Source organism: Spinacia oleracea, chromosome 2, assembly GCF_020520425.1.
Source record: "Spinacia oleracea cultivar Varoflay chromosome 2, BTI_SOV_V1, whole genome shotgun sequence".
NCBI lineage: Eukaryota > Viridiplantae > Streptophyta > Magnoliopsida > Caryophyllales > Amaranthaceae > Spinacia > Spinacia oleracea.
Window position 1 is genome coordinate 109653713 of NC_079488.1, and position 72089 is coordinate 109725801.

General features: G+C 33.7%; 7 protein-coding genes across 7 annotated transcripts in view; 3 read left to right on the forward strand and 4 right to left on the reverse strand.

The window, feature by feature from the left end:
* Nucleotides 1–2088, forward strand: part of LOC110782048 (transcriptional corepressor SEUSS) — an 8433-nt gene extending 6345 nt beyond the window's left edge. Inside the window, exon 10 of the mRNA XM_021986110.2 lies at nt 307–2088. Coding sequence (XP_021841802.1) covers nt 307–1337 — 1031 coding nt within the window. The 3' untranslated portion in view covers nt 1338–2088. The remainder of the gene's footprint in view (nt 1–306) is intronic.
* Nucleotides 2089–4687: 2599 nt separating this feature from the next.
* LOC110782047 (thioredoxin M-type, chloroplastic-like) lies at nt 4688–6274 on the reverse strand. The gene is made up of 2 exons (NM_001426339.1): nt 6016–6274; nt 4688–5307 (listed from the first exon to the last, which is right to left on the reverse strand). Exons 1-2 carry the CDS (start codon nt 6239–6241, stop codon nt 4988–4990), a joined length of 546 nt encoding a protein of 181 aa, NP_001413268.1. The 5' UTR covers nt 6242–6274; the 3' UTR covers nt 4688–4987.
* Nucleotides 6275–7825: 1551 nt separating this feature from the next.
* LOC110782046 (small RNA degrading nuclease 5) lies at nt 7826–18633 on the forward strand. The gene is made up of 14 exons (XM_021986107.2): nt 7826–8068; nt 8191–8247; nt 8376–8441; nt 9046–9179; nt 9269–9381; nt 10544–10669; nt 10753–10823; nt 11649–11708; nt 11917–11972; nt 13938–13998; nt 14100–14367; nt 15327–15508; nt 16284–16579; nt 18366–18633. Exons 1-14 carry the CDS (start codon nt 7868–7870, stop codon nt 18487–18489), a joined length of 1815 nt encoding a protein of 604 aa, XP_021841799.2. The 5' UTR covers nt 7826–7867; the 3' UTR covers nt 18490–18633.
* Nucleotides 18634–19877: 1244 nt separating this feature from the next.
* On the reverse strand, nt 19878–23514 carry LOC110782045 (scarecrow-like protein 1). Its single transcript, XM_021986106.2, has 3 exons — nt 23288–23514; nt 23142–23174; nt 19878–21975 (listed from the first exon to the last, which is right to left on the reverse strand). Exon 3 carries the CDS (start codon nt 21820–21822, stop codon nt 20167–20169), a length of 1656 nt encoding a protein of 551 aa, XP_021841798.1. The 5' UTR covers nt 21823–21975; nt 23142–23174; nt 23288–23514; the 3' UTR covers nt 19878–20166.
* Nucleotides 23515–32817: 9303 nt separating this feature from the next.
* Nucleotides 32818–34828, forward strand: LOC110781949 (transcription factor CSA-like). Its single transcript, XM_021985997.2, has 2 exons — nt 32818–33197; nt 33828–34828. Exons 1-2 carry the CDS (start codon nt 33044–33046, stop codon nt 34622–34624), a joined length of 951 nt encoding a protein of 316 aa, XP_021841689.1. The 5' UTR covers nt 32818–33043; the 3' UTR covers nt 34625–34828.
* A 13528-nt stretch (nt 34829–48356) lies between these two features.
* On the reverse strand, nt 48357–52556 carry LOC110782043 (petal death protein). The gene is made up of 6 exons (XM_021986105.2): nt 52250–52556; nt 50943–51016; nt 50740–50822; nt 50009–50033; nt 49741–49907; nt 48357–49001 (listed from the first exon to the last, which is right to left on the reverse strand). The coding sequence occupies exons 1-6, from the start codon at nt 52450–52452 to the stop codon at nt 48639–48641; spliced, it is 915 nt and encodes a 304-aa protein (XP_021841797.1). The 5' UTR covers nt 52453–52556; the 3' UTR covers nt 48357–48638.
* Nucleotides 52557–58789: 6233 nt separating this feature from the next.
* LOC110782042 (petal death protein) lies at nt 58790–61728 on the reverse strand. The gene is made up of 6 exons (XM_021986104.2): nt 61371–61728; nt 60104–60177; nt 59937–60019; nt 59809–59833; nt 59528–59694; nt 58790–59417 (listed from the first exon to the last, which is right to left on the reverse strand). Exons 1-6 carry the CDS (start codon nt 61571–61573, stop codon nt 59055–59057), a joined length of 915 nt encoding a protein of 304 aa, XP_021841796.1. The 5' UTR covers nt 61574–61728; the 3' UTR covers nt 58790–59054.
* Nucleotides 61729–72089: the final 10361 nt, after the last annotated feature.

The following is a 72089-nucleotide window of genomic DNA, read 5'->3' on the forward strand; positions in this document are numbered from 1 at the left end:
TGTTAAGAGCAGAAGAAAACTGAAGCCAATGGTAGCAGAAAGATGTTAAGTGTTATGTTCGAAGCCATACTATAAAAGTATCTTCAGTTTGTACTATCATATGGAAACTTAGAGATCCTTGATAAGGCACAATATAATGTTCAAGCTACTGATTATTGATTGCTGATTCTTGTTTAGTTGCTTCTTGTTTTTTTAATTGGAAGGGCCCCACATACGCAATTCCCCACCAATTTCAGTTATCGCCTCTGACAATTTTCTATGTTGGTTGCGCATATCTTACGCTTCTTTTCCTATTACTATTTGTAGAAAGTTTGGCCAAGTTTCCTCGAAGAACGGGACCACCACCTTCCATGCAAGGGCAAAGTCAGCAACCTGAGGAGCAACAGCAGCAGCAACAGCAACCACAGCAGCAACATCATCAACAACAACCGTCACAGCCCACAATGGGCCCGAACTCCAATAGTAACGATCAAGGTTCTGTCCAGGCTGCCGGAATGCAGATTGCTTCAAGCAACGGGGCAAACAGTGTAAATAATAATAATAATTCTCTCAACGTAGCTTCCACCTCTACTTCACAAAGTACCATTGCTGGGCTTCTCCACCAAAATTCAATGAATTCAAGACAGCAAAACCCGATGAACAATGCTAACAGCCCGTATGGTGGTGGTGGAAGTTCTGTTCAGATGCCATCTCCTGGTTCATCAAGTACGATGCAGCAACAAACACAACCTAACCCTTCCCCCTTTCAATCTCCCACACCTTCTTCTAATAATCCTCCTCAAACTACTTCACATGGTGCCATGGCAGCAACCACAACCAATCACATCAACTCGGCAAATTCACCTGTCATGTCCAATATTCACCAGCCTGCTATATCAGGTGACGGGGATACCATTGACACTCAGAGCTCAGTTCAGAAGCTCATACAAGAAATGATGATGAGTAGTCAACTCAATGGGGGAGGTATGATGGGCGGCATCGGTTCACTGGGAACTGACGCGAAAAATGTGAACGGGATTTTGCCAATGAGCGGGAATTCGGCTCTCAACGGTCTCGTGGGTAACGGTCCCATGAATAGCAGCAATTCAAGTATGGGTGGTGGTGGTTCTTTAGGGGGAATGGGCGGGGCAATGGGCCAAGCTTCAATGGTTAATGGTATTCGAGCTGCTATGGGAAATAACTCCGTTATGATGAATGGAAGAGTGGGTATGGCGTCAATGGCACGGGATCAAAGTGTGAACCATCAACAACAAGACTTGGGAAACCAAATGCTAAGCGGGCTTGGAGCAGTAAACGGGTTTAACAGTCTTCAGTATGATTGGAAACCATCACCATGATCACAGATTATCCGAAATGGGTATGAAATTTTATCATATCTGGGTTCTGAAAAGCAAAAAACGAGCTGTTTGTGCAGTATGATAACTCAAAGATGGAATGAGAAGAGGCATTTGTGATTCCTTGGACATAAATGGAGTTGAGGTGAGCTTGAGGAAGAAGAAGAGAGGGGTAAAGGAAGAGTAAACACCACCAGTTTGTACTAATTTCAGAAGAGAAGAGGGGAACAACATATAGCATAGTGTTTTACTATATTTATTGAAAAAAGATCTTCAGATTTCTCAAAAAATCAGCTCTCTAACATTGTGTTTCAGTGTTTAAAACTCTGATAGTCGTCATCAAAGCTTCATATACTACTGCAAAACCAACTGAGAATGGGGATCGATTGACGAAGAGTGAGTACGTAGAGGATTGATCGAATTCAGTTTATGAATTGTACAACCATCTTGTAAGTTTCTGGAGCCTTTTCTTGTACACTACTACTAATATGTCAGTCAGCATTCCCTTCAACTCCTAGTTAATGTTGCTAGGTGATGTTATATAACATCCTTTCTTGAGTAGGAAATCTCATATATAGTAAGTAGTATCGAAAGTAAGATGCATCATTATATACACTTGCCTTGGAGAAAAAGTTTTGTACCGATATTTTGAGATGAAGTCAACATTCCTGTGCAGCCACACAGGTCTTACTAGATGATGATCATATTTAGTGGTGATAATTTTTATCAAGAAATTAAAAGTTGGTGTGCATAACTTCAGATGTTTTCCTAATTCTTCCATTTGAATTCGAAAGGATGGTTTCAGGTAGTCCGTCTCATCTTTGGGAAGGAAATCCTCTTATGTATTTATGTTGGTTCATACTAATTTTAAATATTACCTCCTCCGTCCTTATTTTTAAGTTTGCGTTTTCCAATACGCGTGTATTTGGGAGAGGTAAATACAAGGAGAGGAGATAGCGGGGCTTGATTGATTAAAGCTGAATATAATACGAAGATAGTTATGTAGCATCTTGTTAGATTCGTCTTGGTATACAACTTCAACTACGTTGAGGAAGTCTTGCCCTATGATGCCAATCCTTTGCAAATTTGTTCAAGTACATTATCGTGGAAGGATTTTAGGAATAAATAAGGGTACATAAAGTAAAATTTATAACTAAAAAGTAGGTTTTAATACGTTATATGCGAAAATCAGATAAATAGAAAGCATCAGTGGCGTGAATTTGCAATGATTGTGATGATTGGTCATGCAATCTTGGAATAATGCTTTTGTAAGATTGCAAGCAAGTGTTAATAATAATTCACTTGTTTAAATGCGATTTTGATGATTCAAGTTGCATGAATGTGTGATCTAATCTTTATTGAATAATATAGCACTTGTAAGAGTTATGGAGGTCATGTGGTCCCTAAAACATGAAATTGAAGGAAAACATAAAACAAGCTGTATCAAAACTGCAAAAAGGTAGAAAAATAGTGGGGAAGAATTAACGAATATTCAGAAAATACTAGTAATGTTTTTGGTGTAGTCAAATTAATTACCTTGAATAACAACAAAAATATGGATGTCGGCATGCATTTATAGAGAGAGAAAGAGTTGGAAATCTCTTTTCGTGTTTTTTTTTTTTTTTTTAAAATTATTAATGAGCAACAAGGTCAATATAAATTACAAATAGATGCAAGGAGATTCGTTTTAAAAAAAAAATGTTGTTTCTATTGGGAATCTTATAACAGTTAAGAATTTAAGAGAATCTATTAACTTATTCTCAATATTAAGAAAATACATAGTCATACGATGTCTTGTTTGATTCATCTCAATAAATGTTTTGATAATATCAAAAATAATTTATATAATTTTTATGAATAAAAAATAAAAAATTTGATGGTTAATGACGTGTATTAATATTTATGTGCAGTCAAAACATAAAGATTTATAAAAAAACCGTAGGGAGTAGATGATAAGCAATTGTTGCATGTATTACCCCAATACTGGGGCTACGGTGACGCTATGATTATGGCCTTGTGCAATTTCTCAAAACGAGGCCGTCAATCAGTGGAAAAAAAGAAAAGTGATTAAAAGAAAACAAGACTGGTTAGGAATCAAAACCATGACCTTGTATACGAAGTATTACACAACAACACCTTAACGACTACTTGAAATTTGTTTTTGTTTAAATTTAGTAAACTAAATATACTATTTTTGAAATTTGGGACTCTGTTCCATCACTCACCTCCAGGCTCCCGCCACCCTAGAACTGCCCTTATTTACCTGAATTTTGTATTAGTTGCAACACAAGTAATTGCATATAATGGCAAGAATATTACACTACTTGTGGTGGACCATTCCAAAATTAGAAGTGGGATAGACAAATTGTGAAATGGGCTTATATGCTTTGACGAGTTCTACTCTTTTTGTTAACGTGCAAGTAATACTAAGTTCCGAAAAATTGTTGCTCGTACTCTATCTAATCTCTATTAATCGAGCTTTTTAAATTAATATAATACATAATTTCTTCATTTCTGAAAGTTCTATAGATGGTCAACTAATCACTATTTATACATTGTTTACTCTCATAACTACAAACATAAGTATTAGTAGAGCGCAGTAGTTTATGCACTAACCAATCTCAAATCTAATTGGATTAGGTAATACTCTATAGTAGTTTACAAGATCAAGAAAATGTTGGAAATGATCGATAATTTTAAGAAAATGGCTACACCTAGAAGAGAGTACGTGTGTTAAGTCTGTTGAGAAAATTAACCCACATGTGAGTTGAGACTAATAGTCCCACGTGAAAGAAATAGAGAGAGATTGACTAACATATAATATTGGTGGGTTACTTCACTTATTACCAATTGGTTTTAGGGTGAAAACCCGTCAGATTTATATGTGGCCAATCATTTTTTATTGTATGGGCTTGTGTATGGCACTATGGCCAATGAGTTTTGATGAGGTACAAATAGCACTTAATGTATGTAACCCTATTAGTTTAGACTGTTTAGTTCACCTTATTTCAGATCAGATTAAAAAAATTAAGTTCATATCAAACCAAATAAGGTGAACCAAACAGAGGCTTAGTCTTTACTCGGTCTTTTAGGTCCATGTTTTCAAAGCACAACCGCGTTTCATACTCCCTTAGTGAGGTACACGCCTCCAACAGTCCAACCAGCTTATTGTTCAGTTAATTCTATAGCTTTTGTCATTGCTTTTCGAGATAATCTATCTAATTTAGTGAAATGCACCTTGATTGAAGGACATATTTCTAACCAGAACTCTACTTGGCTAAGATCCATCCAATTTTCACAATACAGCAACTCATTTAACAGCAGGAAATCAAACTATACAGAAGCTCTGAGTAATTAATTAACATATTCTTCTAAACATTGAAAGATATCACAATAATATCAACAAATGATCGATGATATACAAAATACTAAAACCAACTCTCTTCATCAAATGGAGTTGTTCCTTAGTTTTGTTTTTCAAATTACGAAAAAAGAGACAGAGACTGAGATCTTTAATTAGTACTAAAACACATGTATGTTTTTACAAGAGTAGTACCAGGATGAGTGACCTTCTAGAAGTCCTCGCGTTGCACCCCTAAAATAAAACTCCGTAAAAAAAACACATGTACTCCAGTTCAAAGTATGTGTTTATTTTAAGGAGATAAGTATTTCTCAATGGAATCAGTCAAAGTACTCTTAGGCACAGCACCTATGATACTCTCTTTCCTTTCACCATTCTTGAAAAACAACACTGTTGGAATACTCCTTATGTTGTACTGAGTAGCAATACCTGGTGCTTCATCTGTGTTCAGCTTGTATACTGCTATCTTTCCGGAATATTCTTTTGCCAGCTCGTCGATCACCGGGGCGATGAGCTTGCAGGGTCCACACCATGGGGCCCAGAAGTCCACCATCACCGGGACTTCGCTCTCTAGGACAAACTCCTTCCAACTTGAATCATTCACATCTTGGACTATAAACACAAAACACACAAACACAAAACAAGAAATTAATCAGTTTTTGCTAGCTGTTTTAATTGTTAATTAGTGCTTAATGTAAAAGAAATCACTTGTTTTGTGGGGTTATTTTATATTTTTAATTGCTCTATTGTACACTCAAATCAACACAAGGCTAGTAATGAATCGATGTTACAAGTTATAGGAAACATATTATGTTATAAAGAAGCAAGAAAGATAATTAAAAACAATGTTAACAATCTAAGTCCACAGACAGATGACCAGGAATCTTTTTTTATTGATCTTAACTCTTAAGGAACACAAATTACAAAACACAACTAGTTTATGATCTAAAGAACTTATATATTACAGTAACCTCTAGACAGATGCGGAAAACCCCCAAAAAAATAGGCCAAAAACCGATAACCTAATCCAGAACAACTGATATCATAAAGTTTCCGAAACAGAGAACCCTAGTCCAGAAAATAGGCCCCGAACAACATCAATGTTCGGGAGTTGCAGTAAGGGGACTTCAGGGCATATTCTAACATATTGGAATTTGGACATAAGATTTCTGTAGAGATTACAAACAAGTAGAATTTCCCAGTACAGAGTATGATTTATTGAAATTGCAGATACATACACAAATTTTAAAGCAAAAAATGTAGAATTTTAAAACAACATAATTTCTGTAGTTATACTGGTGAAAAGTAAGAAAAACTAACCTTCCTTGACAGCTTCACTAGCCTTGCAAACAACACTAGAGTATCGAAACTGTCGAGGAGACGATGAAGAAACCGAGGAAGATAATGCCGGAAACGATCTTTTTAGACCTCGAAAACTCGGGACATTAAGCTTGGAAGAAGGTTGAAGATGATAAACATGAGATTTAACAGCAACAGTTCCTACACTTGCTGATGTGCTCAACTGCAAACAGTTTTCTATAGCCATGATAATATTATTTATTATTTGTTGATTTTTTTTGTTCTTTGTTTTACAAGTAGTAGTAATGTGGAGGAAATACAGGTTTTAGATTTTGTTGAAGGGAAGAAGTGTGGATAACTTTGTTCAGATTTCTGAGGTGCATAGAATGATCAAATTCATGTGGATCACATTTGTTTGAGTCCCTATTTCGTAAATCATTTTTGTTTGTAAGGACCACTTGGTAATTCCACGTACTCATTTGTCTATGTGGTGGCAATTCACAATTGGCAATGAATTAAACGAGGCTAAAGCTAATCAATGGCCAATGCTAAATGTATTGAGGAAAAATCTTGTATGAGACAGGATTTACTTTAGGACTTGTTTGTGGTAAAAAAATACTTCTTCCGTTCTCTTTTAATTGCACCGATGAGTCGGTTACTGTTTATTTTATGCAAGTGAATATGTAGTAAATTACATTCATGTCCCTATTTTCAGATATAATTAGGGAAAATGTGGGATTTACGAAGTATATTGAATAAAGATGAAGGTAGTTTGGTAAAGTCAAGTGGATAAAGTTGCAAAAAAACATAAAGGTTGCAACTTAAAAAAAACGTATAAAAAAAGAAACGTTGTAACTAAAAGAGAACAGGGAAAGTGACAAATAACAAGGCGAAAAACTCTTTCAAAAATCTCCTCGAACGATCGAGCTTTTTTTTTCTTTCTAAAATAGTCTTTTGGACCCAAAAATCTTTCAAACTTCTTCTAACAAAACACCCAAAATACAGAGTATATTTTTGAGATAGTCAACAAGCTATATTGTATAAAAAAAATCTTCTTTCTCCAACAAGTTCATAACCAAACATGGCTATAATCTACTTATTTGTCTTTGTTGTTTAAGGCAACTATGAAGTAGTTTGATGTCCACCTAAAATACTTAGAATACACTTATTTTATTTTTATGTAGTCTTTTAAAATTTAATGTTCTTTAAAATGTGTGGAATGCGTCGTACACATTTAAATCTATCTACTAAATAAAATTCATGCGGGGGAACAATAACGAGTGACATTTTCTGAGTGAAAATTTCTCCAGTAAAATTAATTAATTAACTAAAATAATTAAAACAAAATAAACGGCTGATTATGATATAATTAATGACTTATTACCCGAAATATGGGCTAAATAATAATTAACAATTTTTAACAAGATAGTTAGTAATTTACAAAGTGACTAAAAATATATACTTCCTCCGTCTTTTAATACTCGTAACGTTTGGACTTTTGCCACTATTCATATAATCTACTTTGACTATTCGTAGTGTTTTTATATAAGATAAAACATAGTCATGTGGGATTTGTTAGATTCGTCTCAATGTGTATTTTCAAAATATCAAGTTTTTATAATTTTTGCAAGAGAATTTAAGATATAAATGATCAAAGTTGTGCATCGACATGCGTGAAACTAACAAACGTTGCGAGTATTAAAAGACGGAGGAAGTAGGTTTTTGCAAATTTAGTCATTTTCATAAAAAGAAAAAAAAAAAAAAACTAAGGGCAAGTCAATAAGTCATGATACAAGTAAGGCCCATAAAAACAAGTAAGGCCCAATATCTCACAATTTCATGAAGTATTTCTTTCTCTCTATTTTCCATAGTCATGCTTCATCTTCCCTACCCTCCGCCATTCTCCTGCTCCTTTCTACTTCCTTCTCCTTCATTTTCCCCCAAATTAATTTACAGAAATTTAAGCATGAATTCCATAGAACCAACTAAAGAAACCCTAATTTCCACCGACGAACAGTCCGAAAATCACAATGACAATTCTTCCAAAACTTATTTCGATATTTATGGACCTCAGGTAATCAATAACCTACTCTCTCTCCCCTTTCTTCCCTTAATTTTCATATTAATATGATTTTTTATTATGTAATTAATATTGATTGTTGTATTAATGTGAGACTTTTTTTTTTGATTAATTAGGCAAGAGCTGAGGTTGTGTTGAATACACCTGAAGCTAATTCTACTTTGAGTTTGGAAGTATGTTTTCCTTAATTATTTAATTTAATTTGATTGTACTGTGATTTTGTTGTTTGATTCACTTTTAATCTTTTTTCTTTATTGGGGTTTAGTACATTTGTTTTGAGGAGTTCTAAATGTGATTGCAGGATGTTCAAGGGTTAGTAACATGGGTGCTTGCTGATGGTTTCATGCCCCCTTGGGTATTTATCAAAGTAAGTGATCATTTATGTGTTCTTTTACTATGTCTTTTTGTCGCGAATTCGAATTCGCCTTTCATCTTAGTGCCTTTGGTGGATGCATGTCTAAAGAGTGAGGATGGCAATGTGATGAGGAAACTTGTGAATTTGTGTTGAAACTATGACAAGGGGATGGTGAATTGTTTTATCGCGTTAAGTGGAATGGGGGAGAGTGAAGATATATTCCATTACCTTGTATTTTGTGATAAGAATATCTTACTAGTGAATTGAAGTTTGAATCTTTATTTGCTAAATGAGGATGAGATTCATTGATTAATCTTATTGCCTCGCAATCTTGGTAGAAAATTTGAGTCTTTGACCTCTGTTTTGAATTTTGAAATCGGCACCAGTATCTGGTATAAAGAGTATTTTGCAATGGTTTGTGATATTGGTGTGGTTCTACAAAGATGGATTACTTATGAAGTTATGACTTGAATTTGAACAACTAACGGTGTACTTCTTTCCTTACCTCCTAAGTCCAAAATGTGAACGATTAACAAATAGCTTATCAGCTTGAAATTTAGCATAAACTCATTCACATTTATTATAATTGCTAATTTACGAACATTATGTGCTGCAGAACAAGCCCCTCATCCCGAAAGTGGCTCTTCTATATATTCCAGGCCTTGATGCAGCATTATACATGTCGCACACAAAAAAGTTTAGCAATTTGAAAAAGTGTTGTGGCAATCCAAGGGCAGTTCAGGCTTTAAGGTTGGCTGTGGCTCTGATTCTGAATCTGCCTTTTTTTTTTCTAAATATATTTATTGTTTGCCTTGCGAGTGATTTGTTTCTTGTGCTAGTTGTTTATTAGATGGTATTCAGACAATTGATGCGCTTCTGACATGCAAGTTCAAAAGAAAAAGAGATGAACCTGATTTAGCCTCCAAAAAACCTGACGAGTCCTCTGTAAAAGGTATCCTGATTCTATTTGCTTCATAGTATTGTAGAGCGCACTTTTATGCTTCCTTTAGCTGTTTCTTATCCATACCTCTCTTGTCCTTTATTCATTGTCCTTTTGGATCCTCCTGGTTATGCATGTGTTTATTTGTCTTCTCAACTTCTTATCGTGCAGATAACTAGTTGTGCACACTATTTTTCCATCTATGCGCTGATTGTCTCCTAGTTCAGTGTCTGATTCATATCTATCAGCTATTAGACATTAGTTGTTTGATCATTTTTAATGTGAATATGGATGTTCAAGGTTAATAAACATAAACTCATAAGATGTGAAAAACTGATGATTGGGAAAGATGATCAGGTAAGTTAGAACAAGTGTTCTGCATTTGTTGAAGACTAGATTTCTACAGTATCCCCCAAAGGTTAGGGCTGTTAATGGATAGGATTGCCCAAATGCTCGGCCTAGAATACGTGAGAGTGTGGACAACAATTCTTTTAAAAAATGAATATTGGCTTGGCTATTTAGCCAGTCCTAAGCTTCGTTTCAGGCATCCGTGTCATTCAGTATTTGAAAAGGTGTGCCTGGGTATTGATACCCTAGGCGCTTCTGGCTGCTGCGTATGCGCGTCAGAAGGATTGCACCTCACTTTGACGAGGCACGTGCCTTAGTCCTTTGTGCCTAGGCTCTAGGACCCCTACTGCCTCAGTGCGCTTCGACTCTTCGAGCCTTTTTTTTTGAGCCTTTTCAAAGTATTCAGACACTGCTGATATATAATTCGCGCGCCCCTGTCTGGCCCGAACCTGCTTTTGATACACTCTTAATCTATATCTGCTCAAAGCACTAGGTGTATCCTAGAAGCTTGTTTACTAAGCACCCCCATCGAGGGTAGTCTAATTAAAAATAGCTTATTCTGGATGCTGGGCCAAAGAGCCAAACACAATATTTTTTTGGTTGTCGGAGTAGTAATTGCTTATTTGACCGTGAGCTGACATATAGACAATCTAAAGAGTGTATAGTTTACCCATACCTTTAGCTGGTGTATTATAATCTGTTTAAGAGATTAAGAGTTGTTTAATTCTCTAGAAACTTGATTTTGTGATAATTTCTGCGTTGTGACATGAAATACTCGTATAAGATGATCACTGTTTCTGATGCTAAGATTTTTCTACAAATGCAGAAACTAGTTCTACTCCAAACAATATATCCCCAATTGAGCTTATGAAGAATTTACCATTCCCTGTCACGTATTATACTCTCACAAAAAAACAGCTGGAGGATAATGGATATTGCCTCAATCAACCTGGTGACACTCTATTCTCTATACCTGTATATTATGCTTTGTTGGAGCAATGCATTTTGTTTGATTATGTTTTGTACATGATGCAGATTTCTGTTCTACCTGCCCTGCACCTTCTGGGACTTCTCCTTGTGAAATGTTAGCTCTTGATTGTGAGATGGTAAGATATGACATGTTTGTCTATTCTGTGACAAAATAAATTTTCCGTTATTTGATGGTTTAGTTTCATCATAAGCTTTCAGTTTTATCTTTAAGCACTGTTAAGCCAGAGCTGCATGAGTGATGTTTACAAAGTGGGAAGGAAAAATGGTCATTCTCCCTAAGCAGTTCCTATTCAACTGTTGCACTATTCTCTTAATGAATTAGAATTTTGATACCACCTCCCTGGCTCTCTTTATGTTGGGTGGAGCTTTGGGCGCATGATACTCAGATCGGGTTCAGAAATTAAATTAAATTCTTATGTCTTCAGTTAAGATTCTTATTTAAAGTCACCAGTTACTCAGTCATTATAAAATTAATAACTATAGGAAGATAATTTATGCAATGATGTGTCAGTGGTGGGGAACTATGTTACCCGGACTCGGATACCCATATTTGACACGGGTACGTCTTCAAGTGTCTGACACGGCTATTTTGTGAAAAAATTGCATGACTTTGGTCCAAAATGAAGTGTATACCCATGTCAGAGTATCGAGGAACCGAGACGGGTATCTGAGGTAAAATGAAGAGTCCGGGTCACAGAGGAGGGGAAGATTTTAACTGATGCAACGAGTTGTAATTTAACTAGTAGTTCTATAGCTCTGATGACCTGCATGACCAGGGGTGTTTAGAGGTATTATGTTCATGTCATGCTTAAAGTCATGAAGTCTAGACAAACTGCCACAGGTTACTCTTAAAGAATTTTGTTTTCCCTTTATTAATCTGATGTGGTTCATGATTCTGAACTATCGTCTTGCACTAAGCTTCTCAATACATGCTTTTTTAGTGTATCACATGCAATGGATTCGAGCTGACGCGGGTGACACTCGTAGATGTTAAAGGTCAGGTGGGTTCTCAAAGTATTTATATAGTATGATCCACACGTTGCTACTTTGAGATCTTTTAAGAATAACAGTTCATGTCTATCAACATTAAATGTTGCTCATCTAATTTTGCTTACATCTGAAAATTGATGAGGTTGTTTAATACTGGTGAATATCTGTTTCTTTCTTCTATCTCACCTTATGGAGTCTTTATATATTTTATATTTCCAGGTCATGTTGGACAAGCTGGTGAAGCCATCTAACCCTATTGTTGATTACAACACAAGGTATTGATCCCCCATGAACTACAAAACGTTGCTGTCTCTGATTCATGTTTTTCTGCCGTGTCTTTGTATTTTTGGTGTTTTTCTGTATCTTTTTATTCATTAATTTCACTCTGCTCTTTTAATTGATCAAATTTCTGTATGGTTATCTTTTCGTTTAGAATGGAAAAGAATAAGCTACCTGTACACATAGGGGTCAAAATCTTTACTTCAACATTGAAGTTGGAACTACCTTTCCCCTTAAACTTGATTTGGCGATCAAAATCCTAAAAATTGTGGTGCTGATTCAGTCAAGTTACCTCTGGCCTCTGAGTCAAACATTTTTAGTCTATCATTTGTCGGAAAGGGAAATTGTGGCAGCATTTTCATTTTACAACTTATGGTAGTTTCCATAATTTGTTCCCAGTCCCATTTTCGCTTGTCCATGAGGTTAGATGGACAATGCTTGATTGGGGATGAATTCATTCTGAAGGCTGCATTCGTTATTAGTTTCTGAATATTGGACTTTTATATTCTGCTGCCTTCCATACGTTGTAAGACAAGACTAACTGGGTTATGGGAGTTTTAAAGCTACGTACTATTCAACTTGAAGGACTCGATCATGATTGCGGTAATAGTTCAAAACCAAAAATTACATTAATAGGATTTTAGCCTTATTTATATTCTTTTTAGTTTGAGCACTGTACTTACATTATAGCATGACCAAATCTCAGTGGGCTATATTTTCATAAATGACATAATTAATTAGTAAAATGTTCTTGGCCAGTTTTGACAAAAGATCAAATGTAATGGAAAAAAGAACGTTCTATTGCGTCAAGTCACTGTTACGTGCAATGAACTGATATTATATATTATGGAGAGGGGTAGTTCGGAAATAGCTTTATAAGTTAGTATGGGTATATGGGGAATAAGTTAGGGGGTAGTTAGGGAAGTAGTACTATATATAGAGAGGTTATTTGACAGGGAATGGCATGTTGAATATTGTGGAGTAATTTGGTTGAGCTTTTAAGAGCTCATTGGGAGAGAAATCAAGCCTCTCGAATGCTTGAATTTCGGTTACTTCTTGTACTTTCAGTTTATTAATCAAATCCTCATTAGTCTCTTGATTTATGGTCTGTTATCTATGCTAATTCATAGCATTTCGCAATGAATGACTTGGCAAGAGATTTTACTCGCTGCATTCCATAACAGGTTAAGAAGGATTGACAATCTGTAATGCATTAACGGAGTTTTAATTCCATAGTCTAGATACTTGACGCATGTTTGGGTCCAAAACACAGAATTAACTTTTATACCTTGGACATGTACCAATATCTGACTTAAGTACCTGAGTCCGAATAACAGCTTAATGGTCTGTCTGTCTTTGCGGCCCACATATGTTCTGCACTGGCTATGTCATTGTTTAGGTCCCTTGTCTGAATTTACTGACTACCATAATGTTAGTTGTGCTCTTAATTTTTTGAGATGATGAGGCCAAAAGATCCAAAAGTCTAGGTACACATTATTCTTGTAGACATTGTGGCGTTGTTTTCCCTCCTTCCCTTATTTGGTGGAACAATATAATTTTAGGGGTTTCTATTCAGTGTTCGGTTTGGATTTGGGTTTAATCCATCCAATCCGAAATAATATTCCATTTTGAAATATGGACTCCAATTCAATTTTGTACCTCCGTTTTTTGTATTTTTGCACCATTTAGGTTGGGCACAAAGATTAGGAAAAATTGTAAATATCAAAATTGCTCATATGATAACAAAGAAAAGAGTGGGAAAAGATAAGGTAAAATGGTAAAAAAATGTGAGTGAGGGTAAAGTGAGTAGTTAGTTTGTGATAAGTTTAGATAAGTTTAGACAAAAGTATCGAACAGAGCCTTATTAATTTTTTTGCCCTCTCATATTCTGAACTTTGCTTCACTCTTGTGGAATATATTCTTGGTTAATTCACTGACTTCTTTTGGCAACTTTTTTTCAGATATAGTGGAATAACACCCGAAATGTTGAATGATGTATCTACCAGTCTTGAGGACGTGCAGGTATGATATATTTTCAGTTTCTATTGTTTTACGGGATGCTTAAAGTACAGTTGATTTTGTTGCTAATGCTGAATTCAATCTTGTTCTCTTTTCTGACTCAGGAAGAATTTTTGAAGCTTGTTTATAAAGAGACAATCCTGATCGGGCACTCATTGGAGAATGACTTGCTAGCATTAAAAGTATCACATGATTTAGTAATTGATACTGCAGTATTATATAAGCATCCTCGTGGGGGCTCATATAAAACCGCTCTTCGGGTGCTTGCCAGAAGATTTCTGTCGAAAGAGATACAAAATTCAGAGTGTGGCCATGACAGCATAGAGGATGCTAGGACAGCTATGGAACTGGCTTTCCTAAAAATAAAAAATGGCAAGTGATTCTAAATCATTTTGCCACTATATATTAGCATTTGCTAGAAAACTGATGATGGTTGTTTGAGAAACTAGATGGTGCAAGAGAGGGAGTTCTGACATAGATTCAATCTAGATGTTCAAAAAGCCTCTTCGATGTCATCTCTGTTTTTGTATGTTTTACTTGTACTTAGCACAAGCTATTAGCTGACTGATGATGTTTTTAAAAATACAAATGGGCTGCGTTAAGAGCAGTTTAGGAGACTTGTTAGAGAAGCTGAGTCGGTGTGCCTGATGATTTGCTTCTTCTTGTTGCTCTATAACCAGATTTGACATGTTTGCTCCTGGATGCATCATGTCATTATCCCTGGTTAGTATCTAAAGGAAACTAAGTTTATCCACTTCCTTCAGCACAGTGTAAAATTTCTACCAGTTAATAGCACGGATTTAGGTTCAAATTTTTGCTCACTTGCACTTTGTTTTATTTACATCTGGGCACCGCCCTTTAACTCCTTTGAATCAGTTTTGTTTTTATTTTTAAAGTAAGATAATAAAAGCATGCATTGGGAGAAAAGCGTTTCAGTGAGATTTTAAGAAAATGACAGGTATATAGTATTTCTGTGATAAGTAAGTTGGGCTGTTAAACTAGGCTAACTCAAGTAGAATACTCCATATGAGATTATGTCATAGCTTGGAGGAATAGTTATCTTCACAAGAGTAAATATGTGGCAATTTCTTGGGGAGACAATAGAAGATTCTCATCATTCTATGTATGTGAAGAAGTAGAATCTTTATCTTGACTTAGATATTGAATACTTATTTGCACAAGAGTAATTCTGTGGCGTTGATTCTCTATCCTACAAGTTGATTTCATTCGCATAACTAACCTGTATTTTCTGTATGGATATTATGGCTATGCGTAAGCAGTGTGTAAAGTTTCTTGTTTATAACACATACTTTTATGTTTTCTGGGTTTAGGGCCTGATTTTGGCTCACCTCGACAATTTTTGCGGAAGAAGCTTGTCAACGTGTTAAGTGAATCTGGCAAAACATCATCATTCATTGATGATGTTTCAATTGTGAAGCGTTATGCTTCTGGGACATGCCACGCGTTTCCTGTTTCATCTGACGATGAAGCACTTTCTAGAGCTTCTAAAGAGGTATTTGATACTCCCGTTTTTTTATGTACTCGCTTTCCATTAAGGTTTTTAATTTTTATTTGCTCATTTCAGCTTGTTCTATGTTTGGCAAAAATATTTTATCATTTTACCCCTTTTACCCACAATATTCACACCTTGCAAAAATATTTTATCATTTTACCGACTTTATCCTACTTTTTCTTACATTCACCCATCTTTTTACTACATCTCGTACTTTATCAACCTTTTTCTTACACCACTCACTTCTCCTAGAACCGAGTCTGCAGCAAGGCCCTGCTTGTTGTGGTAATGTGTTAAGGGGGTAATAAACTAATAAAAGTCTAACTGAAGAAAACAAAAGCGAATTTAAGTAATTGTAAGGAAGGATGAGCTAGTGATGGTGTATTTATAAGGAGGATTATGGAGTGATGGTGTGGTCAGAGATGAAGAAGGGGGAACTATTATTCTCGTTTTGGGGGTAATAGTTATCCTAGGGTAGGGTGTGTAACTATCATTATGAGCGTAATAATCTTCCCATCTCTCTCTTTTCCTTGTGTCACCACTACATTGTTTCATTTGGTACTACCTTATCTCCTTTAATACCACTTCTAATCACTTATAATTTCCTTTCTTTCTATTTTGACTTTTATTACCCCTTGATACATTACCTCCAATCCAAGCAGGGCCTAAGTGGGTATAAAAAAAAAGCGGAGGGAGTATTTTAAAGTAGTACCTTCTATTCTATTTCTATGGGTGGTAGAACTTTTATATTGAGTAATCTTATGTGTGTTTCCAGGTAAAAAATGACAAGGTGCAATTCGTGTGGACTCAGTTCTCAGAAGTAAATGCCTATTTGAAAAAACAAGCGGATGACGACGAGAAATTTAATGCAAGACTAGCGGAGTTGATAGCATTTCTTACTTGTCAAAATAAGTCTTCTGCAAAGAAGGGAATAAAGTGTAGTATACCATCAACGTTCAAAGAGATCCTAACCCGTACAGATTCCAGAATTTACAAGCTCTATTCAAATTTACCCGTAAATAGTATGCTTATCGTATTTACCGGTCAGGGAGATACTGCAATAATCCACAGGTAAACCTTCTTCACAATAGATAAAGTATCTTTCCCTCTTTCCCCACCCTTTCTGTTCTATATCATTTGACTTTGGCATAAAATGTTATAACTATTATAAGTCCACTATTCCACAGTATTCGGCTATTACTAATTGCCACGTTGGTTTTGTTTGTTGGATGTTGTGCTAACACCGGCCCTTTTCTTAAGTAGTAAAAGACCATTGTATTTTCTGGAGAACTATATAGATTCTGGGACATAGATAAGTCTGGGTATACTTTCAAACAGATTTCATGGAGTCCTTGTAATATTGACAATGCAAAGGCAGTTCTTCTAATAGAGCGATATCTGTCATAACCAGTTAAGGACTCCATGAAATCTGTTTCTTGACAATGCAAGGGCAGTTCTTCTAACAGAGCGATATCTGTCATAACCAGTTGTGTTGGTAGTCTTAGTACACTGGATAGTTATTTCTAGTCTCATCATTAAACCATTGATTTCTTTTCCTACTGTCAACTATTGTATTATTTGGGTGACATTCAGACACTCAGACATTGCTGCTATATCATGTTCTGCAAGAGCTAGCAAGTTGATTCAGACATTTAAATACCAATTGATTACAGATTGGAGTAAGTTTGTCTTAAGGTGTAAGCATTTACTCAGCTCCTTCGACATGGTCCTAGAGAGGGGTCCAAAAATGTATTAGGAAAATCTCAAGGACCTTTGTGATAGAACGTTAGTTCCTTCTAGTTACCTTAAGCTGTTTTGCTCCTAGGTAATCCTTTCTTCCGTTTGCTGATATCATATCTATTTTTCGTTACCTCTCTTGCAAAAACCAAAAACTATACCTCTCTTGCAAAAACCAAAAACACTTCTATAAAATGGAAATATCATAATACTTGCAACGCACTATTAATCGAAAGTTTTTTTATATGAAATATCATATATACCCTCACTTTAGTCCCTTTAACTTCCTGATTCCCACCCACCAAATAGAAAATGGAGCTTTCCATTTATGCCCTCGTATAAAATAGTTAGATTCCATTTTCTTAAAGTGTGTGTAAAAAAGGTGTTGCGAGTATATAGAAACGGAGGAAGTGTTGCTTCCCCGACCACGTTTTCTACTCTTTCCTTCAATGCTGATGCTGTATCCCTGAGTGTTCTCCTTCTGAGATATTCTGATTGTCTTAATGCTCTTATCACTAACAGCCAAAATATTGATTTCCTCCTTGTAATGGAAAAAATTCTAGCTTTTCAAATTTGAGATTAAACGATGATGCAACACATAAGACGCAACCAACTGACATGTTTCTTCCACTAAATTGTATCATCACCAATCGAAAAAAGCAATGCAAGACACAACCAACATTTGGTTCTACATAATTCCTTTGTGCTATAAAATTCTGGCACTCTATTGCATCATGGAACTCACACAATAACCCAAGATATTTCTAACAAAAATTCTGGCACCCTTTCAATGCTTCAATCATAACATCATCCCACTGCCGAGCATTTCCTCCCTTTCACTTTGGGCCTCAATTGTTGAGCCAGCTGATGACTAAGATGTTGTGTTCATATTTGAGTGTGTTTTTGGTTAATCTTACGGAAATGACAACTGTATTGGGCTACTTTTTCTTTATATAGGGTGGTATTCTGGTTAATGCACTTGAACTGATAAATCACACTGAACTTTTATCCTGTTTTTCTTTGTTAAGGTTTGATATAGAAAATGGTCGTAAGTTTGATATTAGTTCGTTTTGGTGGTGCTGGTTTCATTAGTTGACATTCTTCTATTATGTATATGCAGACTGCGAAAGATGCTAACAGAAGAAGCCAAAACCGAAGTATGCCGTGAAAAACTAATAAAGGTCTTGGAAGAGCTACAAGCTCAGGCTGAAGTAGGTCTGTGTTTTGTGGGTATAAAACATTGATTTCTATTTTTCAGACTGGATATTCCACATTATGTGTACCATTTGTAGAAAGAAAAAAAGGAAAGAATGAACCATATTTTTGTCAATCCTTTCTCAACTGGCCATCCCGCCATTCTCAGAGTGAAGAGCATTATCATTTATCAACAGCTTTTGTGTTATTGTGCAATTTTTTTCAAGTAACACAACATAACAGCCCATCTATGAAGAGAAAGGTTTTTCTTTCAGACATTTTCCTGCTGTTTAGCCAGTGAGAACTTCTATTACATGCAAGAAATTACTTGAAAATATTCTTAAAGGGGCGAAAATTACGTTTGAAGATTTACCCTTCAGCTCTTGTTTCAAAGTGTGACAATCTTTTACTCCCTCCGTCCCAAAATATAGTGCCTGATTAATATTTTGGGTGTCCCAAAATATTGTGCCTGTTTTCCATTTTGAGTGTCCCAAAATGTGGTCCAATATTTAATATTTGTACTTTTAAAAAAGAGTGGTCTTATCATTAATGTTTTTATCATGAAAATATGGTCCCATAATTTATTACTTTTTGTCCTTTTGTTTAAAAATTAAAATAAATTGGTACTTTTCTACTAAAGTACAATAACATCAATAGTTTATCATGTTATTTTTCAAGTTTCTTAATTCCCGTGAAAAAAGTCAAACGAGCACTATATTATGGGACGGAGGGAGTACCTGATAGAAACAGATTCAATGGTATGACCTCAACCTGGATCATCTGCATTATCAGAAAGATTAGGTCAAGGGAAAAGGATACTACCAGAATTTGATTTTTCGGATATATGTTCGGGAAAAGGGATTTCCCGAGGATGTAAAACCTAAATCCCTTTTGGAGGCTAAATACCTCTTCATATGGTATTTTTATGTCCACTGGTGATCCCCTTTATATTCGCCCCTCATATATACGCAAAATTATAAAAGAGTACACAGTTTGGGGATGCAATTTCCTTAGAGATTGGATAAGCATTAAGCTTATATCAATTATTACAAGGCACGAAAATAAGGTAGTCATAGTTGACTATTTAAGGTAGCTTGTTTTTTCATGCATTTTTCTTTCTTAAATGACACAATTATTTAGGCACGTTTGCCAATGCACGATTTCAAACATTAATATCTTCCATTATGAATAATTAAAAATTATAAAAAATTGATATTTAAAAAATATTTATTGAGACGAATCTAATGAGATCACACAAGACTAATGAAGTCAAACGAACTCGGGTGAATAGTATTAAAAACCCAATTGTGTCATGTAAATAAGAACAGAAGAAGTACTTTTTAATATAGTGGCGCGTCCTAACATTGTAGAAGTTTCCATGCACATTCAACAATGGATTGGAGACTTTCCAAAAACAATAAAATGCAAAAAGAAATCGTCTGGTAATGCAGTCAACATAAGATTGGAAAGAAGAAAATATGACTCAGGTAAAGTCAGCAAATTGGACAACCTAAAACAATTTCTGTTCATAATGAACTGCACAAAAACAAAAGGCACTTCACAGTTCGCGCCTCAGATAAGTCCACAATATGCAGTTCACTAAAAAAAACAAAAGATCACAACATAATTTACAAACTCTTATTTCTAATCCCATAAATTACACCAACACCTCAAGTCTTTCTGTTAGGAAATTAAAGAACAACTCAAACCAGATTTTGATCATCACTTCACTTCCAAGCTGATGCAACAACCAAGCTTTTATCTTCCCACGCAAAAAGAAGCGCGTCCATTTCCTCATTCAACTTGAACCTGTCACAATACTGCGAAACAATAAGCCCTCGAATCATCTCACTCACGTTTTGCTTCATCGGACATGATCTGAACCCCGCCATTTCCATCCTCGCCCTCCATTTCCCCGCCACTTCGTAGCGTTCAACCCTCTCTTCTCCTTCACAAGCAACAACGTTCACAATATCACGTGCCAAACACTGTTTCTCGACATTGATCCTTTCCTGGCTTTCTCTAGGGAGAGTAGCATCGAGTGACTCAAAAACAGCAGAGTAATAACTATAAGCCTCGAAAAACCTAGGAAGAAAAGGGGTTGTGTTCGTGTTCACATCTTGTTCAACAATGGTTACTAGTTTCGGGTTTAAGCTTTTAACCATTCGAAGAAGCTGGTCACGAAGATTGATCGTTGAGACACTTTCATCGGGCATGTGGTGTAGTAAGAAAGCGAAATTCACCACTAGGGCTTCTTCACCTTCTCTGTAATCCAACATTTCTGGGGTAACAAGTGGTGTTCTTGTTGGTAATGCTTTAAACTCAAAGGGTAACCCTTCAAGTTCAGCTAATACCTCAAGTCTTTGCCCTATGTTTTTAAGGCCACCAATTGGGCGTTGAACAGATTCGGGATCATCAACCCCGGTTAATCTCAAATGAATTGATTTCCCACGAACCTTAGCAAGGGATCGTATGAGGTTAATGTATTGATTTCCTTGATTAATGTCAAAATCAATAATATGTACCTTTTTTTCATACTTAATTGCTTCCATAATTGCCTCATTTGCTGCCATAAATCCAAACTTGAAACACGGACATACCTCGAACAAAACTTGCATCGCTGCAAGCTTTTCGAAAGAAGGTGGCTCTTTACATCTCAAAGCTTTATAAAGAACTTTCCCCGATGAAGCTAACCGAGCAGCAAGGCCTTCTACCATGTAGGCTGCAATCCTCTGTGGTGGGTCCCCTTGGATTGAAACCACCTGTCTAAGCTCATTGATCATTGATGCAGCTTGTTCAAATTTTCCCTCTGAAATTATAGCAGCACAATCAAACAGCAACTGTTTAGTACTACGAGAAGAAGGTAACGGCAACGCTTCATCCTTGTTGCTAATGCTGCTTAAGTTGGAAGATTCAGAGGAAGTGGACTCTTTCGGGGAGTCATAGACCATCATACTTCTTAACGACCCGGCCCAATCTTCATCTATCTCCATGTTGTTGGGCTGCTCAGGCCCAATAACAACCTCATCTACTCCGTCTTCCTCATCATCATCGAGGAGCGCATGCTCCAATTCTTGAAGCTTCAGCTTTATCATTCCTTCATCATATTCGATTGGTTCTGGACTTTGACAGATGAAGTAATCCAGTTCGTAGTTTGTTTGGTAAGAGGAGTCGAACTGGTTTGAAGTAGAGCTGGGTGGGTGGATTATCTCTTCTGAGGGTGAATCAAGGAAAAACTGCGGGTCATAACTCGGGCTGTTGAAAGTTTCTGTCATGTACTTTACATTGTGTTTTTCAGAGCCGTATAACTGAGTTGACAAACCAGAACTTTTACCACTTCCTTGTAGTGCATATAGCCTCGGAGTTCCATATGCCGTAGACATATTTTCTGACCAAACTAATTATCAAGGTTCTCAACTATTATCCCAAGTGCAAATTCTTATTGTATACTTCGTATAAAGACTAGTTTTCTGGATGCCAAATGCCGGTATCAGGTTGACCAAACTGTTGTTGCAATAATCATGTTGCTCTCAAATCTAAATGAAAGAATAAAAAAACAAAGAAAAGAGATAACATAAGGGGATATGCTTTTGGCAACTTGATTAATTTATTTGGAAATAAGCAGTTTGAAGCAATTAAAAACCATGTAAATGAGTAGAATCTACTCCGGACATGGTCTCTCCTCAAGATAGATATGTTAAATTAATACACAAACTATGTTAAATAGTTGCAACATCACCACGTCACGTGCACTAAGTTAGGATCACATCATAGAAAATGAAATAGCTACGCAAGGCGTGACCGGATGATTTGTCACCATGGAACAATTCAAGAACAACGAGCAAGCCGAGCAGCTCCATAAAACATCTCCAAATACTGTATTTCAAATTTCAGGTTTGTGCAACCCAAATCTCCTATTAGTTGAGAGTTCTATAGGTGGATAATTAGTTTGATTAACTTGCACCAATGTTACTCAAACTCTTCATTTTACCTTGTTGTTTAAAAATCCCGTGTCAAGTTCAAGAAATTGACACCATGACACTTAATTTTTGGGCATATAATCTGAATCACTTGGATTTGTTATGCAAATCACAAATTCTAGAAAATTAACACGGTAACCTAGTTCGAAATGGGATAAATGTCGTTTTTAATCATACAATCTAAGTTAAAGGTAATGAACTTACAAGATGCTGGAAACAAACCACTAAACAAGAAGGTCCAGAACTCATCAAAATCATTTTGAACAACTAATTAAGCTCATCACAAATATCCTAAAACCCAACAAAAATATCCGAAAAATCGCTGTCAAAGACTCAAAGGATCCTGGTAAAGTGGTAAACCTAAAAGACTGGCATGCAAAAATTGACCAAAAACAGTTTACATGAAAATGAAGCAACATGCAAGAATCCACCAAAATTCCAAACATAAACAGGGGTTTAGGAATTAGAATTCAGGGGAAAAGAAGAACAATACCTGAAGATTAGCACAAGCAGATCTACTGAGCAACTAAGTTTTTAACTAAACAAATCAATAAATTGAACGCATGCATACAGAACAAGTTTGGAAGAATGAACAAACAAATAAACATATCATATCCAAATAGATATGAATCAAAATCTATGAAACAATTAAGGAATTAAATTACAAAAACAACCAAACAAACATGAAATTAAGAACCAAAAAACAAAAATAAAAATCATACCTGGGAGTGAAGATCAGAACAAAAGAGGGTATCCTGCAAAATAACAGCAACCCAGAAAAAGATAAGCTTCAGAAATTATGTCAACAGATTTTGGCCAAAAATCACAAAACCCTCAACCAAAATTGACCAATAAACAGTAGAATTACCTTAAATAAGTCAATAAGTTGGGGTTAGGTACTAAAAAGGAGCAAAGATTTGATATAAAAACTTTATGCTAAAAATAATATATGTTCCAAAAGATGAAATATTTCAAAGCTTGTTTAGTACTTGTATGTAAGAATTGCACAATTGGTTAAAGATGATGAAGAAATCAAATCTTCTGGAATTTTAAGGAAAAGTGGGGCAGAAAGTTGTGAGAAAATGCTTACCCAGAATTCTGTATTTGTTGGATTTATTTTTATTTTATTTTATTTTATTTTTTATTATTTTGGGTAGACTGATTATTTGTCCGCATGCAGTACCACCAACCTGTCTGACTAAAATGGTACTTCGTTCCTGACGCAGTAACAATTGCTTGGTTTGGCGGTGGTTGGAGCTGAACTTGGTATGAAAAACCCGTGTTCGATCCCCGCAATAATAATTGGGAGGGAATTGGAACCTAACCACCCAGAACTTGCCCCGAATCCGGATTAGCTATAAGGGTGAACCGGGTGCTAACACAAAAAAAAATAGTTGACGCAGTTTGACTTTAGCTGGCAATTCCCGATCCGACCTGATAACCCGACTCGAATCCAGCCTGAAACGAACCCGACTGACCTGATATTGACCCGATTTGATTCATTTATCATATTTTGTATGGAGTAGTAATATTAAGTTTTACAATATTTCTGATATTTTTTGACACAGCCCGAAATCGACCTGAAACCAAACCCGAACTTGACCCATTGACCCAGATTGCCACCCCCTGTATTCATATACTCTCTTGTTACCGGATTTTGTTATCTGTACATAAGGTAAAATAGTACGGAGTACTCCATATTTATTTGAGATCTTGTTAATTTCGTCTTGATAAATATTTTCAAAATGTTAACTTTTTTTAATTTTTTCTTTTACATAATTAAATATATTATGATAAAAATATACATCCATAAACGCAATTAAAGAAGTTTGTCAACTACGGAACAATAAATAAGAACGGATGAAGCATTTTCTAATCTAAAAAAATAAATAAAACGCCATGTTTTTGGGTGGGTTGTTGTTAAGTCTTCGTTTTCCCATTGCTTTAATTATGACCGTTAATTAGTGGAAGAACGGTAAATGATGGGGCTTTTAGTTATCCACTAATCCACTATGGTGCATACTTTATGTGGTGAAGTTTGTTTTGTCAAAGACACTAAAAGTAAAAAAAGTAAGAAATGAGAATAGTAGAAAATTCCCACTTGGGGGAATTAAAATGAGAAATTATTAATTATAAGGTTAAACATCAATATTCTATAGAGTACTAATGCTTCGAGTAAGAATTAAAGACATAATTGTTAATCTAGAAACATACTTCGTACAATATTGTCTTTGATATATTGCTTTTTCTTTAAAAAAACGCTCGTAGATTGGTCAATTTGTTTTCAAGTTTGGTAATTTTTGTATGTACGCACCCTTAGGTTTTACTATGCTTTCAATTATTTAAAGTTAATAACACACTATTAACCTCATGCAAAAAGTTACGGAATATGATGTTACTGATGTATCCACGAACATAAGTAACATAACAATATCCGGGAAAAAAAAAAATGCTTGAATTGAAGTTCTTCATTGAACTTGTTAATCAAAGTTGTCTAAAATGCATGAATTGAAGTTCTTCATTGAACTTGTTAATCAAAGTTGTCTAAAATGCATGAACAATACCGGAATATACCAGATCATAAAGAATCAGATCAGACCAGAAACTAGAAAAATCCGACAAGACGAGATGAAGTCGTGAAAAGAATAAAGCCTTAATCTCTTGCATTGAATATCTTCTGCATTTTTCTTATCTTGAAAGCACCCCCAAATCCCAAACATAATGGCATTTGCAATTGGGCTGTCCTGATCCATTATATTTCGGCCCTATCGGCCTAGCCTAGTAATATTACTAAAATGTAAGCCATGCCCATCATTGACTATCTATCGGCCCATTTCTTAATAAATGTTTCTTATCTTTTTCTTTTTTGAGGGGAATACATGTTTCTTAATTAAATTGTTTACAACTTAATAAGAAATTATTAATGTTATTTAATCAATAACATTAATCTACCTTTCCTCTTACATGTTAATCCTTTATTGACTCTAAACCTTAAGCACTTAAAGAGAATAATGATTTTAATCTTAAGTATTGAAAAAGTCTCAATCTTATTGTTATACTTCACCTCAATGAATTTTGACAGAAAGCAAAGGTATCTTATTGTTAGTGGTCATATATAGTTATCACTAATTTTCTGACAAGAGAACCATAATCTTAATTAAACACTCATCATCTACTTTAATTATTTCTACTCTTTCTATAGCTAACTTAACAAAAACAAGCATGGTAGCTAACTTGTCATTGTCTTACAATGTTCTTAAAATTAGACACTATTATAGTAACTCGATCAATGTGCATTCATTCCCTAATTGGCCGATGACACGTCGCCCGCTCCTCTTAATTTTATGTTAAACTAATCACTTATGGTTCGTTCGGTATCACTGTCAGTTTCCAGTTTGGGTTTTTGTTTAGTAAGTCATATGATTTAGATTGAATTATGAAGTAAGAATCGGCCATAAGCATACTTATAGTAATCGTGTTTATTTGAAAACTGTCAACAAAAAACTGAAAACTACTTTTTGTGGTTTCATATTTTAGTTTTTTAGTCATATAAAAAATAGAAAATTGGAAACAAAAAAGAATACCCTGAACGAACCCTTACGGTTTTGTTTTGATCCAAACTAAACAATTTTGACTAAGTCTTAAACATTGTTTAATCAAGGGTTTAATCAAGTTAGTTCTTATACATAGAAGACAAATAATTCCACAAACATTAATCTTATGGGGCACTTCAGGTAAAACTATGTATATTTACGTCATTTACATAAAATCTAAGCTTCGTATGTGAACCGTTGATTTTAGGATAATATTAGTTAGGAATAAAAGTCGACCACCCACTATTTTATCCGATTAAATCAACAAAATGAATCATGAAGTGTACAAATGGACCAAATATATGATTCCATATACTACTACTATACATAAGCTTTTGCTTAAGGAGTTTCTTGAATAAATTAAATTAAATAAGATGTGCTCATTTAGTAGGATTACATTTCTTGGCTCAATATGGATTTAATTAGAGACTAGTCTTGGATAATTATTTGGCTATATAGGGCATAAACAAAGTACTTGTCCTAGGCTTTTGGGGCCACTTTTGGACGTTCATGTGTTTTTTTCGCGGTTTTTTCGAATAATATTTTGTGATTCACAAGGATATAATAGGATCTTTTACCAAATTGACTACTTTTACAATTTTATTTACCAAAATAGTTACTTTTGAATTCTATTTCCCAAACTAGCTACTATTTATTTACCAAAACGACTATTTTGACTTTGGGGCAAAAAAAAAACAATGAACCGATTTGAGTTTTTTTAGTAGTGAACCGGTTTGGTTTTTTTTAATAGTGAGCCGGTTTGGTTTGAGTTTTTTTTTTTTAGAATAGTGAAATGATTTTGTTTTTTAGGGACTCTCGTCCGTATATTTTCTTGGGTTCCTTTTATTTTTCTATACCTAAGTCGATCAAGTTCAATTTTTTCCAATTAACCATTGACATTCATAAACCCTAATGTTTTTCGATTGAAGATTCCAATAGAAAAATTGATAAAAGTATGTAATTTTCTTTCTGTTTGAACATTTAAAGCTTATTATTAATGCATATTATATTTAATTATATTCAATTTTATGGAACTTTGGTTTCATTCTAATAAGAAATCAAAAATTTCTTTGGGTTGAGAAAATTTGAGAATTGTATACTTTGATTGAAAGTTAACGTCTATCATAAGAGAGATTTTAGCTTATGAGGTTGTAAGCCCTTAGATATGTATTTTTTTCTTTATTTTCTAAACTTTGGGTTGGTTTATTGTGTAAGACAATAAAACTTAGTTACAGACCGTAGTATTTGTTTATTTTGCCTAAAACTAATAGGCCTTATTATGATATGTGTGCGATTGGATCAATGTTTATGTTTTCACGGTACTTTATTCTAAGTATAATACGAGTTATTTTTTCTTTAAAATAAAGTAATTATTCTTTAGTTTGTAATTTATGTTTTGGGTTGATTTTATTTGAGTATACTTTGTCTAAAAGTAGCTATTTTGGTATATAAAATAAATGGCAAAAAGAGGGGAAATAGAATGGATCTTTGTTAAATGCTTTGGTTTGATTTTAGTAGCAAAAAGTACTTGTTTTTTAGTCTAAAATAATAATTAAAAAAAAAAAAAACCAAACCAAATCAAACCGGTTCACTATTAAAAAAATCCAAACCGGTTCACTACTAAAAAAAACTCAAACCGTTTCATTATTTATTTATTTTTTGTCTCAAAGTCAAAATAGTCGTTTTGGTAAATAAATAATAGCTAGTTTGGGAAATAGAATTCAAAAGTAGCTATTTTGATAAATAAAATTGTAAAAGTAGTCATTTTGGTAAAAGATCCGATATAATAAATGATAAATTACGAATAGGGGAGAGATATAGTTTGAACTTGTACGTGACTTGTTATAACCTAAGTCTTTGACTAGATGTATTATATGTCACTTAAAATCGATGTAGAGAAAAAAAAAAGGTACCAACTTCATATACGGAGTACTTGAATATGATAAGAATTTCTAGTTATGTAAAGATAATATTGTGTACACTTATTATTCTTACTAATAAAATAATATTCTTTCCATGCATACTACCAATCTCCAACCAAATATCAAGCTCGATCTAGTAGTAGTGTTACTAGTGTATGTGTTACTCTTTGTTAAGCAATGCCAAGTTGGGTTATGTTTAGACATCAAGAAAATTGATGGTTTTAGTTCCATAACTAGTAAGGTTAACATTAATCTCAAATGTTGTTTCGTGTTTCGAGCCCTGATATAGTGATATATTTATGTTCGACGACTTATTACAGACAAAATAAGTTTAGATCGAATAGATTCAGATAAATAAGTTAAACGAATTCAGATACTCCATAATAAAAATTCAAACAAAATAACTAAAATAATTCGTTATTTTTACCATCGGGGTTGTAGTAATTAATTATTGTTGATCGTCCTTAGCTTCAATTAGTTGAGAAAACTAAAAAAAACTGTATTATTTGCACATATATGTATAAGAGGTGATGTGGTCCAATAGAACAATAATTCTTATTGGAGCAAAGTGATTAAAATTGGAAAGTAAAATTCACAAATATATAAACATATATAGCACATGAGAATATGAGTTGTCAATCGCCATTCTTGTGCATCCCTTGAAATTTCACAAGGCCTCTAAATAGAAAAAAAGAAGTCTGAAATTGCATAGTGAAATTTAATGAAGCCAGCATCATATTCAACTACCTTGTAACAAATTGCATTTAATTATCCCTCCAAAAAATAAAAATATATGAGCTCATAATATTGCAAAAATGGAGTTTCTACAAAATGAAATAATTAGGGGTCTTTAAATGTAGTACTACATATGACTATACTATAAACTAGGTCATATTGTAGTTGTTAACATGCAGAATCTGTTGAGTTGTGATCTTCTTTGGGATCTGTTAATTTCTATATTTAGGCTTGTGATTGAAAAACAAGGTAGTATGTGATGATACACATTAAATATGGGATTCTTTTCATCGATGTCATGTATTGGGTATCAGTGTTTGTGTGTCGACTGTCGTCACTAGTAATTACTCTGTAATACTGTTACACGTACTGTAACAACTATGTAAGTTGGCATCCTGCGAGTCAAGTGTCCTGTACATACGTTGAAGGTGTATTCGTTCATTCTTGGTGAATTTATAAGAAAATTAAGAAAAACTCCATCCATAGAAATCAATATTTGAAGTCTGAACACATACGTACATGCACTTGCTGACATACGTACACTTGGTTACGTACATGCATGATTGCATGAGTACATGCAAATGCCATTAATTAAAAACGAACTATCCAAATTGTATTATGCTCTTATATGAATTGAAAATCGATCTGAAAGGTGTATGTTTTAGTGGAATATATATTCAAAATGTATCTTTTTGGAGCTAGACAAAAGAAAAACGAGTCGTACGTTACAGTTAAAAGGGTACTTGAGTTATTCATATGTCGTCGTAATTTAACTTGATAACTTATAAATGACCTTGTGAATCACCAGTAACTTTGAAATCAAAGTTACCCATACCATTAAAAAAATTGCGTTTACATAAATAGTTTTACGACTCCCTACAAGAATTATCGATGCATTCATTAATCTATTATGCATACGCATAGTTATAGTAATTAATTGAATAACTAACACACCCCTCTTTATGGGTTAATTAAGATATAATATGAAATCAAGGTACTATAGTGAGATTGATTTTATACCAACCTTTAACTTGCTGATGGGTGGTTTGCTCTCACAAATCACAATGTGTAATAATCATGATGTTAAGCATAAACTATTTAATTGGATTAATTAATTAATTCATGTTTAATTAGTTGACGAGGTAGGTGTTTAATTTCGTGGGTTATGAAATCTCAATCAGTTAAGAAACCAATTTTTATTTTACTCTTATGTTTATAATTTTAACTAGTGTCAATAATATATCCCTCAATTTTTGGGATAAATTAAGGTCACTTCCACGCACAGTTTGTTGCAAAAAACTTATGGCTTAGGATGTAAGTTTAGGATAATCGACCCAAATACTAAGCTAGTTAATGACTGATATCGATTACCCATGCAAATTATATGAAGTATGTCATACAAGTAAATAAAACTAACCAATTATTACATGTTACATATGCAACCAACTATTAATGAGCACATGATCGATCAACACATACAACAAAAATATCATCAATGCAAGAAATTTAAACTTATAAAGAACAAATAATAATTATAAATTTACAATCACTCTAATTTGTCTTAAAACGTACTTCTTGACAGATAAGTGTTCTAATTTTGGTTATTGCTTTTAATTAATGTTAAGTGGGAATTAGACTGCAAAATCGAACCCCTATCTAAAAAGGTTGCATGTTTCAGCGTTATATATGGGAGACGTTCTACAATGTTAGATCTACTTAACGACCGTAGTTTTGATGAAGCAAGCTAAGTCTTTATTTGATTCAATTTCATGTATTGGTTAGATCTGTATTTTTAGTTCTTGTAGTCTTGTAGATATCGTATTACTGTATTTTTAGTTCTTGTAGTCTTGTAGATGTCGTATTACTCTTTATTAATGAGTTGATTTTCCCTTAATAAAATGAGGACGGGTATAATGTACATTATTGCATGTTCTGTTGCATGATTTTTTGTGGGCCATATATGTCGATTTTGGTTCATATTTTCTTCGGGTCGGGTCACCCATTAATTTCCAACACAATTAGGGTTTGGGTCAAGTCGTTTCAAGTTAATTTGTTACCTTAACTAGGTCATGTAAAATTTTAGATACGGGGTAGTATTTATTTCATCTAGCTATCTAATTATATCCGCAATAAAAATATTAATAATGCGTTCTCTTCACCCATTTTTACTCATCTGATCTTATCACAAGTTACTTTCTCAAAATATATAAGTGAATATATAATTAGGCGATGAGAACAAAGCCAAACACGACAATAATTAGTATCAGGTCATCAATTCATCATATGATATTAAGAAGAAATTAGAAACATCAAAGAGAAGCATGCCTAGTATTTGCCATCTCTTTCATGAAGTTAATACAGCTAGTAAGCTACTTTCATCATCAACTACTTTTACCTAAATATGTAAAATACAAGGGATGGATTATTCAAATCTGTTCATTGATCAAGTGTCGAAAATGACCTTTTCTCTCACACCAATATAATGTTGATCAATATATATATGGGAATGTTTTCCTGCAACAACTTCAATTTTTTTAGTGCAATTCCAATTATGTGCATATGAAATGTCACTCACATGAATGTCTTTAATATACTTGGACTTCATTTAATTACGATGGTGAAAATTTCTGTTTTTGAATCCAATTATACGTTGGATTTTGTATGTACCATTATTCTATGTACGCACTACGTAGTAATTTACGTAACTGTAAATTTTGTATTGATGTCTAGTCCGTACATTTGGATATCACTACAAAATAATTAATTAGAGATGAGGAATTTCGTCCCTAATTAGTTCAAATATGTCTTGGATTGTTGATTAAAGACGGATTTGAAACGAAAATAAGGCGTCCTTATAGAGGTCCTCTCAAGTATTTTGGCAAATCCGTTACAAATTTGAGAAGAAACTTTTGAAACTCTATATACAATTCTATAACAAATACGTAGTATCATTTAATTAGAGACAAAATTTTAGTAATCCATCTCAAGTTGAGATGACTAATTAATTATAGTATTCATCTCTAATACTGTAATATTTGTATATTTACTCCAAGCAAATATATACAAAATGTGTACTATATATACTAACCAACAATCCAACATGTATTTAAACGTATAATTAATATGCAAATAGCCTATGATGTTAGGAAACCGGAAATATTTTCTTAGCAGATAAAAGTTTCAAAAGTTAACGAGGATTAGTACCAAGATTTGACTCGTCCCCAAACTGAAATGTACCAAAAATTACATCACACTTTAATTTGACGCAAACAAAATATTGACTCGATTATGATTCAAACAACCCTGAAATTATTGAATCGAATGACTCTAAATAAAAAAAAAGTGACTTATTAGTCTAAACTACCCATTTACTACCTAAAAATTAGCAACATAAGAAAGCGCTTTTACAAGGAAAAATGTGTTCTTTATAGAAGTATAAACACAATGTTTCTTCGTACATGTCACCACAGAAGAAATATGCTTCATACGAAGTATGTTGTTAAAACTTGACTTAAACAAAATTTTACTTTTCAACATGCAAATTTCAGGATAATAAATCTAAGAAAAATCGTAATTTGATAAGAATGTGTATCATAATTATTCCTCATGAAACTTCCTCCCAAATCAATTTTCTAGATCAAAATAGCACTTTATTTACACACAAATCAAACATAGTTATGTGTATTGAAGAACTTCAGACAATAGTCATTAAATTGTAAGGAGTACTATATATAAAGATGATAAAAAAAAAAAAGTCGAATTAATTAACTACTCCGTATATACAATTATACACAGTCAACTTTATTGGAGAAAATACAATTCACAAGAACAAGGGTATCTATAACTAAAAACATTGAAATAATGGCTTAATTAATACAACAATATGAAATTACGGCATAATTAAGACACGGATAATTAGTTGAAAAACCGACAAAAAGAAGAACCAAATTATAAAATGACTTGGATAGCACACAGTAAACAACACTGTTGGTGACGTGATAAATATAGAAGTAAATTATTATATATGTACAAACCAACAAGAAGGAAGAAAATTTGTACCATTTCTAAACATAGAAAGAATAAGGATGGTTAAAATTTTTATTTTTTTTATTAAATTAAAATTATATATGTCGTGAGAAACCAACAAAAGTGACTGCCCATCCACAACCCTAAAAACACAACCTACTAACTTTCTTATTCTGTTAATTAACCCTTTTCTTCTTCTTCATCTTCTCCCTCCTTAATTTATACCTTACCCTGTACTTCTTCTCTTTGCTACGATCCACTTATATTAATTATTTCTCTCTCTTTGTTTCTCTCTCTAGATTGTTTAAAAGTCAAAATAAAGAATCATAAACAGCATTTAATTTTAAAATGGAGGATTCAAGTGATAATGAGATCAAATCTTCTAGCAGCTGCCCAAGAGGTCACTGGAGACCGGCTGAAGACGATAAGCTTCGCAAACTCGTCGAACAATATGGTCCTCAGAATTGGAACTCCATAGCTGAAAAGCTCCAAGGAAGATCAGGTATATTACATATCATCATCATTTTGAGTTTCGCGTTTTTAGTTAATTAGTTTAATTAGGTAATTGTGGATCGGTGTTTGATTTTAGTTTTAGAATTGAACACCTTTATCACTTTGCTTATTACGAGTATTATTAATAAAAAATAATAATATTATTTTATGCATGGGGTTGTGTAAAATTAAAGCATCATGGTTAGGTTAGTTAAAAGGAAATTGTCTAAGGTATTGCTTCATCTTTCTTTTAATTAAACTGTAATTAAGTGAAAGAAATAATAACCTACTAATTAAATTTTAATTAAGTGAAAGAAATAATAATCTACTAATTAAATTAATTAAATTGTAATTAAGTGAAAGAAATAATAATCTACTAATTAAATTAATTAATTTGTAATTAAGTGAAAGAAATAATAATCTACTAATTAAATTAATTAAATTGTAATTAAGTGAAAGAAATAATGATCTACTAATTAAATCCAAAATTCTTATTGTTTAATATATATTTTCTTTTATCTTGTAAACTAAAAAATTAAAAAAAAATAGAAATTACAATCTTTATCGCAAGTTGCGACCTTTATCATTTTGCAAACTAATTAACTCGCTGTTTCCATCCGATTTGAATGTTAATTATCAGGTAAGAGTTGCAGGTTGAGATGGTTCAATCAACTAGACCCAAGAATCAATAGAAAGCCCTTCACAGAAGAGGAAGAAGACCGGCTTTTGACCGCTCACCGGATCCATGGTAACAAATGGGCTCTAATTTCGCGGTTATTCCCAGGAAGAACAGACAATGCTGTTAAGAACCATTGGCATGTAATCATGGCTAGGATGCAAAGAGAACGGTCCAAGCAACAATCATCCAATAAGAGATCAGCAAGCTTAATTACTACTAATTCTAGTATTATTATTAGTAATAATAATAATAATTATAGTACCCTAAACAACAATAAGGAGAGGAAAGCTACTTCAATGGCTAATTGTTGGACACCAATTTCAAGCATGGAGAAATATAGGGCATCATCTTCAACACAACAACAACAACAACCACAATGTTTGATGGGAAATAGGACAAGTAATTACAATAGTAGCTCAATATTTGAGCACACGAATGGTTATAACATGAGGTTTTCGTGTGGATCTTCTTCACATGGAGTAGGGTTTGGAGTTAATAATAATTATAATATTAATAATTATTATTATTCCGACCACCACAACAAGGTTGTTCCGTCTAGCTATGCTCCACCATTCGGCCAAAGCAAGACAACCGCGATGAGGCGGTCATCATTGGTGTTGGAAAGATTGGAGAAAGAGGATGAAGAAGAAGAATTGGGACGAGAGGGTGGAGGAGGAGGCCGCCGTGGCGGCACAATGGTTAGTAACACCAAGGAGATGCCCTTCATTGATTTTCTAGGGGTGGGCATCTCCTCTTGAATAAATTCTAAATTAAATTAATTATCTTTTTAATCTACGAATTGAATATTAAAATCGGCTTAATAATTATATATGTGGTTAATCTCTTCTCTTCTCATTTTGTATTTCCTTTGTGCATCAGCAAAGGTATGTAGCTAGAGAGGGGTTAATTTATAAATTTAATTAATTAATAAATATGAGCTAGTTATGGCTAATTTAATTGAATTAGACTATAATAATGTTAATTTGGTTGTTTGTTACACTAGTTAATCAAAATATCATAGCGTTCATCTTGTACAATACTTGTATATCTGAGGTGGTTGATGATTTATTAGTCTGTAACTATACTTGTTTCTTGTGAAGTGAGATCAAATAATGGAAAATGATACTAAGTACTATTTAAATAGTTTAATTTCCCATAATTTGATCTTACTTTCACAAGAAACAAGTATATTGAAAGGCTAATTAATTAATCATCAACCAACTCAAATATACAAGTATTACATATAGAAGTAGAAGTTAGTTTGTTTTTATATTCTAGAAAAAAAAAATTGAAAAATAATTAAGACATTACCTCCCATGGTGTTGGTGAGTTGGTTATTGATGTCTTTTTCAATTAATAAATTAGATTCCCTAAATTTTATGAAATTATCCGGTGTATCCGTTGCACTGTATGTATAATTGTATGTCTATTTTGCGTAACTAATTTGATTATATGCGTGTTTTACAATTAATTAACAATTTTCCAAAAGTAATTTCTTCTTGATAAAATTAAATTAAATTTGGCACCCCTTGGTTTACGGGGTTGTGATCGAGAAGCAAAAAACATCTTTAATGGTTAACTAATACCCTTTGTAGCTAGGTCCACCACATCAGTTTTTGAAGTTACAGTATTTTCTAGCTACAATATTCTCTAATGGTTAACAAGTTCCTTTATGTTTATTTTAACTCTTTTTCTTTATTTTCTTATTCAATTCACACGTTATATACAAAACTAAAAGTAACATAATAAACATATTGTTTAATATTTTTTCCAAGCTATTAGCTTGATAGAGCTAATTTCTTTGTCTAGCTAATTCAAAGAAAATGCTCTTGTGGTTTGGCTACGTACTTGCTTGAAATTTTTAGAAATTACAAGCAAATTTCTAAATGCAACCACTGGAGTTGCGCTAAGGTCGATTATGGTTACATATATAGAGCGTGCGTAAACTTAGTTCACCTAGCATGAAAGAGTTGCACACGGTTAATAATGACGTAAACATAAGTTATATATTTTACTCGATCCTATCTGATCCAATCCAATCCAATCTAATTCATATTTTTTTATACATTCTTGTAAGTTAGTTTTCTTTTTATTCTAGAAAAGGTTTAAAAAAACATTACCTCCTAGTGTGTTGGTGAGTTGGTTATTGATGTCTTTTTCAATTAATATATTAGATTCCCTAAATTTCATGAATAGTTGTACATCTACGGAGTATTTGCGCAACTAATTAGATTGCATGTTTTACCATTACCAATTTTCTTCTTTTGAAAATTTTTAATTAAATTCGCTAACCCTTGGTTTTCGGAGGTGTGATCAATATGCAAGAAGCTAAGGTCGATTATTGCTACGTATATAGTACGGCGTGCCTAAGTTCACCTAGCATGAAAAAGTTGCATATAGTTAATAGCGACATTGCCTGTTTTACCAATTGCATGTTGGTTCAGTGGTGATTGGGGCTGAACTTGGTAGGAAGAACTCGTGTTTGATCCCCGCAACAACAATTGGGAGGGGATTGGAACTTATCCACCCAGAACTCGCCCCGAATCCGAATTAGCCCCTAAAGGTGAACTTGATGCTAACACCAAAAATAAAATAGCGACATAAAAATAAATTATTTTACTTGATCCTATCCGATCCAATCCAATCCAATCCATTCATATTTTTAATTTATACGTTCTCGTAATATATAACTTGTTTTTCAGTAGAAAAAGGATTTGCCAATTATAACCGAAGATAGGTATGATCGAACCCATAATTAGAAAAAGCAAAGTTGGACCATTTCTATAATATTATTAGTGTGCATGTTTCTGAGCACAAAGGAAAGACAAAGAAAGAGATGCTTAGCTGTCTTCAAGAAGAAGAATTAAATGGGGGTTTCCATTTTTAGGCTTTGGGTTTAATTTTAGATGAGTGATTTCTTTGTATTCTCCTTAAACTAACATCTATGCATCATATATTCATATTGTTCTTACTTTAAGGGGGTTTGGTACAATTCAACCATTTTTATGTTTTTTTTTTGGATTTAGATGAGTTAATGATGATTCACAACAATAGGGACAAAATTAATCAATTAAGATACAAATTTAGTAATATTAACCTAGTATTCTTAGATGAATAACCCTAGCTTTCTAGTTTTAGAAATTAATAATAATATGAAAAGAAAAGCTTCTAGAATTAATTAATGGGAATTCAATGATCGAGGTACCCGACTATCGAGCTAGACCAATGAGAAGGAGCAGAAGAGGAAATGAGACATAATTATGAGACAGAGAATTCAAACAGGTGTGTTAGAGGAAAAAGGAGAGAGGGTGGATGTTTTTGGTTTATTTAAGAGTTGATCAACATGGCCCGACCCGGCCCGATCCGAAAATTACCGGGTTTTGGGTAGAATTTTTTTTAAAAAAATGCGGATTGGGCAACGTAAAATAACAATTTTAGTTATAAAATTGATCCGGTCCGAATGACCTCAAAGGCCGCTATTTTTGGTCCGAAATAGCGTGTTTTATTACAAAAAATTGGCCCGAAGTTTCGCCCGGCCCGACATAATGAACAGATTTTTATGCTCTCATATTGGCCTGAATCCGACCCGGCCCGCCTTTTGATCAGGTCTAGTTTATTTCGTTTATTGCAAAACTTTTAAGGGTAGAGGATAAAAAAAAAATCTACGCCAGAGGACATATGGTGTTATTTTATCGTATAAATACTTGATACACTTTAAGCTCAACCCTTCTTGGTTACTTTCTGTATTTCGTGTTTGTTTTCAACAGTCTCCGCCATTTTACAATGTACTCCCTCTGTTCCATAATGTTCCTCACTTTTCCATTATGCGCGGTCTCCAATGCACTACTTTGACCATTAATGATTTTAATTTCGTACTAGTAAAAATTATAAAAAATTGATATTTAGAAAATTGATATTGAAATGAATCCAATGATATCTCATAAGTTAACATTTATACTCTTAATCATACTATTAATTACGGTCAAAGTTTAAAAAACTTTGACCATATGAATAGTAAACATGAGGAATATTATGGAACAGATGGAGTAGTCTTATTAGGTAACGTGAAAGTTAAACTTCAAAAATTTTGACCTTGAATAAATAAAGTTAAAAAAACTAAAATATGGTCATTCTAAACTCGACTTTATGATTCACTCTTGGCATATATATCATCGTAATAAGATGTTAGTATATAGCCGCCTTCTCTAGGTTGATGTTGTCACGTTGAAGTATTAGTTTTCTGCTTTGGCAAGGTTTGACGCTCTTTTCTACACCTAAATAAGAAAACATAAGAAAAAAAAATCAATTAGGAATTGAAGTGTCCCATATATGTCAAGTTGACTGATTAAATATAAATTTAGTTTGAAATTATATATGTACATGCACTGATTTTATATTATACCAACCAAGAAAAGATATAGATTGCAAAAATGAAACAATTAAATTATTAAATTTATACTAATATAGTGTTTATAAGCTAGTCTATATGCCACGTGGCACTCTCACTATTCACACCCCAATTTTTCTTGCCATACGTACACATGAATGTCGATCCTTTCGGTGATGCCAAAAGTTGTTTCGAAAAAATGAGAAATATGGGTTATACAAGATTCAAACATGTAACTTCCGATTTGTATATCGTAAGTCATGTAGTTTAATTAGCACCAATCTAAATTAAATCATGTCTCATCTTTTCAATAATAAAATGTAATAAATGATAATTTAATAAATCATGAATTTATTTGGAATTAATATTCATGTATTATCCCGTGACATCTCCTGTCCGGGCCTAAATACGTCGAAGTAGTTGTTAATACATAAAGTTCTTTACGCTTTGAAAAATGTGCCTAACAATCAAAACTTTGATTTTAAATTCTCACTATTATATTTATAAAAAAATTATCATGAGATATCTTGTTAAATTCGTCTCAAAATATACTTTATAAATATCAATTGTTTTATAATTTGTTGCCATATATAATTGGATATATTGACGGTCAAACATTGCACCGAAATCCGTGCAAATAGTAAGTGTAAATGTCTTTTTAAAACGGAAGAAGTATAAGATAGGTTAGATGCAGGGATAAGTGTGTTTAGTTGATTTGGTGGGGTGAAAAATCTCGATCAGTTAAGAAACCAACTTATATTCTTATTTAATTCAATAAATTCAGTTGCACGTATACACACAGAAAACTTAAGCGTTTATATTTTGACTAATCAACCCCATCTGCAATGCCTGGAAACGTATATGGCAGCTTATTTTGACGTCGTTAACAAGGTAGTTAAGCTAGCTTGTTTCTGTAGCTTCTACGTAGTACTCCGTATATAATCAAAGTTACCTTAAAATGTTTAAAAGTTACTTGAATATATGTACAAGTTATTTATTTTTTAGTGGTTTACAATATAAAAGTTAATCATAATGTTAAAAGTGATTAAAACTGGGTAATTAAAAAATATTTCGTTGTATAATAAATTTATTGTACATCATGTGGGTACACGACTTATTGTATAATGAGAATGGATGTGTGCAAAATGTTATTTCTTTGTTCACAAGTATGTATAGATGGTAAATTTTGTACGTATGTATATATGGTGCAATTAAAAAAATGGAGGAAGTATATTTTTTTAGTAAACGACGATGTTAACTTTGTATAATTCAATTTCAATGTGTAAAATATATAATGTTTTCTTATTTTTTTCCTGTTGAGTATTATTGATTATTCTTACGGAGTATTTCCAAATAAGTCTCTCAATTAATTGTGCGTGAAGATGTTGTTGATTTGAGTTTTTTTTTTGCCTTTTGTTTTTTGATCGCCTAAATTTCTTTAAATAACAATGCATGAGATGGAAATTGAAGTTTTGAAAGATTACCGACAAGCATTATACTTGTTTTTTTTAATGTGTGTAAAATAATACCAAACCCATCAATGTTTAAGCCCAACCATAGACTCCACTTGGCCACTTTGGAGGGGCCGGATTCGACTATTCGAGGGAACGATGATATTGGGCCTTCATTGATGTCATCAAATATGGGTTATCAAATCGAGTTATGGGTCAGTTACGGATCACATATAATTGGTTGGGGTATTATTGAATAATGGAGTTGTGCGGGGTCATTCCTTCATTGTGTTTATCCGGATCAAATATGTGATTTTTTTTTTTGATTCATTTAATTTTTGTCAGAAATCGGTTAGATTGGTTCACTTTTTGACAGCCTTATATTTCTTACTCAATCTACATTATGGCCCACGAACTCTGAAGTCCAGAACGACTAAAAGATTCAAGTAACTAACCCACCATACATCAGCCAAACTAGATCATCAATCGGTTACAGATTGAATCTAATCGGATAATGTTTTGTGTAAATTATTGTGCGCTCACATATTAAACGTGTAATTTTTTTTACCAACTTCTACTTTTTTTGGGATGTCAGTCGAATCTATTACTATATACTAAAAGAGACATCAGAAATGACACGTGTCAATTCTTGGTGCGATTTTTTCAAGCCAAAAACCACTTTCCTAAAAAAGTGTATCTGTTTTTATTTTATTTTTATTCTCTACCTTTTTTTTATAAACTATTTATGTATGGAAACAAAATTTTGTTTATAAATTATGACAATAAAATGATACGACGTAATAATAATTATTCTAAATTGGTAATATTTTAGTCAAATCGCTATATTAACAATTAAAAATATATCACTCAATATTTTGGTCAAATTACCATATTGGCATTTTAAATATGCATATTAGATGACTAAATTTAAACGAGTATGTTAAAAATGTTATAACTATGCAATAGTTTGGGAGATAATCAGTTAAATATTTTATGAAAAAATAATGATCAAAATCCGTGCGTGCACGGGATCTAATCTAGTTGACCAAATAATATGGAGTATGAAATGAATTTTGAATCTTATATATATAAGGGGGAAAACAGGTTTGGTATGATCGGGGCTTTAGAGCCAACATTTTAGACATGTACTGATGTACTGCATATTGGAGAAGGTTGATAATTGGGCCGTCATAAATGAAACTTGATATTGCTTTCATATTAGACATTAGATAATTGGGCCGCATAAACAAAACTTGATAATTGGGCCGTCATACTACACATTTTTTTAGACATTATTAAAGCCCATGGGCCATTGCAATTTCCTATAACAAAGGTGAAACACTCGGATCAATTTTTTTTGTGGTCGGACTAACTAGACCTGGACCATAAACACTCAGATCATTTTTTTTTTTTGTATTCTTATTACAAATTAATTTTCTGCTATTAGGATTTAGGAGTATTCAATATTAGTAGAAATATGAAATTAGATACTTGTAACCCAAATTATTGGAAAAGGCGGTCTGATAGTTCATTAATTATAATACCACATCGTCCATATCATGTTAACAATCTCCTATACAATTTTCATATTATTAGGCATGATCTGACAGTTAAGAAAATATAAACGGTTCTGATTATGAGACTAGTTGTACCAGAAATAGGACGATGATATAGGTCGCAAGTTGCGACAACAACATTTTGTCGCAATCTTACGTGTCGACGTTTTATTGGTACATGTAGGCACCACGTAGGATACGCGTCATCAATTTTTTTTACTATCAATTCAATATTTTTACTATGAAAATATATAAATAAGGTAGTCGATACAAACATGAAAACAAATATTTATTATATTTATAGTAAATATTTATTTCCTTTTATCTTATAAATTACAAATTAAAAAAAATTAAAATTATAATCTAATAATATATTTTTGTATAATGAAAAAAATACATCGAATTAATTTAAAAAATACATCAATTTAATTTAAAAATACACTAATTTATAATCTAATAATATAATTTATGTAAATAAAATTTCATAATTATACATTGCTTTGAAATATTATTGCAAATTTAATGATTAGGTTAGTAATGACTGGGAAAGATGAAGGGACTAATCATGTATTTTAATGTTTGTGGAGGGTAACTGACTAACTGGGAAAGGTGAAGTCACGAAGGTCGGTCAATGAACAAAACCAATAAAGACGGAATATTTTTTCTAATCTTGTATTTTCTGATGCACTGTATTTTTATTTTATAAGTGCAACTTAGTAAATGTATTTCTTATTTAATTTCCTATATTATATAAGTAATAAAAAGTATATTTATCTAATTTCCTATACAAAGTAGAATAATTTTTTCTAAAATGGAAATTATATTATTTAATTTGTAAATTAGAATATTAAGATTTTCCTACCTTTTTGGTAACATGTATAACAGGTTATAAAATCTAAATATTTTTGTTTCCAAATATATTTATGACACATAGGCGTGCCATGTCACCACTGTGACACGGCTTAAAGGTCGCATGTTGCGACCTTTATCATTACCGCCAGAAATATTATTTATTTCAAGTGAAATAGAAGAATGCTTATTCGCTGAAAATTAAATCACGATACGATATTATTAGTTAAGTTATCTAACCTTTATAATTAAGCCTACATTAGGTATTTCTAAGGAAAACTTGCGCGGGCATTTTATTAATTCAAATCAATTTCCGCCAAAGTGATAATACTTTGGAGAAACGAACCAATATAAACATGTTCATAGTGATTACTAGTATCCCACCTTGCCATCAAATGGGCTACCGTATTACATGCCCGTCAAATATGAGAAATATTAAAAGATTTTAAAAAACAAGTTATCATTTCTATATCCTCATATTGTATATTCTTTTTCTGGGTATAGAGAGATCCACAAAGTGCACGATGACAAATGATATAGACGAGATTCGATCTCATATCTTGGATATCACTTTCTCAAGACTTTACCAACTAAACTAGCTGACATCCACATGAGATGTTATATTTTGTCATTCTGCTATGCTATTCTGCCATTATGCCGTGTTTTATTCATTCCCTTTAAAATATGTCTATATTATATCATTCCGCTATTCTGCCATTCTATCATTCTGCCGTTCGGTTATTCTTCCATTCTGGTATTAGGTATCAGTGGCGGAGCCAGGATTTTTTTTTTTGGGGTGTCGGCAGTGACGTTCCCAGGTTTTTTAGAGTATTGTGTCGGGTGTATCGTCCTTAAATTAATCAATATTCATATTACAATAATTCTCTACGGTTTTCATATGTGTGGTGAAACCTGAAAAGAATAACTTAATTAAAGAGAGTTGGTATTTAAATTCAAAACTATAAGAGACCAGTTATTTCTAAAGACTGCTCTCTTACGATAATCCCTCTGTAGTTATTCAAAATTCTAGAGAAAGGTTTTTTCTAAGTACTGTTCTCTTAGGATTATCTCTATAGTATACTTATCTCTTACGTAGGGAGCGGGTGATTTTAAGTATAACCTAAGAGATCGGTTCTCCATAATACCAGGTCTCTTAGAACTCAGCTATATTTTTTTTTTCCTGTTTTTTTTGGGGGGTCGGTGGACCCCTCATGCACCTATGTAGCTCCGCCACTGTTAGGTATTACCCATAATATTGAAACTGGCTTTTCATACAAAACGGTGCCGTTTTATCTACATGATTGAAATACGATTGATGACAAAATAAGCCATTGGTTCACAATAAATGATTATGAAAGTAAGTTTGCTTATCAATAATAATAAGTAATAACCACATTAGCAAGGCTGACGAGCAACACACTTATACGTCATTAATGTAATTATAGTGACTTTATTTCGTTTTTGAAAGTAATGTAAATTATAGTGACATTGATAAGAACGTTATTACGTGAACAAAATGTACTCCCTCCGTCTCTTTTTGTTTTTTACTTTTCCTTTTTGGGTATTTCAAAATGTTTTTTACATTTCCTTTTATATTATCACATAAAAAATTTAATATTCTATTAAAATTTGTGCTCAATTATTATATTAACCAATTAAATCAATTGGGTCATTTAGTCCCTCACATTTTTCCATAAAGACATTAACTTTTTCTCATTTTTCCAATATCAGAATTTTGATAAGAGTGAAAACATTATAAATAAACGTAATTTTCCTCGTTTACATGAAAAAATTAGAAGGATCTCAATGCACATTAATTAGTCGTTAAAACGCGTGCAAAATACCAAACGTAAAAAACAAAAAGAGACGGAGGGAGTAGCCACTAATGAGTAGGTCCTTTTGTTGCCTACAATTTTGTGATTTAATGATTAGCAACGACTTAAGAGGACGAGCTGAAACCGTGAAACTCAATTCGGCTAGCAACCAAGGAGGGGGGGGGGGGGGGGGGGGGGGGGGGGGGGGCGGGGGGCCAGTCCATCCGAAAGGGTAAGCGGAATGTTGGCCCCCCAAATCCGGAAAGGATATCGAAAATTATTCATAGTATCCCGAGTTTTGAAAATTTTGTTTTTCTCATTGAGTCGTTGTATTTAGATTTGATTGACTAAATTTCTGAAACCTAACGATCCAATTAACACACACTTGATCTGTATTTGAAAAAGATAAGTCGAATTCAAACCATCCTTAATCCAACCTAAGCCTTATATATGCCGCCCTAGCTTGTGTACTTACACCGGGCTACCCATGTTTTCTTCAATTCCATTAAAAAGTGTGTAAAGGGCATGATTTTCAATGATTCTTAATTCTTTATTTTGGTTTTACTACGAGGAGTTCTCAGCGTCTTCAACATGTGGACTAATCTCTAGCGGGAGTTCGCATGGTATCTCGATTGGCAACATCCCTCCCATTTGAGATTTTTCCCATTCTCAAGGCTCGAACCCGATACCTTGATTAAGGAGCAAGAGACATGATTCTTAATTCTTAATTTAATGTATAATTGTTAGTTACAAGTCTAGTAAACGGATTGTGTTTGTATTTAGTCCCGTGTTGATTTTGGATGTTTACAATATTACAAAATTTATTAAAAATGTGTAAAATGTATTGTGGGATATTCAACATGAATCTATACTTATATATTAAAAGGCGTTACGTTGCGGGAAGTTACGTGATGTGATGTTATTGACAACCAAAAATCAATACAATAAGGTTCAAACACAAAACCTAAAGTTTGGAGTATAACTCTCATTATCATCTTAACCAACCACTAATTGTTGCTTATCTATGCACATTAGTTTATAAATACATGAACATAAAGTCTAAAACAACTAAATATTTATGTTACCTTTTATTTCTTATGGACTACTCCGTATATTGGAATAAAAAATAACAATTAAAACATTAGGAAACCCATGAATTAGACATGATATCACACGTCTCCCAGCATCAATTATAGAAATTCCCTCCATATATATCTTATTAATTTAAAGCACTTAGTTCAATAGAAAATAAATTAAAAGAACTGTAAGATGATCTAATTGAAAAATTAATTGGCATGCCAGATGTACATGTGTAGTTGATGAACTTAAAGAGTCTTTCACTTTTATGGACTACATGTATTTTGGAAAAAATATTTAGATGAAAAATAATCTCGAATATTAATTATTCAAAGTAGCAACCGGAGTATCGTCTGGGCCACACTAGTTAAATTAAGTTAAAACATGTTCTGATCACGTTTAGGTTTTTTGTTATGTGTTACTACCCAGTCGATCTGTTCACCCTTAGGGCTAATCTGGATTCAGTGCGAGTTCTGGGTGGATAGGTTTCAGTCCCCTCCCAATTGTTGTTGCGGGGGATCGAATACGCGGTCCTCTCTGCCAAGTTCTTGTATTCATATAGTACAGTTATAAATATGGTTTAAGTGTTGGATATAATATTATAATGTAGGAAATTAATAATTCTGATATTAAAAAAAAAACTTAATTGGTATTCCGAGTCATATAGTTAGGTAAGGAATTAACATAGGTTTGAAGAGTAGGATTCTCACTCAGGTTTTATTCTCTTTACGTGATTTATTCTGATTTTTCTAATCTGGTCTAACAAGTAAAAAGAATAAGGTGAAGAGAACACGACGTTAACATTGATCTATAAACCAAATTTGCCCTCATTTTCTGTGGATCCAAAAAATGGGATCCATGCCTTAACTGGCTTAATCAAGTTGTCAGCTCTAATATCAAAACCTATTACTATTAAACACTAAAATTATGTATATTCCAATTATTGGTCCACGTCAGCACCCTTGCCTCTATTCTCACTATATTACTTGTTATTTGTTTCGTGTTACACACTTAATTACACAGTTACACTAATCATTGCGTTTTAATAATACCCTAAATATTTAATGTACTTTTTTGCGTATTTACAAATCATTTGTTATGACTTTTTCATTTTCTGACACTTGTGTTGAGTTGTGATAACCTATACTTCCTCGATCCACTTTTAGCCTTCTATGAAAATAGAAACGAAGGAAGTATATATAGTAGTATAATTTACTGATCATAGGCTCATTTTCGTAAATGCTTACGTACACCATCTTTTCACTGCTGATCGATGATAAGATCATAAATATAAATAGTACAACGTTATCAACAACTGTCTTGGTTGAGGTCATGAATTATGAAATGACAACTAATTAAGAGTATATAGTTGAGAGAACGAACCAAAACAATAAATTTTAGAAATAGCAAAACTCAATTATTGGAGACCAAATAACATAACATTATTAACATATTATGTTATTATGATGTTGACTATGACAAAAATAAATGGTTGTATATTAATTATCAACCGTCCAATAATTCTAAATATGACATTATTATTATATATTTACTTATACAAGTATGACAATATTATTGTACTTAATTAGCATTAATGTTTCATGGGCTGTTCCTGCCCATGTGATGATAAGTGAAGTTGCTAAACAACGTGACGAAAGGGCAATTTCGACCACAAAAAATTCCAGCAATGTATGTAATAGTAGGGTCAAGAATCTTAGACATATATGATATGATTTGAACTTTAATTTGTGGTTTGAATCTTGAACCCTAAATTTTATGAACAATGCATCTAAATTGGTGTATGTACATTTTCAAATTGTCGTTTCTAGTGTGAGGTCTATGAGTGTACGTTTATTTGTGTGGTTGGCTACTATTTTGGATCTCTTATCATAACGTACATACAAATGTGTGAGTCCTTATTAGATTTCGAGTCTTGAATGCTACTTGTGGTTGACATCGATTTGGTACGTATATGAAGCAACACTTTGTGACTTTGTAAATTATTAACATAGCATAACAATTAGTCTCAAAAAAGAAATTGCCGGCCACTATAAAAAATTGAATCATTAACGACGGGAAATTCAGTCACTAAAGGCCAATAATCATTATTTAATGACGGGATTTCCTGTCGCGAACCCGTCATAAAAAGGGAACGTCGTTAATGGAAAATCCCGTCGTTAACCCGTAGTAAAAGACATCGATTTGGTACGTATATGAAGTAACACTTTGTGACTATGTAAATTTCATTTGTACTTAGATATGAGTCCACGTAGTAATTTATGAACATTTTACTCGTAGCGATAATCTCACGAAAGAGCATATTGAGTATAATACTTAATAAAATTGTTCAAAATCGTTCTTAGGCTTTGTTCTCTGTTTTGGTCTGATTCCTCTTGATCTGGTCCGGTCTGTTCTATATATTTTTTGTGAGTACTTTTTATTTTTTTACGTATGGTATAAATTTTTCTAATCTGATCTAATTTTTCTAATATGATCTAATAGATAATAAAAATTAAGGCGAATACGGAGTAGAACATAACCTCAGTGCAAAATCAATTGATGCACTTTATAAGAATATTTTTGAGAACAAACTTAATTTCAATCCTCTAGCGGGTAACTAAAAATATTATTTGTAGATAATCAACTACTATGTACTACTAATTCCAGTAACTGGACTATTTTAAAAGAGTACATAAATTGTGTCTACCATAGAGGCGCGGGACACAGGCACTGAACGTTGTTTCACGAAAAACTTTAGAAAATGCAATTCGTGGACTATGGACCATGGTGCACCATGTGCACCAAAAGAACACATGTGCATAAACAAAAGAACATGACACTACGACAAAATAACATGCAATATAATGTTTTACTTTTTTGTTATAAAATATCACAATTTATTAAAAATATAAAAAAATATATGTCCATGTTCTTTTTACGTAAACGGATGTTCTTTTAATTATATACTAATGTTCTTAAGGTGCACCATGCTCTATGTGCACCATGATCCACCTTCTAAATTACGTAGAAAATGGGGATCTCAAATTTCAAGAGTTGAAGGCGAACTATTAGAGTAGATAAGTTTTTGATAGCGAACTCATTACTGAGAAGTTGGTTTATATAATAGAAATCTATTGTTTATTCATAATATATTATTTATTATACTTTGGTGTTTGGTCTTTTGATGTGTCACAATTTTTTTCCTCTTTCATACTTCTTTATGTTTTCTCTATATTAGGAGTCATTCAATGACCCTAATCAAAGTAGGCGCACACGGCACAATAGCGTGAATCATGAAAGTTGAATTTTTTAATGATAAACCTTTTTGTGAACTTATATACGATTCCAGAAGGAAATAAGCAATAATGAATTGTTTTATTCATTTTCTCATTAGAAAAGGAACATGAGATTTATATAAAATAAACTCATGTAATAATAATGCTAAATAAAACAAATGATTACAACATATGTGAATCTTGATCTCACACTAAAAAATAATACTAACAAAGTAACAAGCATTACCCATGCCTTATTTCAAACAACATTAATTAAACAATAACAATAATAATAAGAATTGAAATTTCAAACCCATGATTTCTAATGCCTTAATTTGGCATGCTAGATAAGATAACCATAACTTATGATTCCAAAGATTTTGGGGTGAAGTTCTTGAACTTTGATTCAGTCTCATACCAAGATTCCAAGCTAATCATGTCGTTAAATTCAGAGAAAGTAACAATCTTCTCCAAATCATCCCTGGTGGTACCCTTGTCCTTAAGAACCTTCATGATGTCAACCAAAGCTTTAGTTGTAGCATAGATTGTCGAGAGTGAATGAGCGATCAAGTGGAATCCCATTTCCTTGAACTCTGTTGGTGTGTGAAGTGGGGTCTTTCCACCCTCGATCATGTTAGCAATCCTCAAACCCTTAACATCTCTAACAACCTCTTTTAACTCTTCGAGATTTGCTGGTGCCTCGACAAAGGTGGCATCAGCTCCAGCCTGTAAAAAAAATTAAAAAATTAGATAATGTAATCAAATATTGAAGGATACAAGATCTCATTGCAATTGAAAGCAACCATAGAGGATTTAGTCTCATTGAATTGTCCAAAATTCTTAATTTTAATCTTCCCTATATGGAAGGATACGTGATCACCTTGAAAATGAAATTCTCATATGAGCCAATAAGTTATGGGCCAGATATGGGTCATGTGGTGGACAATCCAAATTCCAAATGGTTTGACTTGGGACTACAACGGGCACATATATTCTTTTGAACTACTTCATTATATAGCCCTACACCTTTACCATGTCCACCGCACATTACTTACATGTTACAATCAATAGACAAGAGTATATATCATGTGTTAGGCTATAGACAAGATCACACCTAATAGGATCCAAATGCAATCGGATCTAGATCCAATTACCAAATCGGATCTAGATCTAATGTGAATGTGTCAAGTTTGTTAATCTTAGATTAAAATTTAGATTTAGATTTAAATTCAGAGTACGGGTTTGATTCACTACAAGAAATTGATTAATTACCAACCGCTAAAATTGGTTGGTAAAACGCGAAAAACGGTTGGTAAAAGATTTTGCGACCGCCAACGGTCGCAAAAAAGCGGTCAGTTTTCACCTGGACGGTAATTTAGGAAACTCTAACTGGAAGGCGGTCGCTAGCACGACCCGATTGAAATTTGTTCATTAGAGTAGGAAACGACTTTGTTAAAGATGATACCTCTCTGTAAAGGTTAGCCCGTCGAATAGCTTCTTGAAGACCATGGGGAGCTCTAGCATCAGACCTTGCTACCAAGAAAAAATCAGAATCACCAATAGCTTCTCTTGCTGCTGCAATTTTAAGTGCATGCTCCTCTGCTGGTACAACACTCTTACCACGCATATGACCTAACAAATAAACCGAACAGGGACTAGATTAATAACAATTTTGGATTTTCAAGTGATCATGCATGTTTGCAAAATTATTGATATATGTTGGTAGTACTTACCACACTTCTTGGGCCATACTTGATCCTGTGGAAAAGGAAATAAATAAATGTGAGATATATGTATATTAGACCTGGTTATTGGACAGGGTAGTCCAATAGATATAGGGTTAGGGTCAAGTTAATAGGGCTTTTATTGGGCAGGGCTCCTATTGGACAGGGCCTTTATTGGACAGGATCATTATAGGGTCAAACTTATACTACAATTATTTTGAAAATTAAAATAGTAATGATACAAAAAATTACGTGTATAGCTTCGTATTTACTTGTACTTGCACATGGCTCTTTTGTTTTTCATTTTTCATTCCTCGTTTATTGACCCGCCCACTAATGACCCGCGACCCGCTTTTGACCAGCCCATTATCGACCCGATAAAAATGACCCTTTCAATACCCGACCCTCTTTTGACCCGCACCGACCCTGACCCGCCCCGCCCGATAACCAGGTCTAATGTATATTATAGTACTTGAATTGAACTACTTCTTTCGTTTTATCAATTAATAACGTGGAATCCACAATGATCATGATTTTGTCTAATTGGAATTTTATTTGATCCAAACACCAAAATAATCTATATTTGCTAGTTTTGGTTTCTATAATAAATAAAGTACAGCTCATTTATTTACTGAATAGTTTCTTCCTTTTTCTTTTTTAATCAAAAGTTTTGTCTCCAGTCATATTCTTTAATTATCCATAATTAATTGCAAAATTGTGACATGTCAAAATTTAATTACCTCCAAAAACACACCCTTGGCACCAGCGGCAATCAATTCTTTGATGAACCTTTGGACGTTAAGTGGGCCACCACCTCCGGTGTCTGTCAAAAACCAAGAAAATAAAATCCCTTCAATTAGTAATGTGTTTCTTTTTTGATAATAGTAATGTGTTTCTTTAAAACAGTGGAATTTAGAAGAATTTAGGAAATTATGTTTGTTACCTCCATCAACAACTACACACAAGTCTGGAGCAGCAGCGGTAATTCTACGAACAGTTTCCACAACCTCGGTTGTTCTGTTTCACAAATAAAAAATATTGTTAGAACTTTTATAAAGAGCTCTTTTTAGTAAAAAGTAGAAGTATTTGTACCAACTTTTATAAAGAGCTCTTTTTAGTAAAAAATACTCCCTCTGTCCAGGAATACTCGACCTGGTTTGACCGGCACAGAGTTTAAGGGACTTGAATTGACTTATTTAATTTAATAGGTAGTAGTTGATAGTGAGGTATTATTTTAATGTAGTTAGTGGGAGGTGGGTTAAGAGGTGGGGTTGGGGGAGAGTAGGGGTTGAATTTTTAATTATTTTTTGTATGGAGTAGGGGGTAGGTGGGTTAATAGGAGTGGAGTGAGAAATGATATAATATTGTTAGAATATTTTCATTTTTAGAAACAGGTCAAGTATTAAGGGACAGCCCGATAAGAAAAACAGGTCAAGTATTTTGGGACGGAGGGAGTAGAAATATTTGTACTCCGTATTATGTTTTGTTTTTATACGTAACATAACTAATAGATGCAGTTTTTTTTTTAACACGGTAAGAATTTTTTATTCAAAAATTATTTTCCAATTTTCATGAACGACAAAAGTAAAATACAAATAAGAGAAATCTGAAATATATATTCACAAAAAAAAAAAAAAATTGTAAAAGAAAATAAAAAATCACTTTTGCCACCAAAAAAATGACGAGGCATATGATAATATGTTCACCGAGGGGGACCAAACATATAACATCCCACTACATAAAAGTAACATTACACATGAAAAATCATCATAATTCATTTTAAATAATAATTACCAATCACTTAATATATATATATATATATATATATTTTTTATATTGGTTTTGAATTCCGTACTGAAAAATTTAAGTCAAAGGGTGCACCAAACTATTCCCACTTGGCCACTTCTACCATCAAAACGTTACGCAACATTTGTAGGTGGCTTTAAGAGCACATAAAAAAGTCCATTTTATATCTTTTTAGATTGGTTCCCATTATGTTGACTTTTAGGACATGCTTTAAATTTTAGATGCATGACATAGGGACATAGAGTAGTAATTAAGGATCTTGCCCCATACATTTCTTAGATCTTTTTATCCTATAATAATTGACCAATTCACATGACTTTTGTTTACATCACTCGAAATATCAATGTAGTATTACTGGTCACCTTGAAAGATCAAAATACAAAGTCGCTTAATAATTTATATACGAGGATTATGTAACATGCAGAAATGAGTGAGATATCTTACGTGAGCAAGCCAAAGTCAGGCAGGCCAAGAAGGGCAGCAGAAACACCAAAGCCAGACACAAAGCAAGCTTTGAAGCCAGTTTTGGCACAAATGGCGGCGGAGAAGGCGTCTTGGATACCGGGCATCAACACCGATCCTTCCTCCGCGATCAGGCGGTGCACGGTTGTCCTCCCTAGAGGAGCGGAAGCCTCAAGAGAACCCATTCTTAATAAAAAGAAATAGAGAGAAGATTATTTTGTAGAAGGAAGGAAGGAAGGAAGGAAGGAAGATGAGGATGATCACTTGATAGGTAGAAGTGGTGTGTTTGTGATTATGTTTTGCTCTTCTATTTATAGTACTAGACTACCAAGAATAGTACGTTGTATTCATAATATATTTTAAATGAAAAGTTGCACCAAAACATATAATATTGATTACACCAAAATAAAATATATAATATTGATCAAATTGGTATGCAATTTCGTGGGATGTTTTTTTACCTAAGGAAATTTCGTGGTTTGTTTTTATGGTAAATTTTGCTCAGAGGAAGATATTAGAAGATGGGTCGTGTAAACATTATTTGTGGGCCCCTTCTTAATGAGTGATTACATCAATTTACATGGCATTATTTATCTTATATACACACTATGACACTAATTTGGAGTTTTGGACATTAAAGTGTAATCTTAAGTCCAAAAATAACCAATAGACGTGTAGGGTACAAGTAGAATCATTTTTGCTGGCAACTTGTACGTGCTTAATAATTTTATGGGATGAGATATGCGTACATGTCTAGACTCGATGGATGTTACGGAGTAATGCTTATAGACTTCATGTCTAAATATTCAGTTACTCCGTATATTGTTAGCTAATGGGAAAAAAAAATCCATGATCTCTTTCAGGGAGATAACTTACCGATAGTATTTTGCAGGGTTAAATTTAATGTCAGTATAAGATGTTGTTATTGATGGATGATATCAAACCATTGTTGGACCATGGTGATGTTTTTGTTGCTAAAATTCTGATCCATGTCTTATGATCCTACTAATTTACCATTCAAAAATATGTCACCGACTTGGATCTCAAGTAGGATTTTACAATCCTAGTTGTGAACCATAAGATCTTAATACGAACCTATGATTTTATGATCCATGGATCATATAGATTCGACATACAATGAGGATAGTAAATCTTTTTCTAATTATATATCTTTATTACTAAAAATTTCATACGAGTATATTATCAATTACGACTTAAAGTTGATCACATTTAAAATCTTAATTTCTACAAATTGAATACTTCTTATCAATTTGCAATTCAAATTAAATAATTATCGACCTTTTCTAAGCAAAGTAAAATTCATTTAATATTAAGATTACTAGAAATACAGGGTTCGTGTCATTTGTAGCGATATAAATAGTTACTACGTACTACGTATTTCATTATTTAGTAGGACTGAAATCCTATAATCCGATTATATATATAATTTGGATCCGATCATACTCCCATCACAAATCCAAATAGGATTTCAAACCTAGCTAATTATCAATCTTAGTTGCTTGTTAGGTCATTATGTCTATAACTACCAAAATGTTGATATTCACCTATTAGTAGAGATGGCAATGGATCTGGACCCTATCCGGACCAGATCCGATACCTATTAGTAGAGATGGCAATGGATCTGGACCCTATCCGGACCAGATCCGATGGATCCAGATCCGTTTTACAAGATCTGGATATTCAAAGTTTGAACAATGCGGATCTGGATCCTGATCCATTTCTGGCGGATAGAATCTGGATCTGGATCCCGTTTTTGAGATCTAAATCTTGCTCATGGATCCATTTTAATGTAAATTATTAAAAAATATGTATAAAATAATATGAATTTAATTTTTTTTCCCATAATTTTGATGCTTATTCTTTATTCTGTTAGAATATATTTTGCATCATAAGGTAAAGTAATATTTTTTGAAGGAAAAAAAATTACACGCTGGATCCAGATCCTACCCGCGGATCCGTTGGATCCGGCGGATATGGATCTGGATCCAATTTATTTGGACCTGCGGATCCGGATCTAGATCTGGATCCATGCGTGGAAAACGAATCTGGACCTGGATCCAATAGGATCCTGTCCAGATCCTACCCGCTGCCATATATCCCTACCTATTAGGTATATAGATAGCAAATTTCATTTATTTTATTTCTTTAAATAATTACCAAAAATTCTTGAGATAAACCTATTTTATTGATGGAATTAAAAGAAAACGTTCAAGTGAGAGGTAGAGCTAGCAATCATGTCATGCCACGACAACGTGACATATACTTGACATGAAATTTTTGAGAAAAACTTAATTCTGATCAGACCCGAAACGTCACGTACTTAGTAATTTGAAAGGAAAAAAAAAATCTCATACTCCACAATTAACCTATATTTTACATAAGTTTAAAACTTAATATACAACCTGAAATGAACCCGAAATAAACACGACCCGTTTGCTTATTTTCCCAACTTTATTTTCCCAGTCGATTTTTCGAAAGACGATGGTAAAGACTTAAGATGGCCGCCCTCTTGGATTTTCTGAATCTTGAGGAAAGATTCCTCGTAAGGAATTTAAATTCGAGGTAAAGCCAATAAGCCATACAAAGGTATATTTCCCCACCAATAATTCAATGGCCCATGTCTAATTGTCTATGTGATCATATTTGGGAAAAGGGTGACTAGCTGTAAATTAAGTGGATTAGAATTAGATTTTTATTTTTTAATTCTTTTTATATTTTAAGAGACATGAAATAAAGGGTTCTTTTTAGTTGATATTATCAATTACGACTTAAAGTTGATCATAGTTAAAATCTTAATTTCGACAAATTGATTACTACTTATCAATTTGCATTTCAAATTAAATAAGTATGGATCTTTTCTAAGAAAAGTAAAATTCATTTAAAATTAAGATTACTAGAAATACAGGGTTTAAGGTGTGTATGGTAGAATAAGAGATTAAAGTCCGTAATTTTTTTTTTTTGGTGGCTTTTTTTTAGTGAAAAGTCCGTAGTTATTACATACTCAACTATAGTAGGAACGCGTCCCATACTACAGAAATAGGATTAGAACTAGATTTTGAAGCTTACTATCATAAATTTTTTCACTAATTGTACGTCTCAGAGACAATTCAACAACCCAAATTCTTATATGAGACTGTCCTCACCATCAACTGATGGTGAGACCAGTTCACACTTGCGAATTTAGGTATGATACTTCTATAGTTTAAACATGTTACTTTTTTTAATAATTTTAGAGGAGGTACTTTTTTTAGTTTAGGTATGTTACTTCTATAGTTTATACATGTTACTTTTTTTATACGGAGTAGTTTTAGGGGAGATACCTTCTTAGTTTAGGTATGTTATTTCTATAGTTTAGACATGTTACTTTTTTTTTAATAATTTTAGAGGAGGTATTTTTTTTAGTGCAGGTATGTTACTTCTATAGTTTAGACATGTTACTTTTTTTTTATATAATTTTAGATGAGGTACTTTTTTAGTTTAGGTATGTTACTTCTATAGTTTAGACATGTTACTTTTTTTTTATACGGAATAGTTTTAGGGGAGGTACATTTTTAGTTTAGGTATGTTACTTCTATAGCTTAGACATGTTACTTTTTTTATATAATTTTAGAGGAGGTACTTTTTTAGTTTAGGTATGTTACTTCTATAATTTAGATCTGTTACTTTTTTTAATAGTTTTAGGGGAGGTACGCTATTGGTTTCGCGCTCGTCACACCATCAAGTTGATGGTGTGACTGGTTTCACAGGAGACTGATTCAACAATCTTTTAAAGACAAAAGGATTATTGGAGGATTTGGGTGTGTGACCAATGACAATCAACAAAATCGTGATCATGTTTTAATTGGGCTAATCTAGGATTAACGTTGCTATTTAATTACCAAAACCAAATTGTATGTTTAGAAGTGTTAAATCAAAGTGAGAGTTTGACAGTTGTTGTTGTGATAAGGCGTATCAATTATCATGCCTTGATTGAGTTATTGTCCACGTCCTTTAGTCGTTTTTATGCTTATCCTTTCATTTTAATCACATCTAGTAATTCAATCATTGGTGTGTATTGTCCTTGAATTATGATGAATATTCATTGGATTGGGGCAACTTTGGCAGAGTATTGTGATGTGGTGAGTTGTATACAAAGAAAACTTTGAAATTGCTATATTTTCTAATACTACATAATCAATTTTAAGATTGTAGTCATTCTTGCTTTCTATAAAAAGATATTTTATTAGGAAATAAGAATTTTATTAATTAAGACTCGACGAACTAACATATACGAGAGACAATCACCAAAACAGGATGTCTAAACGTCCAGAAAACAATCCTTATGAAGGGCTAGACTTAGCACCATCCTCGCCATCTAAAAGCCTTGACTAAATTAAAGTAAGCAAGAGCTCGTACGCAAACGAGAATTACACCTAGGAAAAACTTGATTGGGTTAGTTATACTTCCACTGATCTGTTTCTGGAAACTAATTGGATAATACTTCCTTCGTTTGAAAAAGAAATCTCAATTTGTATCGCCTCCTTAATTTACAGGAAAAAAAAAAGTCAAAAAGTAATGTATTATTTGGTGTACGATAAATTAATTGTATGACGGATTAACTTTAACCATTTTAACTTTTAACTCTTTATATGATACGGACAATCAAATAGTGACAAATTTTATGTCCTTAATAGTACGACTGTAGATCGGAATCTATCAAAATGTTATGTTCTGAGATGTACCAAGTTTGTCTTTTGTCCATTAGCTTTGTATTGATAAGTTTAAATGGTTGATAACTGCTACTGACTATAATAATTGAATTAGATATTTGAATCAATATTTCATACTCTTTTTATTTTTTGGCTAATTATTAATTAATATTAATTAGGCCGCCCATGTGATTATTTCAGGTGGAAAGGTTAAGTATTCATGTACACTAGTTAATATTGGTTAATTATATTGTTGCAGTATTAAATACGTAATTATATTGGAGTATATAGATTGGTCATATTCAAATATATAGGTTCAAATATTATATTGATACCTACTACGTATTAATTAATTAATTTGAATACATCAGAAACAGTTTGTTACGTTGTGTATTGGACTGAAGAATCAAGTCTTAGATCTTAAACTTGATTAGGAATTGGGTTAGTGATGATCTAACTATAATTAACCTCCTATTGTAAGATGTACTTTTGATTGTTTTTTTTTTCACCAATAAAATCAAATAATTCACATGACAATTACGTACAAAAGAAATACTCCACTAGATCAACTAGTGCCACGGGATAGCCATAATTTAACGAATATGATAGAGAATGAAGCTCTCTTGTGGAGTATAAGTTTAGGACATGTAATTATATATAAAGTTATTATTACTACTATCATTTCTTGTTAGATTTCCTAACTTAATTAAAACTAGTGTATCGCAACCCTTAACAATATGCGTAATATAAGAGGTTTCGTCCTAAAATCTAATAAAGTATATTCTCCTCCTCTAACTCTACCTACACGGTATATACTGCGCTTCGCTCACGCTGGAATAGAGTATGACCACATATAAACCTGAAAAGGTTCCAATTGGTTGAGGTTAAATGATCCCTACTTAGGGCAATCAATTATGTTGGACTTTATGCTCCACACTGATTTTCAAATCCTATCCATCTTATATTTATCAATTTATTGGATCTCCCTTTACGGCTGTTGATAATAGGCCACGAACCTTGCTCTGATCCCATGATAAATCTCTCTAGACCAAGTCGAGCCCAATTTCGGAGAAGAGACTGGTCATAATTAAGCTTGACATGTTTCATTCTTAACCAGTTGATTAAAGGTAGAGTTGTTCACCAATCTTATATACTTCGTATTAGAAAATCTCGGTCTATTTTCTTTAATGTGGAACAATGTAACTACTCCTATTACTTACAAGTCAATATTATACTCGTAACTTTTGGTGTATGGGGGCAAATAATAAGGGTGGAATAAAAATGGTTAATGGTCAATTAGGGGATAATGATTAACAATCTTGACATATCTATAGTCATTAACGTCATGCGGATGTGTTTGTAAGAATTAACCTAGCTACTACATACATGTTAATTTATGAAATTTCATGTTTGATGATTCTAGTTTTTTGCGTGGACCATTATTACCCTTCGTATGAATCTCAAGGTTTAAAATGTTTCTTAAGTTTAAGAAACACATGCAAACGCATGAGTGTTTTTATTAAATCATTTCAAAATGACTATGGTTAAAATTTTGAAAAAGAGTATTTCAGAAGCAAAAAAAAAATAAAAAAAATAGCACGGATAGTGAAAGGTTCTTTAGATTTTCTGCCCAAGTCGAGCCCATGGTTCGCATAAAAAAACATTAAATTAACTATTTTATTTCACGATTGTCTCTTAATGTATTAGCTAGGTTCATGTTCCATAGTATCTTTTTAAACCGTCATAACTCTTCATGGCAAAAGAATAAATAAAAAAACCCCACAACAAAATTATATAGAAATCTAGAAGCAAATAAGCAAGAATAAATTATTTTATTCATTTTCTTACATGGAAAGTAACGTAACATAAATAAACTCATGGAATGCTAAACAAAACAAAAGAATACATCATAATATCATATGAATCTTGATCTTTCACTACAAATCAAACTAACAAGCATTACCCATGCCTTATTTCAAACAACTCTAAACAAGAAAAATAATATGATCGATTTGAAATTATTTTAAACGCTTAACTTCTATCGCCTCAAATTGGCATGCTAGATAACCACGCACATCTTATGATTCCAAAGATTTTGGAGTAAAGGTCTTGAACTTTGATTCAAGCTCATACCAAGACTCCAAGCTGATCATATCATTAAACTCAGAGAAAGTAACAATCTGATCCAAGTCATCCCTGGTAGTACCCTTATCCTTAAGAACCTTCATAATGCTAACCAATGCTTTGGTTGTGGCATAAATTGTTGAGAGTGAATGAGCAATCAAGTGGAATCCCATTTCCTTAAACTCTGCAGGTGTGTGTAATGGAGTCTTTCCACCTTCAATCATGTTAGCAATTCTCAAACCCTTAACATCCCTAACAACCTCTTTTAGCTCTTCAAGATTTGCAGGTGCCTCGACAAAGGTTGCGTCAGCTCCAGCCTACAAAACAAATTAAATAAAACTATCAATAAAATGTACTCCTAACACAAATAATTAGATAACACCATTAATAATTCATCATTTCTCAAGTTCTCATATTCATATGATACCTCTCTGTAAAGGTTAGCCCGTCGAATAGCTTCTTGAAGGCCATGGGGAGCCCTTGCATCAGACCTTGCTACCAAGAAGAAATCAGAATCACCAATAGCTTCTCTTGCAGCTGCTATTTTAAGTGCATGCTCCTCTGCCGGTACAACACTCTTACCACGCATATGACCTAAAAATTTAACCAAACAAGGAGTAAATAATTTTTTTAAAAATATGAATTACTAAATTAACATGTTTTCAAAATAATGATGATGTTAATTAATTAATAGTACTTTGTACTTACCACACTTTTTGGGCCATACTTGATCCTATATATGAACAACAAAATCAAATTCATTAATTTGATTAATAAATAATAAGTATTATACTAATTGAATTTACTTTTCATTTAATTTTGATTCAAAAGTTTACCTCAAGAAAGACACCCTTGGCACCAGCAGCAATCAACTCTTTGATGAACCTTTGAACATTAAGTGGGCCACCCCCTCCAGTGTCTGTTTTTACTCAATTAATTATAATTCATCTTTAACTTTTAAACCGTTGAATAAATATGAAGATTAGCAAGTTATATTTGTTACCTCCATCGACAACGACACACAAGTTTGGAGCAGCAGCGGTAATTCTACGAACAGTTCCTACTACTTCTGTTGTTCTGTATCACAAATTAAGATTTCCATTATTATAATATTTATAAAGATATGGGCTATGAATTATTAACTAAGACTCTTTCATTGACAATAAATTATGTCTAAAAAAATATTTTAATGTTGGCATGGCCGCACGGGTCAAAGGTTAGTAATACGTCATTTTTTTAAATCCAAAATTCAATGGATTTCGGTAATTTACACCAAAAGTCATTTATAAATATCCATTGATATTTTTGTAGGGTAAAATTTTGAAATTTCATCTTAAACAACAAATATTGAGTTAACATGGAGAAATGGGGCCACTACTATTAATGGTACGCAACATTGATTAATTAGTAGCTATATGTCACGTGTTGATATTTTCTCGATGTTAAGGCCCAGCGTGTCCCATATGAGGCAACTCTCATGAGTCTGTATGCCTTACTGATGCATGTATCTTGGTACAGGTTAGTATCATTACGTGTTGTTTCCTCTACTATTGTGTTGTACAATGCTTGTTGCGCATATGGGGTAGGCTGGCCTGGATCAAGCCTCGGGGATTCAGGCGCCGCGCGGGCGGTCAAAAGGCCCGTCCGTGACATATAGGTGGCTTTACTTCAGAAAACATAAATTGTTACAGATTGGGTCCCATTATGTTGACTGTATATAATGTAACTATACAAACACATGATTTTACATGCACCCGTCACACTTAAATTGTTCATATCGATCTTATCGTCCTATAATATCAATGCAAATGTCATTTTAAATATCAATGTAGGGTAATGTAATACTATATATCTCCGTTTCATAATTATTTTTACAGTTATTATTTGCACAAGTATTAAAATAAAAGTAGAAAAGTTGGTTGAATATAACAATATATGGATAAAGTAAGAGAAATATGTAAAAATGTGGGTTTCTGTAAGAAAAAAATGAATAAAGTAAGAGAAAGTGAGTGGAAAATTGTAAATATTGTGGAATAAAACGAGTAAAGTAGTAAATTTTTATGTCCAAAAATATAATAAAGCAAAGAATAAAGAACATTACGAAACAGACTAAAACGGAAAGCGTAAAGATCATTTTAAAACGGAGCTGATCGACTTAAAATATGATCAAACTCGTATAATATGTCAGTTTTATATACCAATGCAATATATCTATCAATAATAAAAATATTGAATTACAATAACATGGAGAAATGAGAGAGATATCTTACGTGAGCAAGCCAAAGTCAGGCAAGCCAAGGAGGGCGGCAGAGACACCAAAGCCAGAGACAAAACAAGCTTTGAAGCCAGTTTTGTAACAAATGGCGGCGGAGAAGGCGTCTTGGATACCGGGCATCAACACCGATCCTTCCTCCGCGATCAAGCGGTGCACGGTTGTCCTCCCTAGAGGAGCGGCAGCCTCAAGAGAACCCATTTTTAGTAAAAAGTAATAAAGCTAAGAAATAGAGAAAATATTATTTTGTAAAAGGAAGGAGGAAGAAGAGGATGATCACTTGATAGAAGTTGTGTGTGTTGTGATTATGTTTGTGTTGTTTTCTCTTCTATTTATAGTACTACACTACCAAGAATAGTATGTACACACTAGTAGTAGACAGTAGTCATCATATTTTAAAAACTGAAGTTGCAACAAAATATATAATATTTGATCAAATTGGTGCGAAATAACGTGCGCTGTTTTTTTTTTTTTTTTAACGTTAGGAAATTTCGTGGTTTGTTTTTTGGTTAAATTTGGTTAGAGGAAAATATTAGAAGGTGGCTACTGTAAAGTGTAAACATTACTCTTTAGTCTTTACTCATTAATTATGGGCAGATGGGACTTCCATCCCAGTGACATCTATACTAATATATTAAAAGGCGTTTTGAAAAACGTCTATGTGTCATGTAGTACTCTTCCCTTTGCGCCACATCATTCACTCACCAATTGGTATGTCATGTCATGGATAACAAAAAATCAATACAACGAGGTTCGAACTCTAGACCTCATGTTTGAATGATAATTCTCATTACCATCTTAACCAACCACCAATTGTGGTTTATTTCTTCACATTAATTTATAAATAAATGTTAACATGAAGTCTAAACCAACTAAATTTTTATTTGATTTTTTATTTTCTATGGAATATTTTGAAAAATAAATAAAAAAAATAATTAGAACAATTATGAAGAAAAATGATGTCATGAATCTCATAAGCATTAACTATAGGAATACCTTGCATGGCTGCTTATATCTAATTTGGTGTTATTAATTTGAAGCACTTAGTTCCACTAGAAAACAAATTATACAATTGTAAGATGATCTAATTGAAAAATTACTTGGCATGATAAATGACGTAATGTGTCTGTGTAGTTGACAAACTTAATTGATGTTTTTCACTTTAAGGTATACATGCATTTCGTCAAATGTTGAGCTCAAGAAAAATCTAAAATTTTAACTATTCAATGTAGCGATCGGGGCATCGCCCGGGCCACACACTAGTTATTATCTTATAATGAGTACGGACTACGGAGTACTACATCGAAGCATGCTGAACGTTCTAAAATACGGAGCATAATTGAAGTTGGTAAAAATTGACACTGTAAAAAAAACAGCGCGTTTTTTATGTGATCAATCACACTATCAACTTGATGGTGTAACGCGCGCAGCTTTTTGGAGAAAATTATTGATTGGTGTTACTTGACATTTGATGTTGGTGTTACTTATACATTATATTCGATTTTAGTTTTCTTGTTTTACTGCATTTTCTTAAATTTCATATTAGAGGTTCCTTGTATAGACCGATGTTAATTGACTTTCTATGCTGGTGTTACTTATACATTGTATTTGTTGTTACTGTTCTTATTTTATTGCAGTTTCATGTTAAAGGTTCCTTGTATAGACTGGTGGACGTACTTTCTATGTTAGTGTTACTTATATATTGTATTTGCTGTTACTTATCTTGTTTTATTGCAGTATTTTCAATTTTATGTTAGATGTTTCTTTGTATAGACCTACTGGTGTTACTTTATTTTCTATGTTGGTGTTACTTTTAGGTTTCGTTAATCAACGCGCTGGGCTTTTAACCGTTGTGAGCTTATTTATTGGCTTAAATACGTCACATCATTAAATTGATGATGTGACTGGTCACATATGAAACTTGAGGTAAAAAAAAAAGTGGGTTAAATTAATGTTAAGTGTTTACGACGCATATAATTTAACGGTTCAACAGGATACAAGTTTAATTAAACAAATCGGATTACTGCTGACTGATGAGATTCCTAGCATGTTAGACTCAACCCCACTAAGAAAAGCAATCGATGTAGTTTATTTCGTGATAAGCTTTTAGAATGGCCAATGTAAACATTTTACATGGACATCCAAGTTTTTACGAGCTTTTAGTACATGTGTAGGTTAACAACGGAAAAATCCAAGTAAATGCTAGGACGTATAGTGATACATTGACCTGATTTATCACCTTTTTAATAAGGTTATTTCTCACAAAAATGGTATCACAAAAGATTTTTTTTAATAAATTTTCCTAAATATTCTCAAATGAGCATAAAAATATTATTCGGTGCATTTAACTCTTGGGGCATGCACTATTGCATATAAGAATTTTCAATAATATCAAATCAGACACCAGGACTTATCTGACAATATTTATATAGTTGCGGAGTACAATTATTTTTGATATATTAATTAGTAGAAAAGTATAGAGTAAAAAGTACTTCCTCCGTTCTATAATGTCGTTAATTATAATTTAGGATCTTGACACTATTCACAATTGAAGAAAATCTTTTCAATTATTTTCAATACATAAGAAAAAAAACATATTCATGTGAGATCTTGTTTGATTTTCTCATTGAGTAATTTAATAATATCAAAATTTTATACTTTTTGCTAATGTATAATTAGAGATATAGATGAAAGAAAATGTACATTGACCAAAAAAAAAAAATTGGAACTTCGTTATAAAATAAAGGGAGTATAAAAGTAAAAATATTTTGATTATTTATAAAGGATATTGAATATTTTAAAAGCCAATGGTAAAGACTAAAAACCTAGGATACCAAACCTCTTGGATATTCAAGGAAAGATTCCTCGTAATATTCTATAGTCCATTAGTACTCCTAAGTATAAATTATTTCCCCACCAAGAACTTCTCAATGGTCCAATTGGACCATTTCTGATCATATTTGGGAAAAGGGTGACTTAATGTCAAAGCGGGATATAATTAGGTTTTGATGCCAACGTTCATGTTTTTTTTTTTTTTTTTTTTTTTTTACAAATACAACTACATTACCAACTCCAACCTCTATATGTGAGTGTAATTTTCGAATTTTAGATGCACTTAAAGATATCGACCATTTGCGTATTTGAAGTTTTAAAAGAGCAAAACTAGCAACTTAGCAAAAAGCAAATAAAAAATCGTTGAGTGTACCTGTTACGAAAATTTAGGCTAAGAGTTTGGATGATGAATTAGACTTCCTAAGTTATTAGTATTTACGTTGGATTATAGTGTTGGGTTTCCTAAGCCTAGTACTACGTAGTTATTAGCATATGGTGTCCTATACATATCTCAATTGATCAATAATAATATATACAATGTCAAGTTTTAAGCATTACTTTTAGACATGGTATCGGAGCCATCATAAAACAACACATAAGTTTTTTTTTTTCACGGCAGGTTGTGAAGGTGGTGAAAGCATCCCGCCTCCTCCGTCTAAAAGAATAGCTTCTGATTCTCTCAAGAAAATCACAAACTTGCTTGGTACCACCAAAATTCTGGATCGCCGTTTGAGGGTGAGTGTCACGAAACGTGCTTTAGCCCATCAAACATCATACGTGACCGAACTAAAAAGGGACTTCACATGTGAGGGGAAGTGTTAAAGCAAGTCTTCCCAAACTACACATGTGAGTATCCTCCATTCACAAAGGAAGTGAGATAATCACTTTATAAGGTTAAGGAGCTTTATTGCCATGTGGTTTTAAGGTGAAATTTCTTTTGGACTCTCTCCCTCTTGATAACGGACATGGCCTACGCCTATATTGATCATGGTATCAGAGCCAACAGTATTGGCCCATTGTTTAAGATATGTTTGGAGCAAGTTGCCAAACAGAAGTGAATGCCCAAAGACCCAAGTAGGGGCTTAACCTCAAGTTAAGAGGGTCTAGTAAGAACATTGTATGACCTATCGAAACTGCAAGTTCAAAAATGGCTCACATGTGAGTTGGAACTATATTGTCCCACATGAAAGAAATAGAGGGAGATTGACTAACGTATAAGCTAGATTGATGAACTACTCCACCTATTACTAATTGGTTTTAAGATGGAACCCCATCAATTAGCTTATATGTAGTCAATCTCTTATCCTATATGGGCTTGTATATGGCCCTCCGAGTTTATCATGTATGTATCTTAAAGATTTTTTTTTGTTTGAATATGCCTTAAATTGATTAAGTTTCCCTTCAAACTGTTAGGTTATGATTCATATGACAGTTCATAAATCATGCGGAAAAACCATAAAGCCAGGAAACATATTATTTACACATAATCATTTAGCATAGTTTAGATGCATACTCTTTGTTGCGTGCCTTCCCTAGCTGCGCCCGAACCGAACAAGAACAAGTCTTTAGGACTCCAAGTGTCGTCCCTCCGTAGATAGTCCACAGCACGTCCGGATCCGCCTTAAGATTGACCAACTAGAATCGCCCTTAAGGTTCTAATATTTTCGGTTAGGTAGGCAAGAATATTGGCTGATTTTTCTGCTTAAAAATCTTAGTTTTGAATACTTAAAACTTGTGTATAAATAATGACCCCTAGGCCTTTATTTATAGAGTTATGGAAAAGGAATCGTAATCCTAGTAGGATACGAATTAATTGAAATTAGAATCCTACATGAATTCTATTTAATTAATTTATCCAATTAGGAATAGGAATTTAATCATACACTAACTCTTGTAGATTTAGGAATCACGCATGAGCACAAACTCACACACACACGGCAGCCACAAGGGCTGCCCATGCGCGTGCGAGCAGCAGCCCACGCAGCGCGGCCCACGCATCCGTGGCCTTGGCGCGCGCTGGGCCTGCCTTGCGGTAGGCCTGGGCGCTGCCTTGGCTGGGCTTGTGGCGCGCGTGCTTGCTGGGCGATGGCCCGGCTTCGTGCTGGGCCTTCGTCCGGCAGGCCTCGTCCGATGCTAATTCGTACGATACGCTTCCGATTAAATTTCCAGTTCCGGAATTTATTTCCGATACGAACAATATTTAATATTTCCGATTCCGGAATTAATTTCCGTTTCAAACAAATATTTAATATTTCCGTTTCCGGAATTATTTTCCGATTCCGGTAATATTTCCGATTCTGACAATATTTCCGTTTCCGGCAATATTTCCGATTCTGGTAATATTTCCATTTCCAATAATATTTTCCGATACGTACCATGTTTCCGTTTCCGGCAACATCTACGACTTGGATAATATTCATATTTCCGATACGATCCATATTTCCGTTTCCGGCAATATCATCGTTTCCGGAGTATTCATTTCTTGCCTGTGACGATCTTAGCTCCCACTGAAACCAAGATCCGTCGGTTCCGAATATTCATAGATGGAGTATTTAATGCCATTAAATACTTGATCCGTTTACGTACTATTTGTGTGACCCTACGGGTTCAGTCAAGAGTAAGCTGTGGATTAATATCATTAATTCCACTTGAACTGAAGCGGCCTCTAGCTAGGCATTCAGCTCACTTGATCTCACTGAATTATTAACTTGTTAATTAATACTGAACCGCATTTATTAGACTTAACATAGAATGCATACTTGGACCAAGGGCATTATTTCCTTCAGTCTCCCACTTGTCCTTAGGGACAAGTGTGCATTTCCTAATTCCTTTGTCGCTCGATGCTTGCTCTTGAACATAAGGTAAGAGTTGTCATCCTTATTATGTCCAGAGGCGTTCCTCGGTTTCAGAGTTCAACTGATCAAATAAACAGATAATCATAGCCTATGATTCATCCGAGCACGGCCATGCATTTCACAGTTTCTAGCTCTCCGAGTGGCCTTGTACAACTTTTAAGCATCTCATCCCGATTTATGGGAGGACAATCCCAATCTTGCGATCTTGAGATTAGACTTCGTTTGATAGGTGATTACCTGAGCGTTGCCTTTATAGCCTCCTTTTACGGTGCGACGGTTGGTCAACGTCAAAGCAACCAGTTCTCAAACAAGTAATCTCAAATCACTCAGGTATTGAGGATTTAGTGTCTAATAATTTAATGAAATTTACTTATGACAGACTTTCATCTCTTACAGTAAAGTTTCATAGGTCTTGTCCGATACTAGTCTTCCCAAAGTAAGTATCTATGCAAATGATTATGACATTGCCATGTCCACATAGTTCAAGAAACAGAACTACTAGTCATCTTGCATTCTAATCGTCTAACGTTTTCTATGCGTCCAATTTTATAGAAAACTCCGATTAGGGACCATTTTCAACCTTTGACATTCAAGTTCACTTGATAGACATTTCTTAGTCACAGGACTGGTCCTGACAGTCTATCTTGAATATATCGTCAAATTGAAGGGACTCATCATTTAATAAACCACAAATTAAATGGAAAAATGAATTCCTTTCATTTATTGTGAATGATTAACCAATAATGTTTTACAAAGATTTAAACTCTAAAACTTTAAAACATTAACAGAGACATCAAAGCCATTCTCCAATATGCTTGATTCCCATAGCTGCAGTGTGCGAGTTGTGCTTCGCTTGCGGCAGAGGTTTAGTTAATGGATCTGATATGTTGTCATCAGTTCCAATTTTGCTTATCTCGACTTCTTTTCTTTCAACGAACTCTCGTAGAAGGTGAAATCTACGAAGTACATGCTTGACTTTCTGGTGGTGTCTAGGCTCTTTTGCCTGTGCAATAGCTCCGTTATTATCACAATACAGGGCTATTGGTCCTTTAATGGAGGGGACTACACCTAGTTCTCCTATGAACTTCCTTAGCCATATAGCTTCCTTTGCTGCTTCATGTGCAGCAATGTACTCCGCTTCAGTTGTAGAATCCGCAATGGTGCTTTGCTTAGCACTTTTCCAGCTTACTGCTCCTCCGTTGAGGCAGAAGACAAACCCAGACTGTGATCTGAAATCATCTTTGTCGGTTTGGAAACTTGCGTCCGTATAGCCTTTAACAATTAATTCATCATCTCCACCATAGACCAGGAAGTCATCTTTGTGCCTTTTCAGGTACTTCAGAATATTCTTGGCTACAGTCCAATGCGCCTCTCCTGGGTCTGACTGGTATCTGCTCGTAGCACTGAGTGCGTACGCAACATCCGGGCGTGTACATATCATAGCATACATTATTGAACCAATCAATGATGCATATGGAATCCCATTCATTCGTCTACGCTCATCAAGTGTTTTTGGGCACTGAGTCTTGCTTAGAGTCATTCCATGAGACATGGGTAGGTAGCCTCGCTTGGAGTCCGCCATCTTGAACCTATCAAGCACCTTATTGATATAAGTGCTTTGACTAAGTCCAATCATCTTTTTAGATCTATCTCTGTAAATCTTGATGCCCAATATGTACTGTGCTTCTCCTAGATCCTTCATCGAAAAACATTTCCCAAGCCAAATCTTGACAGAGTTCAACATAGGAATGTCCGCGTATACACATAATACTAGGAAAGCAATTTTGCTCCCACTGACCTTCTTGTATACACAAGATTCGTCCGCGTTCTTGATGAAACCAAAGTCACTGACTGCTTCATCAAAACGTATATTCCAGCTCCTGGATGCCTGCTTCAATCCGTAGATTGACTTCTTTAGCTTGCATACCTTTTTAGCATTCTTTGGATCCTCAAAACCTTCAGGCTGTGTCATAAACACAGTTTCTGTTAAAACGCCGTTTAAGAAAGCAGTTTTGACATCCATCTGCCATATTTCGTAATCGTAATATGCAGCGATTGCTAACATTATTCGAATAGACTTTAGTATTGCAACTGGTGAAAAGGTTTCATCGTAATCCACACCGTGGACTTGCCTGTAACCTTTTGCAACCAATCTAGCTTTGAAAACTTCAAGTTTCCCATCCTTGTCCTTTTTCAGTTTGAAAACCCATTTGCTTCCAATGGCTTGGTAGCCATCTGGCAAATCGACCAAATCCCATACTTGGTTTTCAGACATGGAGTCTAATTCAGATTGCATGGCTTCTTGCCATTGCTTGGAGCTAGGGCTCGTCATAGCTTGCTTGTAAGTCGCAGGTTCATCACTTTCAAGTAATAGAACGTCATAGCTCTCGTTCGTCAAAATACCCAAGTACCTTTCCGATTGAGATCTATATCTTTGCGATCTACGCGGGGTAACATTTCTAGATTGACCATGATTCTCACCAGATTCTTCTAAAGATCTCTGAGTTTCATCCTGAATGTCATCTTGAGCATTCTCTAGAGTTTGTTGTTCGACTCGAATTTCTTCGAGGTCTACTTTTCTCCCACTTGTCATTTTGGAAATGTGATCCTTCTCCAAAAAGACACCATCTCGAGCAACAAACACTTTGTTCTCAGATGTATTGTAGAAGTAATACCCCTTTGTTTCCTTTGGATAGCCCACAAGGATACATTTGTCAGATTTTGGATGAAGTTTGTCTGAAATTAATCGTTTGACGTATACTTCACATCCCCAAATCTTAAGAAAAGACACATTTGGAGGCTTTCCAAACCATAATTCGTATGGAGTCTTTTCGACAGCTTTAGACGGAGCTCTATTTATAGTGAGTGCAGCTGTATTTAGTGCATGTCCCCAAAATTCTAATGGAAGTTCGGCCTGACCCATCATTGACCTGACCATGTCTAGCAAGGTTCTGTTCCTCCGTTCTGACACACCGTTCCATTGTGGTGTTCCAGGAGGAGTCAATTCTGATAGAATTCCACATTCTTTCAGATGGTCATCAAATTCATAGCTCAGATATTCACCGCCTCTATAAGACCGCAGTGCCTTGATCTTCTTGCCTAATTGATTCTCTACTTCACTCTGAAATTCCTTGAATTTGTCAAAGGATTCAGACTTATGCTTCATTAGGTAGACATAACCATACCTACTGAAGTCATCAGTGAAAGTGATAAAGTAGCTGAAACCACCTCTAGCATTTGTACTCATTGGTCCACATACATCTGTATGGATTAAACCCAATAGTTCATTTGCTCTTTCTCCAACTTTAGAGAAAGGTTGCTTTGTCATTTTGCCAAGTAAACATGATTCGCATTTACCATAATCCTCTAAGTCAAATGGTTCTAGAATTCCTTCCCTTTGAAGTCTTTCTAAGCGTTTCAAGTTTATATGGCCTAATCGACAATGCCACAGATAGGTGAGATCTGAATCATCCTTTTTGGCCTTTTTGGTATTTATGTTATATACTTGTTTGTCGTGATCTAATAAATAAAGTCCATTGACTAATCTAGCAGATCCATAAAACATCTCTTTAAAATAAAACGAACAACTATTGTCTTTTATTATAAAGGAAAATCCCTTAGCATCTAAGCAAGAAACTGAAATGATGTTTTTAGTAAGACTTGGAACATGGAAACATTCTTCCAGTTCCAAAACTCGCCCGGAGGGCAACGACAAATAGTAAGTTCCTTCAGCTAATGCAGCAATCCGTGCTCCATTTCCCACTCGTAGGTCGACTTCACCCTTGCTTAACTTTCTACTTCTTCTTAGTCCCTGTGGATTGGAACATAAGTGTGAGCCACAACCTGTATCTAATACCCAAGAAGTTGAATTAGCAAGTATACAGTCTATAACGAAAATACCTGAAGATGGAACGACTGTTCCGTTCTTCTGATCTTCCTTTAGCTTTGGACATTCTCTTTTGTAATGGCCTATTCCATCACAATAAAGACAGCTTGATGTGGACTTGTCCTGCTTTGATTTAGCATTGCCCTTGGACTTTCCACCTTTCTTGAATGGTCTCTTTCTAGCCTTGAGTAAATCTTTGGCTTCACAGTCCAGTACTATTTCAGCCTTTCTGACAAGGTGAATAAATTCTGCAACTGTTTCTTCTCTTGGTTCACTTAGGTATAGTTGCTTGAAGCGACCAAACCCACTGTGTAGTGAATTGAGCAAGACAGAGACTGCCATCCTTTCGCTTATTGGTGTTCCTAGTAGACTTAGGCGATCAAAATATGAACACATAAGATCCACATGGAACCTCAGTGGGACGCCTACCCTCTGTTTAGTGCGAAGGAGCTGAACATGTGTTTCTTGGACCTCCATCCTATAACACCTGTTGGGAGAACTAACCTTTAGACCAGACATTGATTCAATCAACTCATGGACGTTCAGGTCCCTGTCCTCCGTACTTCCACGACAGATATCCCTCAGATTCTTGATGAGCGTAAAAGGTTCATAGGCTACAAACCTTCTAGCCCAATCATCAGGGATATTGTTCAGCATGAGACTCATAACCTTTTTGAGATCCGCATCCCAGGCGTAAAATCTCTCAGGGGTCATGTCTCTGGCATAGTAGCTTGGCATGGGATGTGACAGTACATACTCAAGTCCATTGAGTTTGACTATTTCAACTAGCTTAGCTTCCCATTCAAGAAAATTTGTCAGGTTCAGCTTGACCATAAGCTCAGAACCCATGATGATGTTTTGATTGTTGTTTGCCATATTAAAAAACTACAATTGAAAAGAATAAACAAATAAATAACCATTCACAGTTTCTCTTAATAAACTTAAATTCTAGCATTCATGCATAATTCAGTGTTTATTAAGCATTTTATTCAAATTATGTGTTCCGGCAGGTGTGAATAAAATGATTCCAAGATCCTAAAATCATTGAAGAACTAAGCACAGTTTGTCGACTTAATCCTAGAACATCTTAGGTAAGCAAAAGCCTTTTGCTAATAGTCTAGAAACTATTCTTGGTTGATAGGTA

Bases quoted from the DNA above. Each gene is read 5' to 3' on its own strand.
- LOC110782047 (NM_001426339.1), bottom strand. From the start codon at position 6,241: ATGGCTATAGAAAACTGTTTGCAGTTGAGCACATCAGCAAGTGTAGGA. The intron at 5,308-6,015 runs GTTAGTTTTTCT...TTGTGTTTATAG, and splicing joins TAGTGAAGCTGTCAAGGAAG to TCCAAGATGTGAATGATTCA.
- LOC110782046 (XM_021986107.2), top strand. From the start codon at position 7,868: ATGCTTCATCTTCCCTACCCTCCGCCATTCTCCTGCTCCTTTCTACTT. The intron at 9,180-9,268 runs GTTGGCTGTGGC...TTCTTGTGCTAG, and splicing joins AGGGCAGTTCAGGCTTTAAG to TTGTTTATTAGATGGTATTC. The intron at 11,709-11,916 runs GTGGGTTCTCAA...TTATATTTCCAG, and splicing joins TCGTAGATGTTAAAGGTCAG to GTCATGTTGGACAAGCTGGT.
- LOC110782045 (XM_021986106.2), bottom strand. From the start codon at position 21,822: ATGTCTACGGCATATGGAACTCCGAGGCTATATGCACTACAAGGAAGT.
- LOC110781949 (XM_021985997.2), top strand. From the start codon at position 33,044: ATGGAGGATTCAAGTGATAATGAGATCAAATCTTCTAGCAGCTGCCCA. The intron at 33,198-33,827 runs GTATATTACATA...GTTAATTATCAG, and splicing joins AAAGCTCCAAGGAAGATCAG to GTAAGAGTTGCAGGTTGAGA.
- LOC110782043 (XM_021986105.2), bottom strand. From the start codon at position 52,452: ATGGGTTCTCTTGAGGCTTCCGCTCCTCTAGGGAGGACAACCGTGCAC. The intron at 51,017-52,249 runs GTAAGATATCTC...TTTGTGAAACAG, and splicing joins CCTGACTTTGGCTTGCTCAC to AACAACCGAGGTTGTGGAAA. The intron at 50,823-50,942 runs GTAACAAACATA...GGTTTTTGACAG, and splicing joins GTGTGTAGTTGTTGATGGAG to ACACCGGAGGTGGTGGCCCA.
- LOC110782042 (XM_021986104.2), bottom strand. From the start codon at position 61,573: ATGGGTTCTCTTGAGGCTGCCGCTCCTCTAGGGAGGACAACCGTGCAC. The intron at 59,695-59,808 runs GTAAGTACAAAG...TTAAATTTTTAG, and splicing joins AGTATGGCCCAAAAAGTGTG to GTCATATGCGTGGTAAGAGT. The intron at 59,418-59,527 runs GTATCATATGAA...TTTGTTTTGTAG, and splicing joins GGGCTAACCTTTACAGAGAG to GCTGGAGCTGACGCAACCTT.